A 72,089-nucleotide genomic window follows, 5' to 3' on the forward strand; every position below is an offset into this window, starting at 1 on the left:
TTTTCCCTTCTCAACCCTGCTTTTCCCCCTCCTCTCTTACCTTCCCAAGCATCACTCCAACCACCTCTGTTTTAACAACTGCCTGCCTCCATCACTCACTCTTTTTTTAACTCCCTCCTTTACAGCTCCTCCTCTCTCACTTCCTCCCCCTTTCCTCTCTTCTTCCTTGTTTCCTCTTTGCCACTAGCCATTGAGTGCAGCCAAGGCTTTTGTTTGCAGAGAGGCAAACACACACACACTTTATTGAGTGTCGCACTGGCCAATAATCGCTGTTTAGCGGTTATCGCCCTTCCACACCAGCCCCATTAATTAGGCTTAATAGTGGAAGAAGCAACTTTTAAGGATGCACTTGTACAGCAATAAGGCCACGGTTATGAGATGCCACTTGTTTGAATGTGACTTCTTAGTGTGTTTTTATTAATGCTTGTGCGCAGACTCGTTATTATTTGGGTGTTCAGCTAATCAGGGGGAGCCAATTGTAACTGACATGTCTGTGGTTTATCAAGCCGATGATGTGGCGGGTGAACAATGGCGCCAGAAACAATGAGCGGGAGAGCGGTGTCAACCGAGATTACAAACGTCTCGGGGAGCGCCGAGAACCCTCGGGGATGTCAGATCACCATATTGTAGGGCTAATGAGATGGCAACACACTGTACACAAAGGTATTGTAAAATCCTTTCTCTGTGATGGCTCAGCCCGCTCCCTGTGACATTTCAGCAGGGGTCGTATTGAGGTGACACACAAAGACAAGGTCTTCTGAGTTAACCTGCCTCCTAAAGAATATAAGCCAGGATTCTCTTTTGAAGCAAATGCTACAGACGGATTTCTGAATGTTACTCAGATAGGAAAACAGCATTGTCAAGTTTAGTAATAAGTCTGTTTTGTTGATATTTCTTGTCAGTATAATCAAGGCGTAAACATGTCAGTTTCTCAACATGCACAAGTAATGTGTTCTTTTAAAATTCCCATGGCCATTAAAAACCACAGGCTCATTTTCTATTAGAAGCCCCAATGGAATAAACTCAAATATTTGTGCATGGCATCAAAAGGGGCTTACATCGCAGACAGCACATCCTCAAACAAATATTGGCGAAAATGTTGGGGAGGGATTTTGTTAATTGATGCTGTCCTCTTCCCCTTTTAATCACATAAGCCCCGGATGAATCTTAGTTTAATTCGCTGATAGAATGCCTCTTTTTCCAGCCTTCCTTCGGCTCGTGCTGAAAGCTGAAGGGATCAGGTCTAATCCAAACTTCCCCCTCCCCGGTCCCACCCCAACATCCCATGGCTGGTCAAGTCTGGGCTGCTCTGGAGAACAGAGGGGAACAGGAAAACTGGCAGGCAGAGGTGGGGGACTGTTTGTCGGACCTGGTTATTCCGCTCCATGGATCCCATCAGGCGAGTCCTGACATGTCTCGTCCGAGGCCACATCCCACCTGAGCGCCACACAGGGGGTTGGACTCTGCGAAGGGGAAAGTGTGTATAACTGTCTCATCTGGTCACATTCAGTTTGCATCCAGGAGTAGCTTGTTATATGCCAAAGCCTTCCTTTTTAAGTGGTCAGCCTGCCTCTGCAATATTGTATCAAATATTCTTTTTGTTTGCTTCCACTGTTAAATTAAAATGGTTCAAACCAAGATAAGCTTATCACCCCAAAGGCGTACAGCTGCAGCTCAATTTCCCAAATTCTTCCTTTTTTCCATATTTTCTAATTATCATTCATCATTTTTCTTTTGTTCTCGACTCTACATTTAATAAACTGTGTACCCTTTCCATTTAGAAACATTCAACCTCTTTATAACCTAGAATACGAATATGTCAACTTTAGCTGAACTTTTATGGCAGCAAATATCTCTAATTGGGACCATTTCTCTGAGACCTCCATGCTCCACTGACGCTGTGTCTGTGATTCAAGCGGGGAAGCCGCATGAATTAGCTGCTCTGTGATTAACTAGGAGAGCAGTAGGGGGTGAAAATGTCCATCCTTGCAACCCCACCTCACCAAGCCTTTAAGGCATGAGAGCCCGACCCTGCTGACAGCGGTGACTCCCAAGACCCCCAAGTGGAAAAAAAGAAAGAAAATTTGCCCCACTGAAAAGCTCATCTGCTCGGTATCTCGACTTGTTGAGTGCCGGTAGATGAGTTTTGTTTGTGTGTATGTAAGATAGTCACCAGGAGAGGAAGTATAGAACGTGACGAATGAAAGCACAAGCAGCATCCCATTAAAGAGAGGAAGGGAGTAAAGATAAATTCATGGTGTGACAATTCATGCATGTGAGTGTGTGACAGCAATCACACTGATTTGCAATTGTTTTTCATCAGCTCTGACAAACATGAAGCAAATGTGTACCAGCGGGCATGCCTGTCGGTGTATCTATCTTTGTCAGACATTTGCGTGCATGTGTGTTAGCACATGTGCTCATATTTATGTCTTTCTTTGTATTTATATTCACTTGTCTCACCGTGACATCCAGACCCTAGCATGAGCGCAGCTGATTACAACCGGTGCTAAACCTCTATCCTGCTTTAGTGACTAACACAAGGCCAATGTTTCACATTGTCTGACCCCGCTAGTTTGACCTCTCTGCTCCGAGTACAGCTGTCAGCCTCATAAACTATATTACACAGCAGTGTTGGTGTGGTGGTGATGGAATGGCCTTTCTTTAAGCTTTTGAGGAACCAAAAAAGAAAGCCTTTTTGATTTACTTGTCAATACAGTGTGTAATGAGCACCAATTGATCAGTCAGCAAAATTGTGCCAATAGTGACCAATAAAATATCACCATAAAAAGGAATATAAAAGCAGGCGTGATAACATAAGAGCCAAATGTATTCATAAGTTCTAAATAACAGCACAAGGCTTTTCATTCATTTGTTTTATAACCTTTACAAACTTTGCAGAATTGTTATTTCCTTGCAGATATATTTTTCAAGATCAAGGCAGGCATTTTTTTTTTAAACCTAGTATTTGATCTTGAAACAGAGATGATCCAATAGCTTTAGAAAAACATCTCCACAAGACTCAAATGAAGAAAAAAAACAAGCAAAGGACATCAAAAAGCCACTTAAGACTACATCCATAATAAGTCAGTTAAATATGAAAACTCATCTTTTTCTCTTTACTTCTGCACTTTAAGGAGGCAGGTTCCTCTTCACTCTAACCCTCTAATAATGTACAGTTCACCTGGTTAACAGCTAATTATTGGCTATCAATCAAATTACGGTTTTATGCTTGTTTTGTCTGACAACCGCTCAATTGGGAGTTTGACTGTATTGCTGAGAGTTTGATGAGAAAATCAATAACACTCATGTTTGTAAAGTAAACATGTACCTACTGCCAGCAGCCGGTTAGCTTAGCTCAGCATAAAGACTGGAAACAGTCTTTATGAAACATCTAGCTAACAAAATCTGCTTACCAGAGTCTCTAAAGCTCACTAATTAAGACGCTATATGTCATTTGTTTAATCTACAAAAGACTAAGTTGGCTTCGTGCAGTGACTTCAGTTTTGAGGCAAGTTTGTGCTTACTTGTACATATGATGTATCATCTTTACAAATTGAATTGTTTTACTATTCCCCGATAGTTGGATGTAGAGAAAATAGTTGTGGGGGCCTGTTTGACAGGTCAACACCACAAATTGGCCTCAGAAGCGTGTCTCCCAGTGAGCACACATGCTATGTTTGACTATATGTGCACATAGTCTGGCAACATGCGCAAGCGTCAGGAGGCAGGTTAGCATTCTGTGACTTTGATACTGCTATTGCAAAGTCCATATTCGTTTGCCCACATGACTCCACACACAAACCGAAGCAGGCATCTAAGAGTGAGTGTGTGTGTGTGTTCCATATTTAAAGGACATATCTGAGTTTGTGTGTGTGTGTGTGTGTGAGAGAGTGAATGTGTTAGAATAGAAAGGGTTCAAGTTGACAAACTGCAGACGCCAACACTATGAGACCGAGAAAGAGCAAGAGAGAGAGAGGGGGGCCCTGAGCAGAAAATATGGAGGAGAGGAAGAGGTGGGGGTCGGGGGGTTCTAAATCTGTGAGAAAACGTCTAATCCCTGGATTGCTGAAGCTTCGGAAATCCTGGAAATAGATTAGGAGCTTCGCTGGCCCAGCCGCCTTTAATAAGAAGGCCCGTTTGGCTCCAAAGTCATGGCACAGCACTTGCATAATGTGCAGAGCCACCACTTCTTGTAATTATCGTTTCCCCTATTTGGAAAATGATTCAATAAACACTGATCCACGGTGTCCCGCGCATACTGACAAGCTGCGGATGGAACACGCTGAAGCCCTGATACATGTGCAACACCCGCTCTGGTCCGGCCACTAATCCAAATACAGGAGGAGGATGAGGGGTGCACTAATCGAATGAGGACTGACCGTATCGACGGGAGAATCTTTGTGCAGTTTCTCTCGATCCGGACGGCCACTGAGCCGAGGAGGCTCCCGATACATTTAGAAAGGTCTGCCATCAGATAAGAGAAAGTTGCAACGCTACTCCTGACTTTATCTGCTTTCACACATCAGCAAACTTTGGTCCTTTTTTCTTTCCCCTTTTGGCATTCCCTGCCACCAACGTTGTCTATTAAATCTTTTTGTAATGAGCGAGCTCTGAGGGCTAGGGGGGATAGAAATAAGTCATCTTCATCTATTTGCTCACAATGGGATTGCCTTTCCCCTCTCCATTGGCTCTGCTGTATGAGACCATATACAGTATTTCCTCATTCTCAGCAGGGAGGTTGACACTTGCAGTGGCAAATGTGTTGAAATAAGGATTTAATCTGGGTTCGCAAAAACAAGAAGCAAATTCCTTCATTATGAAAAGTGAAATGTGAACAAATACAAAAGATATATCATGTTATGTTCTGAAAAATAGTACAAGCAATTGAATCTTACAGTGTCCAGATTCGCCAGTGCAACAAAACTATGACAGCCAATTACATTTTATTTAGCACACAGTCTTAATAAGTGCTTTTGAAATAGAATATGACATAGGCACTTGTTGAACTCAATGGTTGAAACAAATGCCATTCTCAACCAGCCTTCAAAGGGAAGTGGGCTAATAAATAACTTTTCTGTCACCTTTGACATGAGGTGAGTGATTATTTTTGACTTTTCTGTCAAGACGGTTAAAAATAAATAACAAGCTGTGGCAAAAAAATATAAAAATAAAAGATTACTGTTTACAATTGAAATTACAATTTTAAAGCTGTTATTTGCAAAATAGCCACGCAACTTCAACATCATTAGTATAGTAATTGCAGTGAATAGTTTTAGTATTTCAAAATGACCTTAATACCAGACACTGGGTCTGCAGATGGTTGCCAGCTGAAAGCTCACTATAACTTGCAATTCATTCTCATCTATTGACACATCTGAAGCTCCAGTGGACAAGGCTGCACTGCCATAATGGACGTGTCAAAATGACAAATATGAGCTCTCCTTTCCCTCAATCAATTAAGAAAACTAGTCAATGAGGGACTATTGATGACAGGACCCATGATCCAGGGTCCTTTAAAGAAGTAAGATTTCAATCCAGTATAAATAACTGCCTCCCTTCTGTTTGCTCTCCTGGCTTTGTGCTGTCGCTCTCTTTTTGCCAAAATGAGGGTAATGTGCTATGAAAGGTATCCCAGATTTCACACTTCCTGGGGCCCTGAGAGATGGAGCGACCAGCTGTCCATATCACAGCACCCGTGTTCCTGGCTACCCCCGGCCAGAGAGAGCCACAGGCAGCCAGAGAGGGGGATACTGAGTGAGAGAGAGAAAGAGGGAAAGAAGGAGAGAGCAAAGGAGAGAATTAAAAAAAGAGCTACCCAACTGGACTTGCCTGGTAGAACAAAACCTCTTTGAAAGTGGATATGTCCAGCCTATACAAATAGTATGCGCGTGCATGTGTGTGGAGATTTACAGCCAAGTCACCTCATTGAATCATGAAAAGTCAGCCTACCTTGCTTGCTCTCTTCCTCACATACGCACATTTACACACTTGAGAGGTCGAGAAGAGCCAGGACTGCGAAATGCCAGAAAAACAGTGACCTAAGCATCCAGGAAATAGCGTTAAATCTGGCAATATCATGGATCACGACTTCTCAGGCCCAGCTTGCAACCAGTCTGTGACATTGCCCTTACTCAAAAAACTGTCCAAAGTAAGATATCCTTTCACTTTCTCTGTTAAACTGCCCATAAAGCTCTCCCCCACCCGCACCCAAACACCAATCTTAAATGCGGATGCCATAACACTAGTGTGGTGTACTGCTCTAGGGCGCAATTTTCCATAGACTTGCTCTATATTGCCATCTGAGAGAGCTGGATCAAAATGGCATGGTTTCAGCTGGGAAGTTGGAATATTATCGTAGAAATAATCATAGCAGTGGTTCGGTTTCAGCCAGCTATTGTATGTATTGTATGTCACAATGACAGTACATTTATGCCTTTAAATCTTACACATCTGCAGAAATCCTCCATGTATATACTTTCTTATATCTAAAATGCCAATGACAAGATAGGAACGACAATGGGCTGATTAGCATGATTTGCATTACCAAACCAGTGTTCATCATATGCAAGAGTATCATTTTCAAAATGCAGATTACTGGGGAATTTGTGTGCAACTTAAATTAATTTTTTGTTTTCTTGCCGAGAGTTAGACGACACAATCAATACCACTGTCATGCCTGTATGCTACCACCAGCTGCCGGTTAGCTTAGCTTAAAGACTGGCTCTGTTGAAAGGTAGCATTGTCCACAAACCAGCACATGAGAGTGGTATCATTCTTCTATTCTACATATTTGCAACAGGCATATATAATTATGGCTTCACATGCTGGTATACACATACAAAACAAACATGTCAAGTGTCACTTGATGAAATATCTGTGGATGTATTTATCGTAATTTCAAAATAAGAGTAAGGGCTAAGTCTCTGCTGCAGATGTATGCCTGTGTTGAACCCTTGAACCTTCTTTCCAGCATAAATAATCCCCCATTACTTTTCAAAAGAGCTGGTTTCAGAGACGGTTAGTGGTTTAAATGGGTGGCGTTGAGGTCACTGGGGGTAGTAGCCCTAAAAGTTTTCACCTGGAGGGAGCAGGGCCATGTATTGATTGAGGAGTGTTCATTGGACTATATCAGTGAATGATTGACTGCATGCTAATCCCGCCCAGTGTGGTTCAGTGGCTTCATTTTACCCCTCGCTGCTTTCTGGTGGTGATCATTTATGCTTCATTTCTGACAACACATTTTCTATGTGAGAAAATGAGAAAAAGAAGGAGAAAAACCTATTTGCTGCACTTTAAATCATGAGGATTAAGTGTGTAAGTGAGTGAGAGAGTGAGAGACACAGAGAGAGACAGAGAGAGAGAGAGAGAGAGAGAGAGAGAGAGAGAGAGAGAGAGCACAATACTGTTCCAATCACAAGTGCCAGAAATCCTGAGCAAATAAGCCACAGCAATTTATTCCAAAACAACACAAATCTTGTTCTTTTTGTTCAAATGAGCGTCGTGGTTTTCAGGCTCGTGAAAAAGAAGTCTATAGCACAAACACAGTTCGAAGACAAGGAAGCAATGCCAACATCCCTAATTATATGCTATTCATGTTCTCTCTCATCACTTTGCAAGAAAACGAGAGCTGATGTAGCCGTTTTGTGGACGGCTAATTGTGTGAGCAACAGCGTGCACTGCCAATGCATGAGTAACTCTCTGAGACTATTGCTGTGTGTTGAAGAAATAAAATAAAACTCAGCACAGGGATTGAGAGGCCTGGACAACATTTAGCATTAGTGCACATGCAGCTCTTTACTGTATAGTTCTGTATAGCACTTCAGTAGCTACATGCATGTTTGTTTTTATCACCTGGGGTTCTTCCTTGTAAAGGCCAGCAGTCACAGTGGCCTGCCTTTCATATTTGCACTGATTGTGGTGGCTATTTTGATTCCCTGGTTGCTTAGGCCGGACAACCTGCTGCTTATTCCAGTCACACACCCAGCGCCCGACAGAGGAGGAAGCCATTTTGAAGGAGTGGTCAGTCTCAGTGGATTGAAAAGTGACTCAATAAAAAACTTCAATAACTGTAAAAAGCCAATTTCTGTAACATTTCTTTTCTTTTCTTGCCCTTGTCAGTTTTTGTCTGTCCTTGTTATTGTCTGAGAAAACGTCCCATCTTTAAAGTGACGTTGGTGGTGCACACACAGTACGAAACACATCTCTAAAGTCAGTGTGATCCTCTCTCACTACCCCTGCAGTGTGACGGGGCACCAGGTCCTGGATCCCAACCCAAGACTGCCAGAGTTTTTAAGTGGCTTTGAGATGGCAGAAGTGATAGAGGCTAAGCCCTTAATAGCCATTTCTCTGTAATCTTTCCTATGAAAGGCTAAACTATGGGGGTATTGATTTGTTTGAAGAAGGGGGGGAGAAAAATGGAGGAGCGGGTGAGAAAAGTACTCCATCAGGACGGGGCATCTTGAAATGTGACAAAGTTGTTCAGCGGCCGTGGAGATAAGCTCAGATTGAGCCCATTTTATCCGATAAATGCTGCACAGTTTGCTCCGTGAGAGCAAAACAAAGGCAAACTCATGAAATCCAAGTTGACAAGTCTCACAAACAGTGGTGCTGTTCCTGTCTGCTCTCTCTTTCTGTCTCAACCCAGTTTGCACTCTAACATGATGGTGCTCACATCAATGGCTTTTTTGCCTTGACTGCGTTGGCCCCAACCTTTAGTCAGGCGCTCCAGTTAACAGCGCATCCATTGTTACGAAAAGTGTACACAAACCCTGTGAGGAGGCCGGGAAGGGAATGTGCTACTGGTGTGTGTGTGTGTGTGTGTGTGTGTGTGTGTGTGTGTGTGTGTGTGTGTGTGTAAGGGAGGGTCAGAGGAAGAGAAAAAGTCAAAAACGCATCACAAGTCCACAGAGCCTGAAGCCGATTGAACAAGGCTAAGTGCTAGCTGCTTAAACTAAAACTAAGCTGTCATTAAACCAAAGCATTATTTGTTTACGTGTATAAATCAGAGCATTCACAGAAATCACTCTAAATCAGCAGGAAGGGGGGGAGAAGCTTGTGGAAACAGACGTTTACACCGGTTAGCAGCTCTCTTTCTCTCATGGAGGGGGGTGGGGTCATGAACACAAAGTCACTATTCTGGGGTGAGGTTGTGACTCGAAAAGGGTGAGCCACTGATTTAGATGACTGCTTTTCAAATGATGCTAAGCAATGCTTCATGCTATATCTCACTGCACATGCCAGCACACATCTCCCCATAGTTACAGCCCTGAAGGATATGGTAATCGAGCTATTATTAGATATGGCAGCGATAGCATTGTTCTCTTTGTAGTCCCAAAGAATACATATTTCTCTGTTTGATGTATTAAGGGAATGTACAGTATACCCTCCTGCTTGGGCATGAAGAATTATTTAAGAACCTACACAGTGTAATCCTATTACATATGGTTTATATGCTTGAACTTTTAAGGGCAGAATTTCACATCAGCATCACACTGATAATTCTGCACCGCCAAGAAGACACCGCCACAATCTGGGACTGTTTTCTGAGCACAGGAGAGACATTTCCTCGCAATGTTGGTTCATCTGTTGCCTGAGGGAGGGCAGGTGGTCTCTGCCTTATTTCTGGGCTCTGTGCTGATGTTCACTTCTCTCTCCCCCCCCCTCCTCCCCCCCAGAGCTCTGATAGGTCCTGGCCAAAACACACACTTCACATTGAGCCTTTGCCATAATTAAGACAGCTATTCTTTACACCAACCCTGCTGTCTTCCAGAAACCTGACAAAATGTTTGTTTATGTGTGTAAGTGTGTGTCTCACGAAAAAATAGACTAAACTTTATTTGTGCTAGTCTCACTTGCATAAGATTATGATACATTTGTCTGTTTTTTTAATTTCTCACGAGCACAAAGACAAGCCGAGCATGGTTGTTTTCTTAACCAGCTGTAAAAGCAATTTTAACACCTCAAACACACACACACACTCTTACAGGGCCATATAAAAGCATACTCTAGTTTTTTTTTTGTCAGGCAGTGGCATACATACTTTTCTCTTGCCTTTGAGTGGACCGATGAAGGGTATTAGTAATTAGTTGTCATTAACAGTGTATTTACGCAGTGTGCAACCACCATGGCATTAAAATTATATTAGCTTCACCTAAAAAGAAAAGATTTAAAAAGTGAAGCAAAGCTTATTTGGATGAATTTGTAGCCGTTTGAGGCACTGCAGGACATAAAACAGCTTAAATATTCACAAACCCAGAATAGGTGTTACTATTTATTTTTAATAATCCCGAGACATTTCTTCGCGGTCCAATCCAAAAGAAAGCAGGCACATGGTGGAGAAAAAAAAGGCCCTTAGTGGAACATGCAGTAGAGGTTTGGGAGTTGCTACCCTCAATTATGCATAGTCATGCGTGCGAGCTAGTGTGTGAGCAGAGGTTGAGCGTCTCTGTGGTAAAAGTCAACAGTGGCCTTAGTCCATCTGAGTTATTGGCTAACAGGCTGTTTGGATCCGAGAACTAACGTCCCACAGACGTCACTAGTCCCAGGCTTATGCAAACATGATAGCAGAGTGATGGACACATATGTACAGTGCACTCGTACACGGAGGTGGAGTAATACTAGCCAATTACACAATCACACAGCACTAGACTTGAGAGGGAAGAAAATCATTCACACTCGCTCCTCCCAGCCTACTCTCTCACTTATCTATCGCTCTCACCACACACACACACACACACACAGACAGTGAGGAGGACAAAAAAAATCAATACTGATCATAGGGCCAGCTGTTTTGGACCTATCACTCCATTGTGATGCCGAATGTGAGGTGATTCATGACAGGCCACGCTTTCCCACTCCCACGCCTCACAGAATGACAGATGGATTCCTCTCTTTCTTCCTCCCATCCCTCCATTCCTCATGCACTCCCTCCCCTCCCTCTCCCCCTTCTTCCTATCACAGGGTCCGAGGTGATGAGAATGACACTGTACAGAAGGGGTCTTTATGCAAATGAGATCAGTGATTCCCCCACATCCCCCACTCATTTGCAAATCCACGTGTTAGACGGGACCAACTGCGAAACCTGACTGGAGTTAGTTGGCTGGAAAGAGGTGCTTTATGCAGGCTAGATGAAGCTACTGCAAGAGAGAACGGATGATTTCTTCTTCTTTTTTTCAGCTTAACATCAAAATCCAGCAATAAGCCATGAGAAGCGGTCCTAAAATAAATTTCATGCGTGGCCTCTTGCGGCTTACAGCTCCTATAAAACAAAAGTAACAAAGGTAATACGATGCAGTATAAAAAGAACATAATCTTTTATTTTTTATCTTATATATATATATGTACAGAGCAATATAGTTATAGTACTGGCATAAGAGATGATTTCTGGTTAGTGCATTAATATTTAAATCAACTGTTATGTGGTCAAAGGTGTGCATTTATTGGACATTTTACAACAGCTTCAAACGTGACCAGCCAATCAGATGAGACATGGGACTATCTGCTCAAGAAAAGGCACATTTTCTTTCCTCTCCTGGATGAAACTTGAGCTCTTTGCCCAGTTGTGTTTTGTTATTGTGTATTAGAATGTCAATGTGCCTATGTTTTGTCACCCATTCAAAGCAGCTGCTCTGTAACATTAATACAGGCCTTGAGGTATTCTAATGAAAATGTCATGAAATGTCGAAAATATCAGTTATGAAAGAAAGGAAGAAAGCAATAGTTCTGTTTGTCATAACACCAGCATGGTACACACACATGAAATAGATAACCTGGAAATGGCCCATCGTTTTCTTTGCACTGCAGCGTGACACGCACACAAACATACAAATGCACACATGGAGAAATGGAGGCCTTTTGTTTATACGTGTGAAGCACACATACACAAACACACACTACTCTTGACATTTGGGGATGTTTTGGTCGACTTCAGGCGGCAACCCCACCTGTGGCGATGACTCTGTTTTGGGTCCCGACTTGTCACACTGTGTGAGAGGCGTCAGGAGATATGCCCGAGGCAAAAAACTGGCCTGTTTAGCCCCGCAGTATGCCCGTTTGTAATTGGCCAAAACACCAGGCGGCCTGTGGCCATTTGTCAGTTTGAATAATTGATAGAGGGAATAGTCACACTAGCAAACACACTGGCACTTTAGCTCTGATTTGTATGCAGGCATTTACCCTTATTTTCAAAGCTTTACACACATACTTTTCATATGCAGTTTCATGTGATGTCATGAATTATGTATTCAGCTTCATTCTGATTAACATCTAAACACACAGACCCATGTACCATTAGTCCAACTAATCAATTATGAGATGTATAGAAATGAGTGAAGATACAAGCAAATGGAGATTAAATTGGGGAGATAGCTAGTCAAATTAACCGCCGCCTGTTATGGAGGAGATGAGATTCTTGTCTGCCATTTTCTCGTTAATACAGGCTTCATTAATGACACGCTCACTTTTCACATCGTCACTCTTTGAAAATCATTAGCCATTTTTATTTATCAAAGGAAGATAAAAAAACTTTCCTATTTAGCAAAGGATTTTCAGCCAGTCAAAATTGTCAAAAATCTTGAAATCAGTCACAACCCTTCATTTGTTGACATGCCCTTTTCATGCTGCATAGTCAAGAGAAGGGGTAGTTTTGATGGGTGCCTTTTGTTTCACTCACTTTTTCTCCAATCCTTTTTTTCTCATGTCCTAATTAACTCCCTTTTGTCTCACCATGTTTTCCAAATGAGTGCTGTGATTCTCTATCTTGGTGTTATTTTCGTCGCTAATAAATGAAGGTTGAGCATGCATTGCCTTGTAATTAGTTGGAGGAACAATGCAAGACTGCAGCATTCTTTGGCCTTGGTTTGTTTTGGTGTGATTCAGAGAGAAAGAAACGGAGAGAGAGAGAGAGATACACAGAGAAACAGAGAGGAAGCACAGCCAGAACCCTACGACTCCCTGTTGAGAGAACATAAGCTGCGTTGCAGGACTGCAAAATATGCTGCCTAGCTTCTAATGCCAGATTAGCGATGGCAAACCATTGTATTGCGTGCCATGGCATCGGCATGAGACCAGCATGCATGTATACAGCCTGATGAATCTGTCACAAAGTTTGATGTGATTGGTAATGTTTTGGAAATTAAATCAGGAGCATCTGTGTTTAAGGTCATATGCCTCTTTACATTTACATTACTTTAAATGCAGTATTGTGTTATTATTTCTTTAAGAGAGTATGATGCAATATGGAATCACTGCATGGTATAATTTGCCGTTCTGTTAATTATAAAACTAGACGGTCAGACTAAGCGTATAGCATATAAACATATATTCTATAAAATTGGGAAATGTTTTCAGACTGCTGGTAACGTTAAATGCTACAGACTATTCCCTCTTGTGTTATTTCAGAAATATCATCTTTTGCCATCTAACAGGAGATTTACAATCCCACAGGGACTGATTGAGGAATAAATGAGTTCTATAACCTGCTTATTTATAGAAATCATTCATTCTTCAATCAGCCAAATTAAGTTTTGAAGAGGCAAGGGCTAATGGGATGTGTGTGTTCTCAGACCTTTGTTTGTTTCTTTGTGTTTCACTTGTGGCACAACACTAATTTCAGAGAAATCCAAAGCAATCCAATTAGTGCTGCAACTAATGTTATTTTCAATAACAATTAATGTTTTTAGTTTTTATTTTGATTACCAGATGAATCGCTTAATCTAATAAATGTCGACCAATAAGGAAAAATCACAAATTCCCTGAAAGCAAGATAAGGTCTTCATATTGCTTGTTTTGTCCCACCAGACACCACCAGAGTTTAAAACCTAAAAGGTATTCAATATACAATGATTCCCCACAGTCGAGAAGCAGGAACCAGACAATGGAAATGACATAAAAGAATAGTTGGGGGAAATTTTGCTTATTTGCTTTCTTGCTGAGTTAGTTGAGAAGATTGAAACCACTGTCATAGCTGTACATTATATACATAAAGCTACAGCCAACTGCTGAATGGCCTATCTTACTAAAAGACTGAAAGCAGGTAAACCCTAACCCAAAGAAAAAAAAAAAAACTCTAAACCTCTAAAGGTCAGTAATTAGGTTTATCGTGTTGGTTTCATCTGTAAAATAAAAAAAAAATTAGTATAAAAATGACAATTTGTGGTTTCGACGTTTCTGTTGATTAAACAAATGAGATATACTGTATAACGAGATAATTAGCGAGCTTTAGAATAGCTGGAAGGCAGATTTTTGGACAGAGCTAGACTAGCTAGACTAGTTCCCCCTGTTCCCAGACTTTCTGCTAAGCTATTTGGCTTCTAGCTATAGCTTCATATTTACCTACAGATATCTTCTCCTCTCATTCTCGGCAAGAAATTAAAACAGGCGTATTTCCCAAAACGTCAAACCATTCCTTTAAACGATTACTCAACTATCAAAATGGTTACCCCTGAAATGCTTAACAAATGGTCCCCAGACATTCCAGACACGTGTGAAATGTTTAATTGAGAAGAGAACTTTAATTCACTGTGTATGGGAGTGCCCTAAATTGGTAAATTTTTGGAAAATGGTTGTCTGTACCCTAAGTAACATTACAAAAACTCAAATACCATGCATTGATCAAGGAGATAGCAATGTGTGTTACTTTAGAGAAGTTAACGTACTTTACAAGGGGTAAAGCACAGCAATTTGAAGAGATGTGGGCACCTTTAATTGAGTTCCTTAAGAAATAAGAGGGTACATGTATTAATGTTCTGAGTGTGACATATTTTTGTTCGGTTTTGTTTTATTCTAACCACTGCTGCTTTGTTCAACATATTTGAAGGTTTTTGTAAACCATTTTTGTTATTTGGTTACGGTTTGTTTTATTGGAAAATCAATAAAAAAAACATTGTTTAAAAAAAAAAACTATCAAAATGGTTGCATGTGTGTGTTCATGTTTGGGTGACAGAGAACCTTACTGCATGGACCTGAACACATACACACATCTTCAACATGTGTAGCTCTTTCCTATCATCATCATGTGTGTGTGTCTTTGTGTATTTGAGAGATGCACGTGCATATCAGCATCCAAACCACATTTGCAATTCACAGCAGCCTCCCTCGCGCATTGTCCCAATCTCTGCCTACTTACACTGTTTTTTTTTGTTTTCCTCTGTGCATTGTTTTGGCCTGAAGCTATTGTATCTGTTTAGATTGACTGGTGGTTTGGCTTTACCTCTTGGCTTCAGGATGGGGAATCGGGTAGCAGAGAAGGGGGCAGATAACAGAAACAGACAGGGTCTTGATCACCCACGCCACGCTATCCCCCACCTAAATATTACTCCACAATATACATTGCCCAACCCCCCCAAAACAAATAGGACATGTTAATTTCCTTTTCTCTTTATCTCCTCTCTTTCGCAATCACCTGTCTCTCCTTTGCAGGTATTCCCTGCCACTCAGCCTTAGCTGGTTTCCCTCTTTTTATCTAATTCCATACTGCTTGATTCTCTCCTTCTGTCTCTCCTCATTTCTCCCCTATCAGGTTTAGCAGAGAGGAGGAGGGCCAGTGATTAGGAGGCGTTAGAAAGAATGGACGTGCTGTTCCCATAAACTGCTCTGTGCTGTCAACACCAGCTTTGGTGGAATGGAATCAGATAAAAAAAAAAATCACTGAGTGCATATGTGTGTGTGTGTGCAAGGGGTGGGTCAATTAGAAGTGTAGCCCGCCAGCACCAGTGAGACACATGACTCTCTTGCCTACTATTGTAAAGTCATTTTGCCCTTCAGCTGAACTTTGGCTCACTTGAGTTGAGCAGAGCCGGGCGAGATGGAGATGAGAGGTGGGGAAAGGGAGAAAGAAAGAGGCAGCGAAAGGACTGCCTCACAGTGGTGAAATTAATACCCCGACCCCCCTACTTATGCACTCACACACGCGCACCCAAATACTTGGCAACATACGGAGTGAGTGATGGGACACTTTGGCACGGGACAGACATACAGGGACACAGAAAGCAGTCTGGCAGAGACTACCAGGGCAAATGGAAGCAGAAGTTCCAATGGCATTATCAGCTGTCTGCTGTGATTCTCCTTTTTCTCTCTCAGATCATAAACTCATCTTTTTTCTGAACATACACATTGGGATTTTAAAAGAAAAAAAACTCAAACCTTTGTGAGATACTGGCTCTCAACAGCTAATCAAAGCAAAGGCAAATACGCATACAAGTAAAGTAAGCAGTCAGCTGTTTTTAATGTATGTTTTAGTCCAAAAAAGTCCCAAAATATACAGAATCTCGATTCATTTATAGGTACTACACTTTTCAGTTTCAGTGAAAGGCTTCAAGTTTCAACATCTGTTAACCCCCTCGAGGACTCAACAACAAACAGAAAAAATTTGAAATAAAATAACCAAACATAAACTCCAAACCAAAACACTGATACATTGATGACAACATAATACAGTATTAACTATTAATGAATGCACTCAAATTAGAAAACATGCAGTGTAATAATGTTACAATCTAAAAAAAAATTATGTGTTGTTTGAAACCAAAGACTGTCATGTCTTTGCTTTGCTTTGCAAATCAGCTACAGCCATCACTTTCAATTCCAGCTGTGGACCAACACGTAAATCAGAGTAATGCAGCTTCAGCAGTTCTACATTAGAAGACCTATACCCTTTATCCAATAAATGTTTTAAATGCAAGAAACAATAGGCAATCGACTCTGTTTTGCCAGTTGACAAGTATGCCTTTGTGGGTTTTTTTTCTGGCGTGTCACATCCAATTGTCATGGAATTGTAGATTTTTAAATTTTCATTTTTTCTGAGCAATTTAAAGACTTATTGTCCATGTTGGCTTAAGTTGAGATTCAAAGTCCATGCATTCAATGATAGATAATAGATAATAAGGCACAGAATGAAGATCATGTGATAAGATGATCAACCTGAGTCATTCTGCTTATAGTACATTTTGATGAAGCTGTCTTTTTTTTTTTTTTTTTTTTTTTTAACAGTGACTGTTGAAATATTTCTTCCAGCAAAGGTATTTTCAGTAAGTTGATAGTACCCACAAACACAAGTAGGGACATTTAGGAAAACAAATAGATACATGCTTATGGGAAATGTGGTTCCACAGATACTAAAAATGCCACTAGTTAGCAGCAGTCTTAGCCTTGTTGATGGTTGTTAAACCACAATATTGCTGTCAAATTTGATACTCGTGTTTATGCAACTCCATGTTAACATTACTGTCCAAATAAAATGTGAAAGGAGAGAAGAGGAATTAAGTTATGACGTGTAGGCTATAAGCTTTTATTTGAATATGTTTATCATTTACACTGTGCACCTTTTAACGTTCACACCTTACATCTGGACAGTTATGTGGATGGGATATTGTGCTTTACTGCGAGTGATTCTGTTTTTAAAAACTTCACCATGCAGGTCCCACAGGCCTGCCTGCCGAGTGGCCCAACTGGCTCCATGTTCCCTCATAGCCGAAATAGTAGGACATACGAGAGAAAACAGAACGTGTTCGCTACATATTCTCATTTGCAGTGGCCACGCATCATCTGCTTAGAGAAATCAGGGTGAACCATCAGAATATCAAAGAGGCTGACATTTACTTGGAAATGTAGTTGTGAGTGTGTGTGTGTGTGTGTGTCTCTGTGTGTGTGTGTGTGTGTGTGTGTGTGTGTGTGTGTGTGTGTGTGTGTGTGTGTGTGTGTCTTTAGTGTCTACTTGATCATAGCATTCTGTACTTTTTACTACTGGTTTCTTCCTCTCCCTCTTTCCTCTAACACACCAACACATACAGTATCATCACACACCTATTTGTGGTGCATTTTGAGCTGTCTGTGTTTGCAGGCGTTAAGATTCACAGTGACAGGGAGAGATGGAGGGAACGGAACGAGAGGAAGCAAGAAAAGAAGGAACAAAGAAAGGATGAGGGATTGAGAGTGAGTGGCTATTCTCTCATTCTGAGCGAGTGGAGTGTCAAAACAGGACTTAAGTGTAGCGCTGTCATGAAAGATTGAATGCTCAGCGAGTCTCCATGTTCCACATAGCATGTACAGACAGACGGGAACAGACAGAAAAAAGGGAGTCACAAAGATAATGTAGTTTGAAAAAGAATAGAGGAGTCTCAAGGAAAACATCATCACAGTGGGAGAGCTTCATGCCGCAATGGATAATAAGGCTAATATAGTATAGTTATGAGTCTGAGTTTGGCATCTTAAGTTAAAGCCTAGCTATTGCTCTCTGCAGTAAGCCATTACACAACATTCCCCTATTTGCTATTGCTTTACGCTACTGCTCAATAAAGCTGCAATGCCATAAAAATAATCCTAAAAGAGATCATCAAAAAGTTATGGATTCTCATAAACTCAGAATTCACTGAAATGCTGTGACTCACAAATCTAACGCAGGCATCCAAAAGCACTCCACATGTTCTCCTGTGACTGATGCTTATACTCTACCTTTAACCACTAATTGGCACTTATGGGGAAACCCTCCCACACTCCCTCCATCACTCCTCACATGCACACATACAGTATACACACCTTGAATATGGATTGACCTCATTCACAGGGCTTGGGGGCTACATTAAAGGGTCTCACACTCTCTCTCTGGCAGATTGTCAAAAAGCAGATGGTCAGTATAAGTGAGAATCATGCCCTAGTTTGGCTAGCTCTATTGGGAACCAAGTGGTCTTTTGACAAGGCTTTTAATGGATCGGAGTGTTCTATGTGGATCAGGACCTTTGCACTATATCGAAGCAGCTCTCTGAACCTTTAGCTTGGTGGACATTGCCTGTCAAGCTGACATTTCTATTATTATTCTGAGATTGGATTCTTTTGGTTTGTGATTGGGCCTACAATTGAGCCTTGGGGAACTCCATATATTTTTTTTCTCTTTTTCAAGCTATCCACTAGAGCTATGGACCTTTTAGTCTTGCAGCAATACATTTCAAATCCTGACTAGTCTCCATTATGTCCACATTGTTTGCATTTGTGTTTCCATGAGCAATCTTTGTTCCTCAAGCTGGCTGTGTTCGTGTTGGTCTTTGTTATATATTTCAGGTGTCTCATGATGCAAAAGCGCTGCAAACTTGCCAGTTAGACATGCAGCCATGCCAAGACACACACATGAACACAGAAATGCCTACACTCAAAGAGCACGCAGCCATAAATCATTTAAAGCACAAGTCTTCTCTGAGAAATGCTTCGGATAAAAACAGCCCACCTGAGTCCAGCAGCGCATAGATCAATCATGTATCACAAGAAAGTCAAGGGAAGAGTGGGATAACAGAAAGAGGAGTATATGGGGGAAGAGCGGCCTTCTCAGCTTTGAGCACCCTGAGGCGTAGATCCCTCAACAGGTCCTTGCATGTGGGAGAGATGTTACATGGAATGGTCATGATGCACCATGCCCGTGCAAGATTGTATATAAGGTTCCTACATTAGAAGGCCCCAGCTATCTAAGCACACAATGCATAATGCATCGGATGTTCAACCCAGTGTGCAATTAGCAGTACTTACACGGACTCAGTGCACGCATTGACTCTTAGCTACTATAGGAGGGTTTTAGCTATCAGACACTCCCCTTCCTTCCCCAGTACAACTCCCTTGTTCTTTCTTCTTTTTGTCAGGGAAAGGGATGAACTTAGGATAAGATAAGGCCAGGCTATCTGATTGGTTTGCCCTCCATTCGAAATAGGCAATGTGGCAGTATGCATAGAAGGAGGGAAAAAAGGGGAGGTCTATCATAAAGCAAGATTGTTTCAGGTAAGTTAGGGGGGGTAAGTGACAACAAGCGGTAATCCCTCTTTCCCAGGCCTAGAGGGGACAGATCGATCGCCTCGATAAAGACGGTAAAAGAAAAGAAATCTTCCAAGGAAAGTAACAGCAGCTATATAGGCGGACCAGGTGCAAGGAATATTTCCCTTGTGAATAGATTAAGTGTATGCAGTTCAGCACAGGCTCCTTGTTAATGAGGCAAAAAGCGCAAATTAATTTCAGTGTTTTTGACAGAAGCTCTGTTAAGCCACCAATGATGAGACTCTAAGTTATGTGATACGGTGGTAATACAAGTTTTCAAATCCCTTAAAAACAGTATTTCATTGTTCATCTTTGACTCCCTCCAGACCTTTGACACCATTCAGACTTACAAATGTGCTGTGCTTCTTGAAACGGATCTGTCTATGTTCTTGGACTGATGCAGAAGCAGGGGTAACATTACTTCAAAAAGCCAGGTCTACACTGACTGCAATCTTTAAAATTGCTGGGGAGGATCAATCTGGGTCCGAAGACGGAGCTAGAGTCAGTCTTCCCCAGAGTAGCGAGGCTGTGTGTAGACTTATCCCCTGATGGATGTGGCGAGGGCTAGCTTTAATCCTGGACTAACAGCCAGTTCTCTGGCCCTTGATTGCTGCACAGCACAGAAAAACAGCCCAAGGGGCCAAATATAGTCTTCCTTTGATATGAAGGGACCCAGCCAAGATTTATATTTGTGGGTATGATGACATATGTGCATACATGAGGTGAGGGAAGGAAAAGAAAAAGAGTGTGTGAGACAAAGGTTGATTTTATTATTTGTAGGTATTGGGTTTTTGCTCAAACATAAATCCTGGCCATCGATAACAATCTCACTGAATAATAAGGTATAAGGACCTTGAGCAGACAGAGCGAGAAGGCTTTGATTTCAAATAAAAGTCAGCACACACTTTTCAGCAATGTTCTTTTGAAAATATTTGTTTTCTCAGTTTTCATGAATAATTTTTTTCCTTTTCTTTTAATTAGGTACAGGTAGTATGAGGTTAAATTATATAATAGATTTTACGCTGTTTTACATTTAGTCTGTGTACTTTATGAAAATAAAGTGTATTTAGTTCCCATTAGTGGATTTCTTTAACAACAAATTTGTAACATTCAGGGTAAACACACCACATAGGCCTCAATACCTTATATAGGCCTTGATTCTAAAGCCTCTTTCACTCACGTAGCGCAAAGCTGAAATGATCTAGACATCACCTGGTGGAGCTGTATGTGAGAACGCAAATGTCAGAATCAGTAGGATCAGAAATTAAACGGTCTTTACCCTGCCAGCTCCCTAGTACAAAGTATGTGTAATCTCCAATAGAGGCCAAAGTGTGAGAATTCACAGCAAGCGAGTGGACATGTTGATTTCAATCGGCTCACGCAAAACCATAAGAAAACAAACATCCAAGGGCAAAGCAGAAGGGTGATTTACATGAAAAAGGCAACGAAAAAGTAACTAAACAGAGGATGCCGAAATCGTTTTAAACTATTTTAAGGAAGGGCAACAGACTGGTTTATGACCATATCAGGAACAGGCTACATGGCGCGGTGTAATCCTCATCATGTTCTGTCTTCTGTACACTCTACCCAGGGGCCACCCCTCATCTAGACAAAACAAGTATTATAATAATAATATATAAGTAAGAACTTATCTTACACGAACAATCTCCTGTTGTGTGCTACATGTGTAAAAGGGAAACTCCAGACTAAGTTGGGACCTGATTAGTTGGACATTTTCTGCCGTTCATATGAAAAAACGGCTTAATATGCCACTTTGGGTCACTGGTTGATGGGTTGATTGTAGATTGCTGTGCGGTCAAAGAGTTCTTATTTCAATTCCAAACCTGCTAAAGTATTTTGAGCAGGAACACCCATGTTGGCCTGCATAAATACAGGTAGTAAAACTAACATTAGCTTAAATCATGTACAACACAACATGCACTTACAGTGTACTGTTTTTTAAAAAAAAGGAACCGGTCATGGAGGGTTTTCAGCAGGAGACCTTGCGGCTTCAATTCAAATAGTTATGACCACTCTCAGCTGCTTGACCTGTGACCTTCTTGACAGCTAGAATGGCAAGCTTGTGTCTGTCTACAAAGACATGGGGTGCAAAAGCACACACATGGTCATTAACATGCTGGACAGACAGCAACAGGTTAGGATTCTGGATTAGCTGTAAGCTTTGGCTCATGTAAGTGTTTGGACGGGGGAAGTTTTCACCAAAGACTTTATTAAGAAGACTTGCTTGCTTCAGGCAATGTTTTATGTCATTATTCAAAATGTGCAGCATAGTCTAATTATTTCAGGCTTTAGAACATACAAGATAGTTTTGAGGTTGCATTGCGGAATGCACAATGCCTTGTCTGTATGGGTTAATTAAAATATGGTTAAGGTGAGCTGCATTTCAGTGAAAATTAATACAGTTTAGTGTACATGTATATCCCAATTGTTAATGGGCAAAACATAATTCACTATAATACCTAATTACTTAAACATGCCAATCGCCTTGGAGCACAAAAAAGTTGGAAAAAAGCCCCCCTGTGGTGGCAGTGATGCCCGAGTCAATGAAGGTGGCAGTGCCATCTTGGGCTGGCAATGTGCCCAGCCTCTCTGGGGACCACATGTGGCATGCACCATTGCACGGTTATATATTTGTGCCAATGAGCAACCCCACCCCCTGCCTTTGCTCTAAAATATGCCCCTTTAAATGCGCTCTCCTGCCAAAATGCCCTCATGCACAACGGCCCGTGCAACCTTTAGAAAACCTCACTGTCATCTCTCCAGCTCACCCAGGAGGGCAGTAAATGAGGAAAATATACATTTTAATTGAGCTACTTAGAGTGCCTTATGCCCTTGTGCAGGCAAAATGACAGTAACTTTTATACCCACACAGTGTACAGTGTTCCGGATCATCCATCTCCGCTGCCAATGAAGCTACCTTGCCCGAGGGTGCAGCTACGCACTGCAATGCCTTCCTATAGGGACAGGACCACTGACACTTCAAGTCACCTTTTCCAGTCCCATTTCTAATTCTCTCCCTTCCTCTACTCTAAAATCTTCCCTTCCTCCTTCATGCTGCTGCAAAAAAACAGTGAAAAGGGCTTAAGGGTGACTGAGTGGCTGATTTCTTTTTTCTCCACGCTCCTTCCCATTTCCTTTAAAGTTACGGTCCCCCAAAAAATGGGCTTTAATGGGAAAGTGAGGACAAGGTAAATGGGGACTTTATCTGGCCATCAGTTTGGCAGTTAGAACTGCTACCGAATGCGCTTTGAAATCTCCTTAAGGCAACTCTTAGGGTGGGGAAAAGAAGGGAGACAGCAAGGTGGGGTCAAAAGTAGAAGAGAGAAGAGAAAGAGAGAGATAAGGGCTATATAAGGGATAGAGGGAGGATGGTAAGAAAGAGATTGCGAGTGATGGGAGACAAGGGTGGCTGAAAAAGGCAGTACGAGCAGAGTGTATGGGGGGGAGAGAAGGAGAGGTGGAGATATGATCGGTCAGTGAGGACTAGAGGTCAGAGTTGGATTAACCTGCATAAGGATTAGACAGCGCTGTGAGGGGAGCCTCAGGCCTGCAGCAGCTGTTGCCCAGGGTGCCAGTCACTTTTCACTGCAAGATGTTTGTGTGTGTACACTTTGGTCAACAGATAAAATACAGTAATGTGTGTGTGGTTGTATATCAGTATCACACAAGTAAGGAGGATGTAGTTGCCATGCAGTAGTAAATATTTGCAAAACAAATCTCATGAAAAGATGGACAATAAATGAATTCTAACAAATTCTGCCAAATATTTTCAGACTGCAATGGCATTTCTTCATTTACTCAACCTGGCATTGTGTCCATGAAAGCCAATCTCTTCTTGGAAGATGTGGTGTTTTGTTTTGCCCTAACAAAGTGAGTAGTGAATGACGCGTTATTATGAATCCCACGTAACTTCTAGGCAAGTCCCGCCCTACGAAGCACCTCGATTGGTCACCGTTTTTGTTGTTTTTTCGTTCTCGCAATAGCACGGCATGTTCGTACGTGGCGACGCCAGTGGCGTGTATGTTTACGCAAAGTCATGATGCCATGTTGGTATAGCTGCTTCAATCTCAAAAACTCTTGTCACATTTTTGTGCCTATTTTTCTTTCACCATTTTTCTTTTTTAAAATTTGACCAGTTTAAGGATTTACGTCAACAGTAGGAATGAATAGGCGTGGGTGTGCCACAGACAGGGTAGGGAAGTCAGAAGTATTGAGACAGACAATTGCATTGTTGGTTTTGGTCTATTCATGGGATTTGATGACATTAACAAAAATATACAATAAAGCCAGCCTCAGCCTTTAAGTTATTTAAATAACAGGTAAAATCTCAAGTAACTACATGCCCTATTTTGCATTTGACTTTAAGTTTCTGTCAAAATGTATGTGCTAACATATGCATATACATGTGACCAAGTGTCATCCCTCACACATATAAACATGGCAACAGTTTCACCAGAGGTCTCCGCCATCTGTGGAGCTGCCCATCTCTCTTTCTCTCTTATCTTTTGGACTCTGCTGCAGAGGGGCTCTGGGCTATGTCATCTTGTCTCTCTCTACACACACATACACACACACTTCCTCCATCACAGTAGGAGACAGTGGGCTTGGCTTTTCACTCTGATCTCTCCATGCAGCCTCCGAGCCATGGAGATAGGGTCAGCTCAGCGAATGATGGCCTTCCAATCCGTCTCTGATACACACACACACACACAAGCCAACTAAACATACACAGTCCCAGAAACTCACACATCACACACAGCACGGGTCAATAACCAGGGTATACCAACAGCAATCACAAGACTGCTGGACGTGGGGGCTTTGTATTTGCGTGACATTCGATCGGATGGATTCGCCTTGTTCTTTGCCAGTCTCCGGGGAGAAGTAGCTGAGGGAGGGGAAGCGATCTGTAGCATTCTTTCAGGGATGATTCTCTCCTCTATCTTTCTGAGAAATGGTGGCCTTGGCTCACAATGGGTACACTACGGGTCCCGCATTGAAACAATTGCTCCTCCACAGGCTCTCTGTATTCTCAGTTGACCCGGTGGGGGGGGGGGGGGGGGGGGCTTGCGTGTGTACGTACAGCCTCACACGTTAAAATATCTGTCTGTGTGTGCATGTGGGAGCTATCTTGTCCTGCATGCACATAACCCTGTGCAATCTGACCAGCAGCTAAACGCCTTCCACCATACATTTCAAGGAACACACACACATGTGGAACAAACTATTGCCAGCAATGGGAGAAGAAAATCATTTAAGTGAACTAATGTCCTGATGGGGACAGAACAGGAGCCTTCAAGACTGTGTGTCATTGAACGATGTGTTTGGGAAACAGATAGAGAGCTTTTATCTGTATTGTCAGGGGATAATCACACAGCATACCCTTGAATATCCTGTGCGATAAAATCTGATGTGACACCGTGGGATTGCAGGGATGATTGAACCCTTGTCTTAAAGAAATCAAGCAAATCCACCGTCACTCCGCCTGATATGGGGATACAACACAACAATGTCAAATGACTATGTTTGGAGCATGAGGCAATCAGGGAAATAGTATACCAGTTACAAGGCAGACCAAGAAGCATTGCCCTCTTAACATGAAAAATTGCTTACACCAGGGATGATTTATCTCAAACAATTCTTTTTTTTTTTTAAGATAATTTTTTGGGGGGGCTTTTTGGCCTTTAATGTATAGGACAGCTGAAGACAGAAAAGGGGGTAGAGAGAGGGGGATGACATGTAACAAAAGGCTGCGGGTCAGAACCGAACCCGGGCCGCTGAAGTAAGGACTGAGCCTTAGTACATGGGGCACCTGCTCTGCAAGGTGAGCTACCAGTGTGCCCCCTCAAACAATTCCTCAGTGAATTGGATCTGACAGTGTGTTTGTCTGTACTCCTGAATCAAACAAATAAAATGCATCAAGGATATTAAACAAACTGAAAGGAATTGGATTAAACAAGGAGCAGCCTTGAATTGCTAATTCATGAAGGTGTTTTATACATGCTGGTTCCAGTTTTCTCTCAGTGCTTTAGCATCCTCAAAGGAACTTTGTTTCAAAAGGGGTTTAAAAAGTTAACGTTCACTATAAAACAACATTCCTCAAGCTGTTAGGGATGCAGTGCATTGCTTAAAGACACTTCAGGGATGATGCTTTTTAAAAGTACAAGCTTGTAGAGACTTTGATGGTTAAACATTAATGGGAGTCTACATTCAAAGCATCCATACGTGCAATTCACACCGATTTCAACCTCCATTCGGCAGTCACTGACCTTCGACCAGCTGTCCTGTCAGCAGCAAAACAAGGAGGAGGATCAGAAATGTGCAGAACACTGTTTTTAAGAAGGCTCCATGATGAGCATAAAGGAAGAAAACTGCATTATGTCTTTATGGATTCATCTATTTTATTTCCGCTACGGTGGGTGGAGTGAATGTGCCCATAGTGACACCGGAAATCTCATTGTGAAACTGCGGGTCCTTATGATAACAATGAATCAACATTTATTTATATAGCACTTTACAGCAACCAGCAGGTATCCAAAGTGCTTTACATCAGGAACCAAGAATAAAACAACATACACAACAAAAAGTTTTTGAAATTGAAATTGTCACACCACTACTATGTCTTAAAAGCCATTCTAAACAAATAGTAGTATAGACTTTCTTGAAATAGTTTTGAGTTTTGACCTATAAAGAGCTACATCTGTAATAGTGCGCAAATCAGGGTAACTCGGGGCAGCAACTGCAAAAGCCTGATCACCCTGCCGTTTATACCTTGAGCTTGGGACTTATCATCAGTATATAGTTAAGTTTGCAACCTGTAGACAGTGGGAGATTTGTGTGATTGTGAAGATTACACTTATCTATATATGTGTTTCATGCTATATACATGTATGTGCCAGGGAAAAAAATAGACCTTTTTTTTTAGACCTCATAAAGAAACGTGAGGGTTCCTGAAGTGACATGCATCATGCGTGTGTCTGTGTGGATTGTTACATTTGATAAAATGGAAACGTATCTGTTCTATGAAACGTGCGAGTGACAGCCATTTAAAAGAAAAACGCTTTAGGTGTGGATTGCCCTTTAGTCTCTCTGTTCTGTAAGCCCCATTGTCCATTTGCTCTACTTTTAAGCTCATCAAGCAGTCTGGTCCATCATTGTGACAATATGATACGGAGACGAGCATTGTTCAAATCCACAGAATTTAATCCTCACCAAGACCTCTGCATTTCCAAGATAAACGCATCAGAGTTTATGTAACATATGTATACAATCATGCACAAGATATCTAGAGATCTACATTTGAAAAAATGTAAAAAAAAATAATTATATAATGCTTTATCATAGACACTCAAAGCGCTTCAGGGGTGGGGGGGTGGGGACTACAATTTGTTGTACATAGTGGAAAAAAAAATACTCTGAAGCTACTTGAAAAAAGAAATCAAATTGGTTCTTGGTGTCATTACAATGAACAGTTATACCAAGAAACAAGGTATTTCAATCAGGAGAGACGTTGTTGCAGATATGCAAAGATTTATTGTACGAATGCATGATATGACATGTACAGTCTTTGGAGATTAGAATCCATCATTATGAAATGATAATATATATTTAGGGGGTTAGAAAGCCAGAAGCTGATCCCCCGATGGAGTCTAGACACTGATGGTGGTCTGAGGAACCTGAAGACCGAACCGAGGAACCAGGAGACGTGCAAGATGAAGACCGGAGGAGGAAGGGGAGGGTTGTGCTCTTAGCCTGAAATGACAACTGAGCAGCAGAGAGAGACAGGTTTAAAACAGGGATATCATGCTGCGATTGGCTCGTGAAATTCAAGGCCGCTTCTGATTGGTTAAATGAAAGTGAACGCCTCTAACAGCTGTTCAGTTTTAGAAGAGAGAGAAATGTGATTAAGTTTAGAAGTCTTCCTGCAAGAATTTACGCTGAGCTCCATACAATCAACGTCACAAAACAAGTGAATGAATAAAACACATTGGACACTGTTTGCAAGTTTCTTAAAGAGAACATGTATATTTGCCTGCTGTCACCAGCATCTTGGAGGGAAGAAACAGCCTGAAAATGGCAGCCAGTGTCCATTAGCATGCCATCTGCAACGTGTAGAGATGTGAGAGAAGCCGAGCTCATAAAGCCTTGCCTCTCTGAAAGATTCTCCATGCTTGACCTTACGGATGATACTTCCGCTAGATTTTGGAGTGCTTAATAAGTAATATTCTGCTAAAGGCCAGCAGGTATTTGGAGCAGGGAATCATTATTGAATGAGGCTCAGACCAGGTTTATGGTCCCAATTATGCTAGGCTATAAAAGTCTGATACTGGCCAAGCAAAAACTTTCACTGAGTTTCCAAGTTGCTGAGGAGAGACTTCAGATTAGAATTTAATGAAACAAGTATGATGTGCAATTATGATCATGAGATGGGGGAAGAAGTTGCATCATACTTACACCAGCTTTTATCTCTGGTCATATCCTTGGCTAATATCTGTTTAAATATGCAGCTTTCAAGACTGAAAGGGATTGGAGAGAGACACACAATGGCTGCATCCCCCAAATTAATTATGGGTTTGGTACACAGAGCTATAACTTAAACCATCGCTTATAGAAATCTCAATACGTTAACATTTTTAATCCATTGAATTGACCTGAATAATAATAATACTATCTAAATGTGTATGAATTGATTTTACCCAGAGAAAGAAGATACACAGCAGATAAGTTGTAAATGTTTAATTTCTGGGATGAGGTTTTATTATTGATGATGAAAGGGGTGCAGACTCTCATTGAAGGTTTAATAACGAATCCTCTGGTTAAGATAAGACCATGAATGACACTGAGGGAAAGTTCAGTTTTCCATCCTCTACCTTTAAAATATCACCTCTTCCTCTCCTCTCTATTCCTCTCTGCTGGCCATGAACCTGCACCCACATCCGTTCCTTTTTCTCTTTCATGGTCTCATTTGTCTTCTTGTGTCTCTCTCTGCCAGTCTCTGTCACGCTTTCATCCTCCTCTCATCTCTCCATTCCCCCCTCCTTCCCAGGAATGGATTCAGGTGAGCCAATTTCATCTCGGTCATGCCTCTTGTTTGCAACAGTCAATTCGGCTTCTCGGGAAAATGGCCTCCTCTCTTCATCGAGGGCCTTTTCATTTGGACAACTTAGCTCCTTTGCCCTAACCCTGAAATTACTTTTGGGTGGTTGTGAAAGGGGTGATGCGTTAGTGTGATACGGTGCCATCTATTCATGCTGGACTGACACCTCTGTCCAGAGGCAATGGTTTTGTTCAGCTCAAGCCAAGAGTGAAGAATCACACGACTGATTATGAAAAGGCTATTAGCCAAGATGCAACTTTTGGTGATATTGGTCCAACTTGTTAGCAAAAAGCTTGAGCAGCCCGCTGAATAATGTTAACAACATGGGGAAAAATGTGCATGAAAGGTATTTCTTTTTGAATTTACAGGGTGACGTAATTTACAGAAGACATTGTATACAGTATATTTGTCATAGGTTAATAAAGGTTATGGTCAGCGAGTACAAAAGGAGTTTGCACACCCTTTCAAAAACGATCACATGTTCAGCACAGTAGAATAGTTAGAATAATTAAGGGATTACCAAAGTTATTACTACAATCATACATATTTGCACCCAGTTGAATGACAATCCATCCCACGGTTGTTGAGACAATATAATAATCAAGTTCTTTTGGTCCTGATCACGATGGTAGTCCTTTGAAACTGGGTATCTGCCAATACAGAGTCCGAACCAATACTTACATTTACCTAAATGTTTAAATGTTGATTAAATATGTATCTGACACACATGCAATAACAGCTGTAGCCTTCTTAATCTGATAGACCTTATTTTTCCCGAGCTACTTGATCCAAATAGTGGAGGTCCTGGTTCAAAAATCTGAAATTTATAAACTTGAAAAATGATTCATATAATAGGAATAAAACTGTAAAGTGACGCGATCCACTAGAGAAAAGACGTATCACTCTGTAACTACAGGAACACTCCGTCCATTTGCGATTGTACAGCGGTGTTACAGAGTGGAGCTTCTTTGCTCACAAATGATCTTTGGATTATACACATAGGATCAGCTCAGGACATCTCTAATCAAAAATAAAATGTCAACATTATAGTGGCACTAGATGAAAATTGAAGGGATCTCCAAAGCCATTAAGATATATCGTCTGGGCACCATGAATGTCTGTACCAACATTTGTTCATCCATCTGGTGTTAAGATAGTTACTGGATAAGTGAAAACATTAACCTACTGGTGGCACTTAACTAAATGTCTTGGGGACCAAAATCAGTAGGCTTCATCCACAAGGGACCATGATTGTTATACAATTCATCCAATAGTTGATGAGATATTTCAGTCTGCATCAAGGTAGTTGGCCGACAGACCGGCCATCATTGCCATCCCTACAGCAAAGCCCCCACCGCGTCTGAAAAGAAACGTGTTGCTTCCGTTGTGCTTCCTCAGACACTTTATGGAAGAATCTTTGCAAACCTTCATCTACCTACTTTGCTATTTTGCCAAGCAATTAAGCTGCGTACAAACCATGGAAGTACATTAAAACTTGGCACAGTTGTAGCAGCCGCAAACATATCAGGTGTTGAGTGAAATTGATTTTATGAGGAAAAGTTGCTGCATAGCACATTATTGCTCACAAAACTACAATGGCATACAAAGTGGGGCCGGATGTTCCCTTGACATAGTTCTTAGGTCTTAAGTTAGGATGGTGTAGTCAGCAGCTCATTAATGCTTTGTTAACATTTTGTGTAATGGGAAATAAATTAGGCACAAGCAATATGGCAACCTCTGTTAGAAGAATATTCTCTCACCTGTTCATAAGCTTTGACATTTCAGAAAAGAGAGACCTTTAGCTCACCAATCAAGATTCACTTTAGGTGACAGACATGAATATAACTCAATGATGCTGATCCAAGTGTGCAAGTGTTCTTTTGATGATGCTCCTCTAGCTTCCTTGCTGTTTCACTCCCCATCTCTCCCTCTTTTTCCTCTTTTTTCATCTTGCCCTCTGAAAGAACACACTGTCCACATGCTCCAGCCATTAGCTAATAATTCTCTCAGATCATGAGCCGTTTACTTCACTCACTCGAGCAATGCCACGCTCGTCTAATGGTGATGACCCGTGTGTGTGTGTGCGTGTGACATAAACTTGTGTGTGTTAGCATGCGTGCGCTTGTACAGACTTTGCTGGATGCATCGGTTACCTGCGCAGCCTTTATGTTTCATTGGCTGCGGGAAATGAAAAGCCTTCGCCTCTCAGCCTCCCATCCCAGGGAATAGGAGCATGGCACACAGCTCTGACCGGAGGCAATCAGAGTTAGCTTTAATGGTGGGAGCTAATGAGAGAGGGCTAACGCTGTGACTGTGTAAAGAGGGTGCAGCGCCACGGCTAATGCTAACATGCTCAGTTGATTTTGACGCATTGCACACACGCGCATTGGGAACAGTTCAGCTATTTGGATTGTATTGGCATTTAATTGGGGGAAACAGCAGGCAGAGAAAAAAAAAATTGTTAAATACAATACTTCAAGCAGCCTTAACAGCAACTCAAATACCTGGGCAGTGTTCCTTCTAAGGTAAAATATCTAAATCTTCTTAATTGTGTGTATTGGCCATGTCATATTCGCCTGATTAGAATGCAACCAACATGCAACAATATTCCCTCATTCTCCCACATTTTTCGGTATGCACATACATACATACAGACATTACAACTGCATCCTCAAGGGAAATTAGGCCACATGTCACATGTTGGCATTATATCCTTATCATTACTTGATGCACAGGAGTGGAATTAACACAATTTCCCCATAACAAAATAAATGACATCTGTAAATGTTGAAATAAACAAACAGTGGAAATTTGAATAAAAAGTGTGCAATGCAGACAGAGAAAGAGAGAAGCTGAAGACCAAAAACACCCAAACACTCCGGCGCACGCACACGCACACACGTTTGTCTGCTCCACTCCTCCTCCGACCTCACTGATTCTTTCAGTAAAGAAACAGGGATAAGGAGAGAGAAGGAGAGGGAAAAGGAGAGGGGGAAGGGGGAGGGAGGAGAAGAATGGCATTATGTCTATCGGTGTGGATAACTGAATGTTGGAGCGTTTTTCTCCAAGCCTTTGTTGTCCAATCAATACAGCAGTTCCCATGGGAGCTAATCTGTATTAGCAGAATTAGCCTGCTGGCTTACTGAGATGTCTCAACCAGAAGGCCCCTTTTTCTTGACCATTAGAGTGATGTAGGGATGCGGGACCACTGAGGTGAAGCGTTGTCTACTGTAATGTAGTGGTGAATAGAAATGTACATGTTTTATATCACCCTAAAAGTTTTGTTACTGCATCAATAACATGTTAAACTGTCCCTGTTCATCTGTGTCAGTCAAAACAGTAACTTTGGTTCTCTGAGTATTGACGACTCCTTACTGAACTGAATGTCTGTCATGTGGGAAAAATTGCCTACTTAAGAAGGAAAATAGGAAATCAATAAAATATTGAGAAAAGGTGTGAAGTGATGCCAACATAATTCTAAGTTTGATGGGTAAAGTGAAGGCAACAACATCAAACACGTCACCACTGCCGTCTTTCACCATTTTGCTGGAACTTTATCTGCCTTGAGAAAGAAAGTGAAACATCAGCCTGCGATAATTAACACCATCCATCATGCAAGACGCTCTGTGGTTCCAGGTATGATGCTTTGAATTTGATAGAAAATGATGAATATGAATGATGGAGGGGAACTGGTGTTTATCAGTAGCACCTTTCACACAAGTTACAGACACAGGGGAAACCGCAGCGTTGTGTTTAAGAGCTCAACATGGAACATATGTGAATTAGCGGTGTGTGTGTGTGTGTATGCTCCATTTGAGTTTAAATGTGTGTTCCACTCTGTCTTTGTATGTGTTTGGGCATGTGTGTGCATGAGCATTAACAATGAGCGGCCTGCTAGTTCTAATGAGAGGTGAAGGGAGACAGTAATTGAAACCCTGGGGAGAACGAGAGACGGAAGTGGAGGGGGAGGGGGGGCACAGCAAATGGAAAAAACACACTTCCCTTGCTCCTATATTTCCACCATGGATCAAGGCAGCAAGTTTCCCCAAGAGACAGCCAGAGGGGAGTGTGCTGTCTTGCTCTCCCTCTTTTCACATGTTTCATGTGGTTACACTACAAAACACTCACTCAGGACCTATGAATGAATCACATCAAGAGCCTGATTTAGATTTGCATGACACATTAAGTTTATTTTTTTCTCTTTAAAACCTCAGTCTGCAATTGGTGTACACCACGGTTTCTGCCCATCCGTGTTCTGCTGTTGAATACACCTCTTTACTGTGTTGCATTGATCTTAAGTGAAATGTGGACCATGTGGACTTCTGGGTGGAAACATTACTATAGAGATAGCAAAATGGGGCTATTTAGGGTCAAAAGTAAAGTCACATTGTCTACAGAGACATGTTAGGTTTCTCTTTAATTAAAGTTAAAGGGAGACAAAAACACATTTTCGTAAAAGAACTTCTATCCACCTTGATTAATATGATCTTCTATGCACGGCTTATGCCAAGCTGAATCTAAAGATTATGCTTTATAGAATTTGATCAATTCCCTTTTTATCTGGGTCAGTATTGGATGGAATCAGAAACTATGTTGGGTGCTTTGATGCCAATTTCAACATTGAAAAGATCTGAATTTGCCTCTAACTGGCTTCTCCTCCACTGCAATGTAATGGTGGCGAAGTATTGGGTATTGTTTGCATTTAGAGCCGTTCACCATGTAAAAACTGATGGAAAAACATGTTTTGTGAAACATACTATTACAAAAGAAATAAGCAAAAGGGATGGCCATAACTAATACATAATGATAATTCCATAGCATTTTGGCTTAGGAGTATAATGAATAACAGTATGTTCCTAAACCTTTACCTGTCCTTACCGTGGGTTAGCTTAGTTTCTTGATCCAATGTGTACAGCACGTTCTGTCCCATAAAAAAATCAATTGTGCCTATGTACCATATTAGCTTGGCTGTGATGAGCCAAAGCATTGGGTTTATTTGACCCTGGTCATATTTGGACGCTGTGCTGCCTGCTACAGGAGACCGAGGTGTTGTAACATTGTCACCACGTGATAACTCACGACCTTGTACGATGACATCCAAGACGCTTTAGACACACAAATACCCCACACACACTTGAGCGGTTGGACGAGGCATTAAAAACTTTACCCTGTAGTTTAAGTTGCTGATTATAGGTTTGCTTGAAATGTTTGCTACATGCGTGCTACAGAAAGAATGTGATCAATGCAGGAAAAAAAAAAAAAAACAGGCAAGGTCTCAACCAACTACTCGGTACAGCGCATGCACAGTGACAGCCATGCATGTGCGCACACACACACACTCCTGGAGATCTTCCAGGGAAGCTCCAGTTGTTACAAAACTACCATCCGCTCTGGCCTAATAACCTACAAAAATAGTTAGACACTCACACAGAGTCACACTCACCCACAAAGACATTACATTTGCAGAGGCTGCACGAAGTGAAGTGAATGAGCAAATACCACAAGACTACACAATTTCAAAACTGTTTAACAATACTTTGAATTCCATTTTTCAAAGACTTGCTTTTTATGTAAGCTGCTTTTCTACGGACAACATTGCTAAAATTTGCTGTATTTTAGACTCTTGAGACTGGTAGACATTATTCTGGAAATACTGTAAGAACACTTTAGTTATAATTCTTATAAGAGAAGAAAAACACTCTAAAACGAATATTGTGGGCTGAAATCTACAGTATTATAAAGTATAGCTATTATAGAGATTTCAATCATGAGAGACCGCATGTGCACACACATACTTGCACACTCAGACCTTTTTTTAAAACGGGGCACTGTCCTTGAGCTAGTGCATTCCGTTTGTGGTAAGTTCTGTAGCTAAAAACAGATACCGCCATAATAAAAGAGGACATATTCACAACCAGACAGTACAGCACACACCTGGAAACCACCAAGGAAGTTCCTTCAAAGCTTCCCTTCCAACAACGACACGCTGTATCTGAAAGCGTGTTGCATGGCTCACTGTAGATCAAGACCAACAGTAACTGTAACCAATTCAACTTATGCTGATTATAAGAGTATAAACTGTGCTGAAAACTATAAACAGTAGATCACAGGAGCTATGTAATAAAAGTGGTAAATGATCTAAGCTTGGAAATTGGGATACGTGCAGTATCTAAAATGTGTTTTACATAACACCTTTAAAGAAGAGGTCAACTGACAAGGTAAAATATGACCTTTGTCATGAGCAAACGGACCTTTTGTTTCAACAGCGTGAGCCAAGGACATTGCATGGCTTGTCATCTGGGCTCTTGCTGGCAACTGCACACCAACTGCAACATTCTATGAAAATAGAGACCGTCATAAAATGGTGCAATCAAGAGAGGTGTGACAACACATCAAGGGTTTTATGGTCAGAGGACACATCAGGAGTCATAATTCTAAGGATATTTTAGGAAAGGAGGTGCACGGCCACATGTTAAACGGACAAGAGGGCAAACCCATGGACTTTTTTTTTACACATGCTCACGTGCTCTTTTACACACATTTAAATATAGCCTCACTGTTAAGGCACAACCCGTGAAGGTAAATAACAAATACTTGTCTGCAGTTGCTAACCCCAAACTCTTTTGACCAATTTTCCCAGCCAGAGCAGCTGGGCCTACATTCAACAGATTGATCAGTGTTACCCTTACTGACCTGGTGATCATATTTATACATACAAGTTTGTGCATGGTGCAATATTGTGGCCGCCAGCCACTCTGTGAGCTGAGAAGCCAAAATTCCACCACGCATCCAGAGATAATTTATAAGCCTGCTTCGTTACTGGATGAGGCTAAGGACAGAACGTGATGACATATGCTGGACTCTGCACATTGCATGAAACAGCACTTATACATGGCATCCTCCCATAAACAAGATTTTTCACAGTGAGTACATTCCTGGACATCTGATCTGGTAGTATAATTTCAAGCTTCCGCACATTTCGTCCAATCATATGAAACATCAAAACCTTTGAGCAGTTGCTGAGACACAGGAAAACAAAGTACCCTACAGTCATAAAACATGAAAGTGTAGGAGCTGGTTCCCTGGCTTGGCCCTGAGCTCACCATTCCAACTTTGAAAACAAGGACTTAAAATACCAGAGCCCTAAGGGGGGTGGGGGATGAGGATTTATGTCCGTTTGCAGAAGGTGAATGAATATAGGGCATATATAAAAAGATTCAAAAAGGTCTAGCCCGTAAATTAGGGCCAAGGGATAGATGCAGGACAAGCACATAAAAGAGTGGGGCCCTTTTGTGCAAGGTGTTTGATGATCCCCCATTGTTGAGTCTCTTGTACAGTCTTTCTTCTACTGATATGAGGAGAGGGAAAGGGTACAAATATAATCACACACACATACTGTACATACTTAGATTATGGCAGAATGTGTTGCATATTTATAAATAATACCATTTGATTCTACTCCTATGTGTTTGCAGCTGGCACATAATAGCTATGATTCTTTACTGAAGATTCAACTCTATTCAACACAATTGACATGGTGTATTAATAAAAACCACACTCATGATTGGAACCTTGCTCTTTCTTATTGGCCACTTGCTATTGCTTTGCAGATTTACAAAGGTTGACAAGCACAGAGGGAATGAGTGGGCGGATGGATGTAGTGAGGACGAAGAGTGGATGGTCCACTTTCCCCTGTTCTCCCTCCCTCCCTTCTCAGAACTGATGAAGGACTTAATCTCTGGTGCTACCTCATCAGTCCAATAATCTAATTAGGGGGAAAGGAAGAGTGTCGGGATGGATTCATACGTTGGGCTGTGCCGCACCCCCTTACCTGGCCCTGCTGCCATTGCCGTGCACATTAATCAAAGAAGGGGAACCTCCTCTCCTTCTCCTAGTGAGAAAGATAGAGGAGGGCGGGCATGAAACAGACACTTTCCAAAAGGCCTGGCTTACATATTTCATGGCACATTACGGCTGTCTTGCCTCAGCTCCGCCGACAACTCATTAGAACCTTTATGAGGGGGGGAGTAGAAAGGGAGGGAGAGGGGAGAGAGAAAGAGCAGGAAAGCATTCTTAATATGCATCCGTATATCAGTCTTTTAGCACAAGTTTAAATGGAATACCCAATGGTGGGTTTAAGTGCAGCTTTTTCTCTCTGAAGTTTAAAATGATGTACAGTACAAGCTTGTTCTACTGGGCAGCATGTAGAGAGCCCTGCACTTCATCCAAAACACACAAAGATGGCAGCTGCTTTTGCCTTAAGGAAGAGTTCACCCTGGAGCTCCTCTAACACACACACACACACACACACACACACACACAGGTTCATGCCATAACGCCCATGTACACAAACTGACGGCGTTTCCGGTACAGCAATAAAAGCTTAATCCCTCAATGGTTTCCCACCAGCACATATTGCCAATTGTGGTTGATGGAATATCTGGCCAACCTGGACAAGGATGTAACCTGTGTTGCTGTGGTTCTTAATGAGCCCTTTCTCTATCTGGTGTGCTACCTAAACAAACTTCAACTATCGATGTCAATGGGATCAAAAACCTTGCAAGCTTCCTGGATTACCCAAATATTATACATAGGGCTGGGCGATATATCGATATTAAAAATATATCGATATATTTTTAAATGAGATATGGAATTAGACCATATCGCATATATCGATATAGTTCAAATGTGATCCTTGCTCCCATAGATATATACACAGATGTCGCCTTGAGGTTCTAAACATACGTCAAAACCGCCGCCATCTTGGAACAGGGGTGCGAAGCATTCAGATCAACGCTAAAGATGCCGGACTTTTGTACTGCTTAATTATGTTCGATAGAGGAAATGAAAAGAACAAACAGCAATGAATAACATTTAACAGGTGACAATGTGTTTTATGATTATGTATGCCGCCTTCGACCAGCAACCTGAGCTCCGGCGGCAGCGGGAGGCGGAGAGCTCCGTGGCCGGCCGCAGCGTCTCTCCCCGGGAAAAACACAGCTTTGCCTCGCTGCTGCGCCGGGTCCCCGCTGATCCAAATCGGACCAGCCAAAGACAGAGTGGTGATCGGTAGGATCTTACACGTAGTCCAGGACGACCTGTATGTCGATATCGGCGGAAAGTTCCACTAAGTTTGCGGCGGCAGGCGGACGGAGAGAAGCTACAGCGGGGCAGCAGAGACCGTCTGCAGCTGCAGGATCTGGAGCTCAGTGCCCGTTAAAATGACATGTAACGCATAAATACATACAGAAATAAATAGTGGAGGAATGAGCCTGGACATTTCAGTCTGTTTTAAACTTCACCTTGAAGCAGAAACTCTTAGTTCAGAAGGGTGAAGTTTCCGTTTGGACTCAGATCTGTGAACCGATCATAATAAATATTCTTTGTATTAACACATTAATTAGTTTCTTTGTTTTGTAGTCGATAGTTCATCTTTTAGTTTACTTAAGTGGAAGCAGTATCAAGTGGAAGAATGGGACTATAAACCTAGGCTTACAGGCATGAGGCATTACATTTTGAACAAAGTAGATTATATTAATATCAAAAGCTTAATTGACCTTTGGAACGAATCACAAATATGGAGCTTTGATTTCAAAAAAGGTACTCCTGTTATACAGTATTTAGGTTTACATTTTATTGTTATTTGAACAGCTGAGCATTTAATCATGAACCAGGTGAAGAAACCGGTTTATTATTTATTTGATTTTGCAACTGTCTCTATGAAACTACTTGTGACATGTCATATTTGATTTTGGCTTTGACTGAACATTTGCTCTCACTTTGCGGAAAAAAATATCGGGATATATATCGTATATCGATATTCAGCCAAAATATATCGGGATATGACTTTTGGTCCATATCGCCCAGCCCTAATTATACATAATATGGTACAGCTCAAAATATTGGTACACGGTTAATAGATGGCCTGCTACCCTACGGCATATTAGAAGATTGCATTTAGTAGAGGATGAGGTTGTACAAATCAGAAAATACCCTTTTATGGGGGTTCAGAAGGTACACATGTGGTCTCAGGAGGGCCCATTACTGCATGTGCCTGTGATGGTACGTCTGTGAAAAATGGTATGGTACTTTGGGGTATAAAAATGTAGGCTGCTGCTCGGGTCTCTATTTTTGAGCGTTTGCAAAAACATTTGCTAGCTGACTTTCACACTTTCGTCATGACAGCTTGTGTTAATACATACTGTACATGTGGTAACGATGACAGCCCAACTTCATCCCATTGAATATTTGATCTACATTATATTCCAATGGCAAAGTATTTACATTTTGCTTTTAGGGACATAACTTCTGTTTTAGGAGAGGATTTGTAGGGTAAGGCTATTAAATAAACTGAAACTTGTTTACTATATTTACCTGAGATGCATTATAATGCTAGGTGTGTAATTCAGCTGCTGTGTTGCACAGTTGCAGGACTACATGTCTGATCAGGATGATGGGACAGGAGGGTGACGTTCACAGAAGGGAGAGAGCTCAGCTGATGGCTTGCTGGTGGCCTGATTGCTCTGGCCCAGCGGCCCACTGAGCAGTGATTGCCACAGCTGGGGCCTCCGGTACAGATTCCTCTGCCGCTCCCATAGCTCAAAGCTGACACCTCCCACTAAGCACTGTCTGCCCAGACCAACCTCTCACGATGCCATTTGGCCTGACAGATGGAAAGACAGGGGTTTGAAACCAACCTATATCTTCTTCCACTGATTTGTCCTTTCTTTTGTCTCCCTTGGCTCATCCATCAATCATTCTCATCCTCACTTATTCACTTTGTGTCTCTATCTTCTGCTCTGTCTTGCCCTACTTTATTTTCCTTCCTAGTCTCTCACTTCATCTCATCCACCTTTCTGTTTCCAGAGCGCAAATTCACATCAGCCTTTTTAATATTTCTTCGCCAACACTTCCGCCCTTTGCCCTGGCGTTCACATTTATTCATTTGGATCGCTTCCACCTCGGAGGGAATAATCCGCTAACTGGTTCATTCATACGGATGACATCATCAAATCCCTTCGTTGCCGTTGGCTGGATTAATCCTGCTCATTCTCTTGCACTGACTGAGTTCATTATGGAGGCACAAATCCAGTTGGTTTAAAATGAGCGAAGGGGTCCGGGCTACTACTAAACAAGCTCCAGGGGAAGAGAGTGAGTAAGACAGATAGTGAGAGAGGACAGAAGTAGAGGCGGAAGGAGAAGAGAGAAAGTAACAGTCACTTAAGGCCACGGTCAAAGTGCAGTATTAAACAAAAACAATGGATTTTTGGATTTGCGTTTGCACAAGGCTGAAGCAAGCTATGCACTGTGTAGTTTAGAACAGGATGGTGGGGGCAGAGTCAGAGGTGGTCCATTTGTCTGTTGGTGTGTGTGTGTGTGTGTGTGTGTGTGTGTGTGTGTGTGTGTGTGTGTGTGTGTGTGTTAATATGCATGCACAGTGGAGGATGACAAGCTACAACTATGTTTCTTTGAAATGTAATTAATAATTACAAACAAATACCACCTGTGCATTTAGTAGTGGAAAATAATTTTCTAACAATTTGAGAATAAAAACAAAATGGCCACACCCATAATGGTAGCCAAAAAAACTTAGCTCAGTCCAAACCTGACATAATTTAATCTTTCCCTGGAAATGTAGACCATTAGCATTTCTGCTTATTGTGGGAGCTCCACTCAGCTAAGTTAGGTTAATAAACAACACTAGACAGCCAAGGGTAAGAATGCAAGTAAGTAGGGGCGCATAGAAGGAGACTACATTCTAGGCTCCATAGGTGCAGTAACATGGCTTGCCAAGCCAGATTCGGGTTAACTGTTGTGTGAAAATGTCTAGTCCTGGGAATACTGTAAGGGATTCACTAGACTATGCAAGGCAAAGTGGCTCGGAGAGAGGGGTGCTTGGTGGCAGAGGGTGGGTCTTTAAGCCCCTCGTCTTTGCGTGACATAACTGATAGGATTGCTTCAACTAAGGGGCATTTAAGTGCTAGTGTGACCCAGCGGAATATCCAGAGGTCAGAGATGAGGCTGAGCCAATCGGCCAATGACAGGATAAATAAGCTCTGGCATTCCACACATGCATTATGTAAAATTGCTTGCCTGAATACATGTATTGTGCATTTCTTTGCATGTGTGCTGAGGTATAGGAAATGCATGTGCATGTGTTTATTGATTATGCTTCTCTAAGTACTCCATGTGCATAAACACATACTGGCACAACATGGAGGAATAGTGTGAGAAAGCAGAGACGGGACAGACACAGCAGTCACTTTACACTACAGTATTTCAAGTGCTGACGGGATAGTGATGTGATCAAACTGCCTCAGTAATTGCATTAGGCAGGGTTCATTCTTTTGAATTGGATAGTTGGAGTTAACATGATTTATTTAGTTCTTCCCAGTTTCAACTAAAAAATAAAGTGACATTAGAAATTCAGTATATTCAACTATTCTCCTGGGCAAAACAAGAAATATATACAAATATTTCCACCCTCATACACATGGCAAAATTGCCAGTTTGTTGTTTGGTCCATCCAAACATTTTGTACTGTGGTGTGAGGAACACTGCAGCCTCCAGGAACATTACAACGTATAGTCTTTTGTTGTGCATACGGTTAGGCGCTCTTTGTGTTAAAGAGATGTAGGCCTTTGGAATGTGTCATTTTTCTATTTTCAGAGACCTGTAGGTTTTAGCGAAGAGTTACTTTGAAGCCTTTTTTATGTTGAATAGATGTGTGTGCAGCCTTAATGGAGATAGTGATGAGAGTGACAAGGGGGATTGCCACAGAATATGAGAGGCAATAAACAATAAAAAAGCTAAATATATGGGCCCATTATACCATAGATCCTAGGTTTCTCGTTAAATTCTTGTGATATTCAGTCTGAAATACACATTCTAATCTTACATTAAATATACACCTGGATGCCTATTTGCAGACTTAACACACAAAGACAAAACCTATATGATATTTATATTAAGAAATGCTCTAGTCACAACTAAAAACCACCTCTAAGAAGTGTGGACAACACAACTGTCTGTGGTTCGACTGGCCAGTTGTAAGCATTTGAGGGAGTGGGTGATCATCCCTGTCTATCTGTCCCCCACCCCTCCCTCCTCTAGCCAGATGACACACATTGTGGCTGATCCGTCAGTGCGCTGGCATCGTCGGAGCAGGACATGCATGATGTGTCAGAGATAGAATGTCACGCTAGAGGCCCCTGGATGGAGAGAGGGATGAAAAGAGGGAAGAGATGACAGATGAAGCGAGATCGACAAAAGAGTGTGGTACACAAAAGAAGGATGCAGGGAAACAGGTGGATGGAAGGCGTTAGGCAGAAAGAGAGACAAGGATGGAAAGTAGGGATCAAGGGGGAATAAGCACATGGAGACAGATAGAAAGAGATTATTTCGAAGACCAATGCTGCACATTCTCAGCGCAGGCATAAGGGCGGCAAGGTGGCTGCTTACACAACACACACAGACATGGACACATACACAGCTACATGTTGCCAGAAAGACCCGCTGGGCGCCTGCAGAGACATGAGTCATAGTATCCATATCACTACGCCACAACACATACAAAACAAACATATTGTGCTGCTGGAGTACTGCTGTTACAGACATTTTGACATTTCCCTGACAAAACGGAGAAGATCTGAGGGCTCTGCCTGGTTGTGTTAAAGGAGTGAGAGGAGAGCAGCAGCTTTGCATCGCTCTAGTTGGTACAGTACGGGAGAGCAGTGAGTTATAGCTGGCCTCTTACAACAAAGGTAGAGCCTTTGTTGTTTGTGTGTGTGTGTGTGTGTGTGTGTGTGTGTGTAGGTACACAGTTGTGAAATGTGCTCCGTGTGGGCTGTTGTGTGTCAGTAAAGACATAGATAACTAGTAGGTGTGTTTACTAATGTGTGTTAGCAGAGGATGTAGTGTGTTAAAGCGTGTGTGTGTGTGTGTTTGTGTGTGTGCGTGCATGCCTGCATATGCGTGTGCGTGCTAGCAGGGATTTAATGGGATTTCCAGCTCAGCAGAAAGCGCCTCCTCGTCTCACACCCCCCAACATGTTCAGGCGCGTGCACGCACAAACACACACTCTCCGTATCGATCCGACCACCAGCCGCAGGGTCATTCATCAGATCGTTGGACACACCCAAGTGTGTTTTACTGTTGGCCAATGCTCAGCAGCGCATTCGAGGAGCAGACAACCATCGTCGGAGACACGCCGAGAGAGAGGGGAGGGGGAAATCTTACAGTAACAAAATGAGAGTAAGCCTAAAAGAAACCGATTTAGACAACTTAAAACTGGAGATTGTGGATATAGTTAAATATTGCAAAAGTGTTTGTCTCATGCTGCAGGTCAGCGTAGACTTTCAACCAAGATCACAGCCTTTCCCCGACCTCATCCAGGCACTTTCAGCTGACCGAACAAATAAAAATGTTTATCATACTTGAGTTGCCAGGAGAGGCTATTGGAGGAAAAACAAATGTACTGTCAGTGAGTGTTTTGCTGATATGTTCAGTGTAAATATTTTCTTTTCTTGTTGATAAAAAAACGTAATCTTGGCAGACTTATGTTTCCTACGAAATGTATTGGGAACTGTGAATGATTTGTATATTAAGGTAATCTTTTAGGGTTGTAACAGATCTAGTGACTGAGGTAGGACAACCCTATCACCACATAAAAACATTATTTTGCAAGACTTTGCAAAACATTTTTATATCTTATGCCAACATTTTTAAAATACTCAAGATCATTGTCATGGCAAATAAAATATGGTAAAGGAATGGTTAGGATTAGGCAACTAAAGCACATTATGGTATGGTTAAGGTGAATAAAAACTCAAACATTAATTGCAGGACTGTGACTGGGTAAAAACTCTGCTCTCCTGCATGAAAGTCAGACTCACTATATACATCCACCACCCTAACCTCCACACCCAAACTTTCTACCTCACTACATACAGCAATCTGCATTGGGACTTAAAGTGGTCAAGGTGTGGAATCGTCCAACATGGGTGTATAGCCTAATACTGATACTGGGCTGCTGTGGAATCCTCTATTTCTACACTCACCCCTTCATAGAAAACCAAAAACGGACTCCTAAATTGGTATCATCAAGTACCAGACACATAAAAATGGATTTCCAATGGCCATAGTTAATGTCTTCACCATTTAGTCTTAAGTTGAGTCTGTTGTTCATACAAGCATTCTATGAGCTACCTTCAGACATTATGCAGATTTGCCACCAACAGTCAAGCCTGACAATCGTCTAATTGCCACCTGATAGTCACAAAGGCTGATCTCACTGATGAGGACTGTCACATCTCTGACATACTGTACAACAACACAACCTGACACACAGCAGCCTCAACCTCCACCCTAATGACGGGTTCACAGTTGCCCCCAACGCCATGGCAACAACTCCTTGGCCTTGTCATTGTTGTACCTCTGATTCAATTACCCTGACCTCGGCGGGTGCCTGGGCCTCCCTCCCAGTCTTGCTCCTGTAGCCGGGGAAGGTTAATTGAAACGGAATGCAACATTAATTTCCTTATTAATGAGAGCAGTTGACTGGCCGCTAACTGTAGGAGAGGGTGACCTCACTGAGTCTTCTTTTTTGCGGTTTTACTTTCCCTTGTTAGGAAATGCTATGTGATAGATCAGAATGTACAATCATATTCAAAATGTACCAATGTGCTTTTGACTAATGTGTGCATGTGTATCTCTGGCCTTTGATTACACCACTAACCCCCAAATATCAAGCTGTCTTTGAGTTCATGATGACAAGCAGACTGAATGTACTCTTTTAACTCATCTGGCCCGAAACCAAAGACTGTAAACTATATCGAGACACGCGATCAAATATACATGCACAACCTGAAATGCACTGTGGCCCGGGCATATAAGACACTCAGCCTACTTGAAACTTTGTAGTGCTTCACTTGGGTTACCTACAGCTTGGCACTAATACTACCGAAGATTAGAGAGTCCATTGTTTGTGTTTTAAGAGAGCCCATTGTCAGTGCTTAGCCACTTGCATTGGGTTTCTCTCTTAATGCTTGGATGGTGGCTTGGATGTTAGCTTCCAGTCTCAGTTTTCACAGCCTCTAAATCATATTTGCATGAAAATGTACATTTTTGTGATGATTTGCATGTGGCTGATGGTGGTTATGTCCTACGTATGTGAATTTACAGGTAAGTCTCCCTGTAACTATGTGCTTTCACCCCATGTCATTCAAAGGTCCCAGACTAACTTTCATTCATCCGCACACCCGCAATGCAACAATACTACACGTGTGTGCAATATAGTGCCTCACGCCTCTCATCTGTTAAAACATGATAAGATATAAAATTCTGCGGTGACGGAAACAAGCAGCCTCCTCTTCAATCTCCTTAAACAAATACCAGGCAAATGAATGAATTTTGAACAGCCACTGCTGCCTCTATCACAAGACGGATCTCTGCTTTATTTCATTCCGGCACCTTCAGACGCTTTTCCGGAAGGATGCAAGCAACTTGTTTAAATAAGATTTTTCTGCACCGTTTTTTTTTTCTTCCCATTTTTTGTCCTCCACCAGCCTACCCTGACTTCCTTGTTTAATCACAGAGTCTATTAAAAAGGCAATTAAACATCATGCAGGTAATATGTATAATCCATTGAACAAATCCTGGATCAATTATGCAAATAGCAATATTGGAATGTTGATTAGTGTGCCAATTTGCCTGCACTATTGATTCAGTAGAGTTAGAGCGAGACCTTCTGCCCTTAAGTGGCATGTTGCCTGGTTGTAAGGTCTAGTATAAAGTGCATTTCTTTTATGCTCAATTTATGCAACGCCGTTTTGAAGGGAACTCCACATTTTTGCTGAGAGGCTGTCTGCGAGTATTGCTCCACATTTGGCTGGGACGTGACTTTTTTTTTTGGTGCAAGAAGTCTGCAGGAAGTCTTGTAGGGTTTTTCCCCCCTAAGGCAAACACCCCAGAGCTATGTGAAAATGCACAGGCACACACCATTTTAAGGAAAAATCTAACTGAGCCAAAAAAAAGACTGTATTGTGAAGTTTAGGGTAGTGGGGAATTGTCCGATTGCTCTATCTGAGGGTCAGCAAGACACCAGGTTTGTGAACTAAAACTCTTTACAGAAGCACAACTGGGATTCATCGGTTTGTCTCTCTGTGTGTGTACACACAAAATCCTCACATTGTTCCTTTCTAGCATGTAACAATAGTTTCACTGGATGCAGGGTACAGAGATCAAACAACCTGAATGCAATTAGAGCTGCATCCAGATGATTTCAGAGTGAATACTTGCTGTTATCACTCCTCCATTTTAGAGGACTACTCTATTCATCATCATCATCATAAAAGGCAGCACTGGACACAAACGGGTGCAATTAAAGTGAGAATCACACACCACAACAAAAACACTCGCCTGAGTAACACGATGGCATTTAAAAAGTATTTGCTTGACTGATGTTCAGGCTGCATGTTTATGCCCACCTTCCCAGGTCTGCGCGGTGGAGTTGGAGTTGACTGAGACCACACAGAGCACAAGCACAGATCAACAGGTTATTAGCATAAGCTTAGGAAGGAACCTAAAAAGGCACATTGAAATGTGGAAATAATTCCATCATCCGGACTGCACCTCTCACAATAAAGAAAAAAAAAAAAAAAAGGGCCGCTTATCACTTGCTTAGCTTGATGCAGTTTCTCTTAGATGGCTTTGCTGTTTGGTTTTGAAAGATTAAAAGTGGAGGAGTACAAGCTAGAGGGAAAGGAGGAGGAGGAGAAGGAGGAGGAGGGGAGGGTGTTTGGTGACAGAGGATGGAGGCAAGGAGGAGGATGGTGGGGTTTGTGTTATTGATGTGCAGCGCTGGCTCAGATAAAGGATTGGTGGAAGCCAACCAGCTCCTATCTGGCTTCTCCAGCCAAAGGCCTGTTTGCTTTCTAGGAGTTGCCGACGACCAAGGTCTGTGTCTGTCTGTGTCTGTCTCTGTGTGTGTGTGTGTGTGTGTGTGTGTGTGTGTGTGTGTGTGTGTCTGTGTGTGCGCACGCGAGCGAGCGAGCGAGTGAGCTTGGAGGCTGGAGAATGGAAAGAGAGATAGTAGGGAGGGTAAGCGTGTAGATGCTTTTTTCGGAATTAGATTCTGCTTCCCTAACGGCAAAATTAAGGTATGATCGGAGACAGAGGGAGGGAGAGAGAGAAATTCTCAGGGTGAAGCCAGGATAGCGTATAGTAATGGCCCGAGCGCAGTGTCACAGATGGAATATGATTACCATAGATCCCTTTCTGTCATGCTTTCAAAGAAAAAAAAAAAAAAAAAAAGAAAAAGGAGAGAAAAAAATAGAAACGCCCATGTGGCCAAAAATAATCGGAGGACGAATGAATCAATATGGTTAGTAACGGAGCGTCAAAAGACCTTGATGAAGAGGCAGCTTTATCAAAAAAATATGTTTCATAGATGGGGCACTTGATTCATCTAGACAGGGGCCCAATGATGCAACATGAATTACTGGCTGGTTAGAATACAGGGATGGAGAAATGGAGGGCTAAATGAAGCAGTAGAGTGGGGGATGGGCCAGAGAGGAAGGATGTCTTCTCTTCATCAGAATCTCACTGTCAGCGCAGGGAGAGCACTACTGATTCAAGATCAAACTATGCAAGTTACAAAAACATTACATGCCAAACTATACAGCCTTGAGGAGTCAACCTACTGCTGCTAATAAAATAAAATAAAAGTCAATGCCACCTCTTATTTGATCAAATTGCTGTCATCCCATTTTTTTTCATTAAATATATTTGTTTATTTTTGGAAATTTTACCAACATAAAACAAGTGGTGAATGTAGTAATATGTGATAAAATAGCTGAGTCCCATACCAAATATTTGGTTTTTACCAAAACATTTAATCAAGCAATTATTTATTATTACTTTCTACAAGGGCTGTTACAAATCACCAAATCATTCATACATTTAATTGAGAAACTAAGTGCAGTGCAGTAGTGACTATTTTAATGTGTTATGTAAATAAAGATTACAGCATTTTTCAAAAACTGGAGTTTAAGAACTGAGGGTTCAGATATTTTTTTGATAAAAATCACATTTTTGCCTTTATGACTTTGTTGTTATAGTAATTTTCTGTCTCGTGGTGACCAAAAGTTCTTTTAACAAAATTTAAGATTCTCTGAAACTCCGTGAATGACTCAAGTACTCTTAAAAAAAGAAATACAAGGAGATTGTTCTCCTTATTCTAGTCCTTTCCACCCCTCACTCCCCTGTTCCCTTCATCATGAGTGATACAGGCTCTGTGCTACCCTCCATTTGTTTGACCCTACAGGAGGGGAACTGATGTGCTTATCCATCAGAACCGCACGGCTCCATTTACGGGACGGACCCCTGCCTCTAAAGCAGCTCCTCCAGCCGGCACCAACAGCTGCCCGCCTGTCTTAAACACACGTCCACCAAGGGCAAGGGCAGATCCCCAACGCTAACACTGAAGCTTCTTCAGCACCAACTCTGTTGACTTGTGCAGCTACTAGGGAACGCTCTGTCAAAAACAATGGAGTGCACCGCATCTTAATGTCGATCCCAGGGATGCACTGATCGATCATGTTGGCTTTCTCTCCCATTGAGTATCGGTTTGACACTAACTTATGAGAATTTGAAAGTTGCAATCAATTACAACACCGTCTGAAACACACAGAAGGTTTGGTAGGGTTATGCTCAATAATTAAAAGCACTAGAATATTTCTTGGTTAGATGAAATTGAAATGCTCCCAGTGCCACTAGGCCGCATTCAAGAAACCTGAAATTTCAGCTTAATATAAAGGATACTCTTTCTTCAACTTATAATTTGATCCCTTAGACTCTGCATGCCACTGCCACATTCAAGTTTCCTATGTGCCGAATATGTCATGGGGCAAACACACTTCTGTGGCGCCCCACTTTTCCAGCCCATTCATGGTCTCGCTTTGCAGAGACCGAGTAGGACGTATCATTAGAAAGCAGAGAGGGGCGTGACATGTGCCTCTCTGTGTGTTGGTGTGTGAGTGAGGAGGAGAAGGGGACGGGAGGAGGGTCAATGTTGCGTGCCTACATGTAGAGCAGAGCAGAAACTGATACCCCCAACAAAGGAAAATGTGCGAGCAAGAAAAGGGGTGGCAGTTGGGAAGAGACTCAACCAGTGTTAGCTGTCTTTCCAATTCCACACTTGAAGCTCAGTCATGGGACTGAAATTCCATCCGCTCTCTGGAAAGTGGAGCCTGAACAACCTGTTTCAAGAGGTGGTTCTGGGTGGCGTGCAAATACGTCATATATCTCATATACACTTGAAGTGCAAACACAGCAAAAAAAAAAAAAAAATTATATTATATATATATATTCTTTTTTTTTTTCCCCAGAAAAGCATCAGGTAAATGCAATCAAACTTCTGTCTGGCTATAGATAAATTCTTTCTAAATATGAAGCCAAGAGACATTAAAGAACAAATTTAAATCTAGCGAGAGTGGCTTAGATTTTCTTTAAACACTGTGTTGTGTCTGCAGGAGTGTTAGAGGTGGTTGCCTGTTGCCACCCTTGTTAGGTTTAAACCTGTACTGTAACATAATTGATTCCCCTGAGGTAATGGCCCTGGTAACAGTTTTAACAGTGCAGTTATTAGTGTTGAACATTAACATGTCCTTTACATCAGCTGACTGACTCATTCATGGAAACTTCAGACTCAAGTGTCCCACATTTCCCTCACGCATGAGACATTATCTCTCGTGTAGACGTCTGAGCATAGCTCACTTTCCCAAGCTCACCACCACCACCACCAACCCCCAACCCCTATCCATCTGACTGTAACTCTAGCCTCATCCCAGGGTGTGTAATCTCCCTCATGTTCCTGTCTCTCTCCGTCGTTGTCTAATCTAACTTGTTCCCCATGCTGCTTCAGGCTTGACGTGGAATTCCGTAGGTCACGGCTGGGGCAGCTTATGCAGGGGGGCAGGTGCTGTCACAAGGTATGTTTCCATGGGGGCAGAAATACACCACAAGTTTTTTTTTTTTTTTTTTTTTTTTTTAGAAGGCTAAAGACATGGCATCCACTGGCCCCTCCAGTCCCTCTGCCCCTATCTCCCTCCCTGTGCCTACATTTGGCTCCCTCTTGGGCTGTGTCACGAGTTGTGTCATTAGCAGTTGCAGTTTGGCCGGGGAGAGCGCTCATCATGGGCAGAGGATTTGGTACGAATCTTCCATTAAGGTTGGCCTGCAGTATGTAGCACATGATTTGAGTCAGAGTAGAAGGGAATGACTCAACAGCACATTCACTGCCAGATAAGGAAGAGCCACATACGCAACACCTCCTTAGGATGATTTTGCTACCCTGCATGAGAGAAAAGTCCTACTTTCAATTTTTGTTTCTTTTGCTACACAGTTTTTTTTTTTTTCACTTGCAAATGATGTGGTTACAAGATTTGTATACATTATGCTAATATCATCATCTTTAGATTTTCTAAACAATCAAATTGAGGTCAAAGGGGGTAATTTGAGTTATGAACACAACCTTTGACAACATATTTCAGTTGCCAGAGCAACCGTGCCACTGCCGAGAGGGATAGTCAGCAACGTGCAGCCACCACACTGACAAAGCAGTGTTCCTGCTGTTGGAGGGTCGTCTCAGTGTCAGCTGTCAGTTATGTGAAGCTTAATGCTCAGTGGAGTATTTTGACCTTTTGCTAACTGTGATGTCATCCTCTGGCTCATTTACATAGTTAACCGAGCTGTTCTCTGAGAGACTGGATGTGTCACAAGTACACATTGAGTACTTAGTACACATGTTTTCAGTATATTTGCCTTTGAAATTTACTTATGTTTAAGTGACATAATATCAAAATCACACCCCCATATTTTGGTTCAATCAAAGTGTTACTTTTGCACTTGTAGTAAATTAAAAAGACTGCACGCGCTTTGTATTGAACCTGCAATCTTCATGTATCAAATGAAACGGGCTCCATAAACTGTGGCATGAAAACAAACACTGCTTTTCATTTTATCCACTTGATTCTTCCTACTACTCCTCGTCACTCTTCAAAGGCAAAGGTTGACTCTCACAGCTCCAGGGTGTGCTCGTTCTTCGGCGCGTCTGTATTCCTTGCCTCGTTACTGAGCTTCACAGACAGTATAATTTCAGCCTGACACTGCCTTGAATGTGCCGCTGTCAAGCTGGAGCGCGGCAGAGTGCGAGTTGAGGGATGCAGGCTCAAAAATGTCACTTTCATTCTCGCCGAGATAAGAGAGAGAAGAAGAACGGGGGATGGGGCTGGGCAGGGCTGGTGGATGGGTGGCTGGAATGGGCCTTGGAACAACTGTTTAAATCATGACAGGAACATGACCACAGCCTGGAGAGGTTTGTGTGTCTCTGTGTGTTTGTGCATGCACAGAGAAGGATCAACAGCATGTGCAAGAGTGATTTGAAGAGATTGTCTTGTGGAGTTTATTGTTTTCTTCTCTTGGTGTAAGCATGTGATATGACTCTGTATAAGTAGATTGGGGAGTTCACTCAACTCTTGTATATACAAAAACAAAGTGTACGTGCTTGTGTGAGAATGCACAAAGATAGAAAAATGTCTATTATCTGCACTGTGTCGAGCTTGTAAGTCCATCAAATGTGTGTAACAAATGTGTAATTGTGTTTCTTGCCATATGAGTGAGTGCGTGTGCCTGCATGTGCTCCAGCATATCTGGCCCTGACTACAAAGACCCTCTGTTCTTAGCATGAGCTCCATCTCTGGGCCTTGTCAAACAAACGGCTCCTGGCGCCTCTCTCCTGGGCATGTGCCACGGCCGCTGCCAGGTCCGCCATGGCTTGTGGAGACCCTGTTTCTGGCATCTTCCAAAGCGCTGCTAAGCATTAACGGAAGTCCCCTCCGTCCTCGTTTACATTCATTAAAACACTGGGCTCCCCCAGAGCGTTGGGTAGCTGTGCCAAGCCTGCCTCAGCCGATAAACCGGGGCCACCTCTCACTGCCCATTCGCTTTGCTTTCTTCTGCTTTTCCCTGTGCCGCTCTCTGTCTGAGATGGCGCCCCACAGCACCCCTCTGTGGGCATTGGGCTCTGGTCTGTTGGCAGGATTTTGTCTATGCTTTACTGGCTTTTTCTTTCTTTGTGGTTTGTTTTTTTAAAAGTTAAAACGGCACAGGTTGTCAGCGTTCCAAGTCTTAAAGGGCAACCATATGAAACTGCATTTGAACCTGTTTGTGTGTTTCAGTGGCTTTGGTACAGGCTCTGCAGGTAAAGTTCTTAAGCCAGAAGTAGACAATTTGCTCGGTTTAGCAGTTTAGTACTCAATTAACTGCATTTAACAGCCACTTATAGTCAAAAAGCATTAGGTTCATTGTGTTAAAACAATATGTATTCTATACATTACAGTGCAAGACTAATCTTGAGGATTTGGACATCTGTGGTAGGGGTCTAGAGGTGGACATTCCAACGATATTTCTGGTGGGATGTCTGAGGGAGTGGGGGTTAAGCGTGTAAACCTAATAATATTCGACTCATTATATCACTGGACATGTTGCCTTGAGGGGAGTCCGTTGTGGCAGAGGGTTTTGGAATGGTTAGGTCTAGGGTTGTGACGCGACTGTGTTGGGTGGTTGGGGAACAGCGGTTACCTTCTTTCTTTCATTTTGCGCCTGGCTGACTAAGATCCTTTGTTGTCAACATGCTAACCCTTAGCTCAGTACCCTTACAGAACATGGAGATGACTGGAGATTGCTTGACACAACACACACCAACACCAACAAGAACACAATGACCTCTAAAGCACGGAAGGCGGGGGCGCGCTGTTACCTGGTGCAGTTGGAGCTTTGAGGTGAACATTGAAGCAGGTATGACAGGTAACATGCAAGCTCTACTCAGCCCTTAGAGTCCTTAAAGCCAGAAAAAAATTCAAAATGAAGCTGACTGATCACTAACATCACTAGCTCTCAACTCCCCTGTGCCTCGACTGTATCTTTGGGGTCATGCTGTTGTACCGAAAGGATGTTTGTGTGTGCGCGAGTGTGATGGATGAAGGTGGTTGCAGGGGGTGTGGCTGGGCTGAGGAAAATATAACCTCTGGCCAGATGAGAGGATGCCACTCTGGAGTGAAGATCAAGGTATGCACTGCTGGAGGAAAGACAGGCCCTTGGCTGGGGGTGGGGGAGGTAGAGCTGATAGAGTGGCTAAATAGAGAGATGAGGGAGGCAAGTCTTAATTACAAACAGCAAGTAGGGATAAGGAGAAGGATAAGGTCATCCATGGAGCACGGAATTAGAAGAAGAGGGAAAAAATAGCTGACTTTAATTACCATTGTTGGTGGGGCAGTCACGTGTAAGTGGTAACCCCAAAGAGTTAAGGCTAGCTGCCATTAGCATTCATATAACGAAGACCAAGTGCAACCAGGCCATTTCGGTAGCAATTACTTTAGCCTGGCTAGTGCCGACATGCTGGAAAACTACACATAAAGATAGTCACTCGTGCTGCAGGGGCGACAGAGGCCAAGGGAGTGAGTAATTGAGGTAAAGCGACTGGGTATTCACTCCAACCAGCCTTAGCATGTCATTAACTTCCTCCCCATCACTGCACCCTCCCTGACTGGACATTATGAGCTTATCACATAGAGCAAAAGGGAATAATTACCCAAATACTATCCAGCACAGCCATCTTTAATCAGAGGACTGTGTAATTACTGCCACACAAACGACTTCAGTTCATTACGATGCTGCCGTAACATGTCCAACGATGAATTGTTCATCATTCTGGAGTGTATTATTTACTAACGCCGCAGCATAACCAGGGACAGATAAATACACAATTGTTATTAAGGAGGAAAGGAAAAATGGATGTGCCGGTCATACGAGCATTTCTCAAAGACACACATTAAAAACCCTAAAGTGGTGAGAGACATTAGAGGGCAAGTGAGACGATAGTGGAACCCCGGGCGACTGACTGCATGATTTAAAAGCAACTTCCACTTGATTAACTCCCTGTTCTCTGAACAATCTAATTACTGCATATTTACATTTATATTTGCATTCATTTTCTGACAAATACAAATCTTTTTATGGCAGGGCTTTATTTCTTCCCCGGCAAACAGCTCTGGAAAGCATTTTCCGAGGCTTGTTGTTTTTGTGCTCCTTTAAGTACACGTGATGTGTATTTTCCTGGGGTCCAGTAGCACACTAATCTTCTGGAGCCAGATGTGCTGGTAAAAGGCAAGCCACAAAGCCTTCACCACTAGACGTCTCTGCATCGCTCCTGGCCAGATATGATGCTGCATCCCTGGGGGCATTAGCTGAGAGCTTTGCTGGGCTCCAAATAGAACTATGCCCCTGCTCTGGAGACAGCAGCATAATGGAACAGTGTGAGGGAGGAGGACCAGTCAAACTTAAGGTCTATCATGGGAAACCACTGGTACAGCACTTTCAAAAGTAATACATGTGTGTTTTGGAACGATAATGACAACCAAACTCTTTATTTAGCAGTGACAGAGACGCTGAGCTCTTATTAGCACATGTGATATGTGTGGTAGTATCCTGATCAACTGATTTTACCTTATCATGAGACTATGTGTGAAAACCCCATTACTTCTTAATCAAAACTAACTAACCATAAAATAAGACTCTTTATCGATGTATCAGGGAACAGGAAATTAAGGAAACCACTCAGCAAACATATCAGCAACAGGAGATTTTTCCAACTTGGGGTCTTTGTTGCAGTCTGTAAAAAAAAAATGCATTTTTGAGCTGTTTTTTATCACAATGATTATTGGGCTCGATCGATCCAATCAATTATAGCAGCGTATGGCAATTTTTAGAAAAAGTATGCTAAATTGCATCTGGATCTGCATCCGCTATGAAGCATTTCAAATGTTGTACGATTTGGAAGGCTGGAAAAGCTATGCAACACCACGAAGCAGCAGCAGCAGCATTTCTATCCCAATTGAGTGGCGGTAATTGTCAAGTTGTCAAGCGGGCTTTTGTGGCTGCAGACGAAGCTGGCAGAACCCATCAGTAGAAAATTACAGAGCAAAATAACAATCAGCTTCTCCTCTGTTACTTAAAAAGAAAGAGTTGCCCAACAACAGGGGGATCCAAATGGAGATGAAACCAACCCAAAAGGAGCCTGTTTACCTCACTTTGTCTTTGTCTTGAGAGGGAAATGTCAACCGGAACCCAAAAGGAAAAAAGAAAGCAAAGAAGAAAAGGAGAAAATCAACTCAGGCCGCCATTGCTCATTCCTCAAACATCTGACAACAAATCATTATGCCGTCGCTGCAATTGATTAACAGTCACCTGGTAATTGATATCAACAAAGGCAGGGTTGTTTTTATTTTGAGGCTCTCACAGGCAGGCCTCTTTTTGCCATGAAAACATTAGAAATGCCCTTTTTGTTACTGCCACTTGTCTCTAAGGCAACTAGCTCAATTTATCAACTAGTGTTCAGGGCAATGGAATTAAAGCTATACAACTGCTCAAACAAGATCCCATTTTATGGCCTGAAGAAGTTGCAACCAATCACATGCTGTTTCACCCTTTGGCTGACCACCCTTTGATACCAATGTGAGAGAAACTTCAGTTGACTGCTAGTATCTCTTAAAAATGATCCGTATCAATTGTATCCATGTTTTTTTAACTTAAATTTTTGACATAACCTTTAGTTGAAGTTTGTCTGAAGAATAAAAACCTTACGTGTTTATTGACATACATAAAGTCACCCCCTCTTGATCATTCCATGTGAATGTGCCTGGTACTACTACATTACAATAATTCCTCAAATATGAATTCCAAGAAACAAAAACAGTTTGAGTTAAAAGTGTGTCTGGTTGTAATGACAGGAACACAGTGAACCTTGAATGTGTACTGGCAAGAGGACACTAAGGGTCTGGCATAACTGACAGGGCAAGCATGCTTGTCTGGCCTTGATCTTTGTGCATGTTTAGCCGGCACGGGCATGCAGGGCCATCCGCATGACCAAAACCAATGTGGCAGGAGACAACTCTGGACCTATGAAAGGGATCATTGTGTCCATTGGAGGGGGTTGTTTTGTCACCACCTGCCTTACGGCATGTGTAAATCTGTAGTGGCGCGCACATGTCACCCCCTCCTCCCTTACTAAATGCACACAAACCACATTTACTAGATCAATACACTTAAACAAATCCTTAATCTGTAATTACATGCTAACACCCAGAAAATGATAATCTGAAATACAAACACCCATCTGTATTTGAGGTGGTCTCTTCCTCTCTCGACATCTGGCTCTCACTGAATTACAGTGGGCTTCCACGCAGAGTAGCAAGCAGGGGATCCATCTCTGAATTGCACAGGTTGGAAAACAGCTATGAAAGGTTCCCCCGTACCCTCTGTATGCTCCACAGCCTTGCTCCTGGGGCTAAAATATGGCAGCTATCCATCGCAGGGAGGCTCCTTAAATAGAGTCCACAATGGGGGCTGAACAAATAACAACACTTGCCCTGATGCTCATACATATGGCATTCTGATTTTTTTGTTGTCTAGGGCAGGAAATAGGCTAAAGTGAGAGTGAGAGAAAATAACAGATTATGCAAATACACATATCTGGTGTTTTTGGTGTTTGCCCAAGTGTGTAGCTGTTTTTGTGAGTGTGTTGTGTGTGCATGCATTAAGAAAAACAGTGACTCATCAGTGTTAATATGGGTTCTTAATGCTTCATGTCATGCAGTGTTGCTGGTGGTGGTTGGCGCTTTCCGTTTCTGAAAGTTATGCTGCTGCCCCAATACATTTGTGGTGGTTTAAACATTAAACATAATTTAGAAAATGATCCATGAAGTCAACAGTATTCATAGGGACTATTTCTTTGGTAGAAAGTAGTGCTGTCAGTTAAACGTGTTATTAACGGCGTTAATGCAAACCCATTTTAACGGCGGCAATTTTTTTATCGCGAGATTAACGTTCTTTTTGGCCTAGCAAACATTGTAGTTTTTTCTCACATGCTGTTGCAACTAGTAACGTTAGAAAAACTACAACACCACACCGATCTAGCTAGACCGGAAACAAAGCAACAGGCACGCTGCACACACTGCCAAAGAGTAGCAGGCTAACGTTACGCTTTGAGTGGATGGCGAGCGCAAGACGCCGAAATGGATGCCAATAAGATTCTGAATGGAAAGTTTACTTTTATAAAGTTATCGAGGGGGACAGTAGTTTCATGCACACACAGCCTGTACTCCACAGAGAAAGCAGCCACACTGGAACTGCTGCAAAGGGCAAACGCTGTCTCATTAACCGGTGATCACTGGATGTCAGTGAGTAATCAAAATTATTTACATAGGAGTTACTGCACACTATATTGACTATGTATATCAGCATATGGTTTTAGGACTGTGCGGTTTGTATAATTTTTTTTGGACTGTTTTTGTCATTTGGGACATTGTCCACCCCCTTTTCTGTCAAGGAGAATTTTTACATTCCTTATTAGAAAAATGTAAAGGTTACAAATGTCTTGCTGTGGCATCTGGTTTTGGACCATTTTGTTTGTACTGTATAAGCAAAGTGTAAGTGTTACATCTTAGTTAGGTTAGGTAGGCCTACTTGGAGGAATTGTGCAATAATGACAGATTCACACATTTTTCTTTTGTTTACAGTAAATATAAGTAATACAGTACAGTACAGTAATACTAAACAATTACAAATCTTAAAGTCAAGTTCATAAAGTAACTTTCTTTGCATTCATTTGATTCACCATCAAGATACACTGGTAAGAATTGCTTTCCATTGTCAATGTATTTAAAAACAGTTCTGAAATGCAAAATAATACAATTTTATTCATGTGATAAAACACGCAATTAATCACGACTAACTATAGAAATTTGGCGATTAATCAATTAAAAAAAATTATTGTTTGACAGCCCTAGTAGAAAGTAGTTTCTATGACATCTCAGAGACTGATATCTCAAAATCTTCTCAAGAGCTAAGTGGGAAATATATCAGCAAAGTGAGGAATAAAACAAAAGCACGAGAGGAAGAAGGGTTAGTCAGTAGTAGGGGTATACTGTAGCTCTTGACATAACTGTTTGCCTAAGTAAAAGCTAAACGGCTACCAACTATTACCCATAACCCTAACCCCCTCACTCCATTGTCCTATCATATCATCTTCCTGATGGACACTCAAACCCAGTGGTAACCCCACCTCCCCCACTTTAGCGGCCTGTCAGACTCAGAAGCAATCTTCACGAGAGGCATTACTTCCATGAGGGCGTTAGTGAAACTGAGGACGCTTGCACGAACAAGGGGGACAATACCGTTTTCCGTTGCTAGGGAACAAAGTGACTTGAAATCCTTGTGTATTTGTCATCACGGTCGTTCTAAGCGAAGGGATACAGGTCACCAGTCGAGTAAAAAAACATTGAAGGGCAAAGAAATTTTGCCAGGATGTGAAGCAATAGGAAACATCAGTTTCCTCCAATTGGTAATGTAGATAGTAAAAAAAGATGAATGGAGTGAGAGAAAGAGAGAGAATGAGTATTTGGGCTCATAGAGAAACTCCTGCAGGCATGCTACTCCATGTGTGTCATGCACACACACACACACACACACGCACACAAATGTGCCTTTGCTGCATATGCTAGTCGATACCCAGACCATGTCCTTTGCTCATCCATCCATCCATCCATCCATCCATCTTTGTCCGCTTATCCGGGGTCGGGTCTCGGGGGCAGCAGCTCCAGCAGGGGACCCCAAACTTCCCTTTCCCGAGCCACATTAACCAGTTCCGACTGGGGGATCCAGATTGGAGATATAATCCCTCCACCTAGTCCTGGGTCTTCCCCGAGGCCTCCTCCCAGCTGGATGTACCTGGAACACCTCCCTAGGGAGGCACCCAGGGGGCACCCTTACCAGATGCCAGAACCACCTCAACTGGCTCCTTTCGAAACAAAGGAGCAGCGGCTCTACTCCGAGCTCCTCACGGATGACTGAGCTTCTCACCCTATCTCTAAGAGAGACGCCAGCCACCCTCCTGAAGAAACCCATTTCGGCCGCTTGTACCCTGGATCTCGTTCTCTTGGTCATGACCCAGCCTTCATGACCATAGGTGAGGGTAGGAACGAAAACTGAGCGGTAGATCGAGAGCTTTGCCTTCTGGCTCAGCTCTCTTTTCGTCACAATGGTACGATAAATTGAATGTAATACCGCCCCCGCTGCGCCGATTCTCCGACCAATCTCCCGCTCCATTTTCCCCTCACTCGCAAACAAGACCCCAAGGTATTTGAACTCCTTCACTTGGGGTAAGGACTCATTCCCTACCTGGAGTAGGCATTCCATCGGTTTCCTGCTGAGAACAATGGCCTCAGATTTAGAGGTGCTGATCCTCATCCCAACCGCTTCACACTCTGCTGCGAACCGATCCAGTGAGTGCTGAAGGTCACAAGCCGACGATGCCATCAGGACCACATCATCTGCAAAGAGCAGCGATGAGATCCCCAGTACACCGAACCGCAACCCCTCCCCACCCCGACTACGCCTCGATATCCTGTGCATAAATATTACAAACAGGATTGGTAACAAAGCGCAGCCTTGGCGGAGGACAACCCTCACTTGAAATTAGTCCGACTTACTGCAGAGGACCCGGACGCAGCTCTCGCTTTGGTCATACAGAGATTGGATGTCACTGAGAAGGGACCCCCTCACCCCATACTCCCGCAGCACCTCCCACAGTATCTCCCGGGGGACCCGGTCATACGCCTTCTCCAGATCCACAAAGCACAGACTGCAAGGGCATACTCCCAGGCTCCCTCCAGGATCCTTGCGAGAGTGAAAATCTGGTCCATTGTTCCATAACCAAGGGTCTCATTTATAAAACTGTGCGTAGGATCCTTACTATAAGTATACGTACGCCAAAAAAAGCAATGTTCCCTTTATAAATCAGAGATTACCTACATGCGTGCGTACGTGGATCAACCTCTTATCCCGCCCTGCACACATCCATTTTCAACCATAAATAGTCGATGTAAAGCACCTCGTGAATGCTGATCAGTATGTTAATGACCCTGGCAGTTGTTCTTTCATTACACCGAATCATGCCGAATCATGACGACTGGCAGAGAAAAAGCCAAAAACCTCTCAGACGTTCGGGAACTGCTGCCAGTGTAGGGAAACCGGATGTATAGACTACTTTTATTAAAAATATCTTCCAAAACAACATATGTTTACAACAATTAGAGTGATTCGCCAAAATCACAGCATCAACTAGTGGTATCCCCCACCCAGAGATACAATTTGAAGACGAAAGTCTAATAGGCAAACACACTTTTCTTCATGCAGGTTTTGTTATGAACAGTATTAAAGTTCGGACTGATAACGAGGAAATTAAGTGTAACGATTGCACGAGAGCTTAACGGCTGTATTTCCAGAATTTGACATTTGATGATATATGCACAGTTTTAAAGACAGATATTTAGTTATTTACACTGTGTTCTGCCATTATCTAATGGTAGGGTATTTTATGCTATCCTGTATTCCATGTAGTCGGGCCATCTCCTCCTCCTGCGCTCCGTAGCGGACAATGTGACGGCAAGACAGCGCCGATTAAACATTAAGAACACATTTTTATTAAAGATTTGAGTTGGATTTTACAAGGTGTTTATGGAACAAGTATCACGAAGTACAAGCGCAAATAACACTGCTGGATTTAATCTTCATGGTAACAAATCTGCGTGAGGCATATCAATACTAATATTAAGAGTAATCGTTTTTCCCATTCACAGTCTGATTTCAGTTCACCACCTCACCATCTGCGTCGCCAATTCCTATTTTGTCTCCAAAATGTGCTTACGCATGGTTCAGAGTTTGCGTGGAGGACCGCACATTCTCCCGTCTAGTTTTTTTTATAAATCACAACCTTTACGTGGGAAGTGGCGTACGCACATTTTCAGCCCCGTTTTGTGCGTACACCACGTTTATAAATGAGACCCCAGGACCTTTGTTCATGTGTCACATAAAGTGTACAATGTGGTGTTCATTGGAAGCAACATGTCAAAAGGGTTTAATGCCAATATCTGGCTCCTTTCTATGGCTAGTGCTGAAAATCAATACACCTGCATTCTCATTCTCATGAGTGTTTGGAGAAAAATAACACAAACACACAATCATACACACACACTGCTCTGCTAGCATGCAGTCTCTCCAGGACACTGTCGCCCCAGGGCTAAGCTACACCTGTCCACCTGCACTTAGGTGGCTACTAATACGTTTGATCCAGAGTGACAGGGTCCTCACCTCACAACGCTTACAATTTTCTGTTGTGGGAAAAAAACTTTCAATTCTTGGACTACTGAGTGTTTTGTGGGGTTGTGTGTGTGTGTGTGTGTGTGTGTGTGTGTGTGTGTGTGTGTGTGTGTGTGTGTGACTAAGGCATATAATCCCCAGATGCATTTGTTTAAGATATTAGCATTGGTAGCTTCTGGACCAATCACACTCAAGGGGACCAGACAACACTGATTTGGTTAGAGGTTGCCATTTAAATGCCTCAATAACAGTAATGGAGACTTTTAGAATTCACTTTTGTAAACAACACGTGTGTCTTTTCTGTGGTCGGACTTGTTAAATACATTTACAAGTGGCTATCTTACTTAACCCAATCAAATGTCCACATCATAGCAAGAAATGGATCCCCCCACCCCCCCTGTGGTCTAGTTTTCAACCAGAATGCTTTGAAATTTCTTTTCGCTCTTTTCAACCTAAGTTTCCGGGGCTTAGCACCGTCTTGCTCCATCAACCAAAAGATTTATCATGTCCTGTAAAAAAACAAACAAGCGGTGTGTGGTCATCCTTCTGTAAGTGCTTCTAATTACATCTTTAAAATCCCGCCAACAAGCTATTAAACGTCCAGTCTCATTTTTTCTCAATCCCTTCCACGCTCTCTCATATCTTAAAACACTGTGAGAAATTAGTCCGAGTGACTTTATTCATTAGGGGCTCGGTCCTAATGATTATTAAACTGCACACAAGTCAGAATGTAACCGTGGGGCTGCATGGTGGGAGAGAGTGAGAACCAAAGAGGAAAAAAAAGCACAAGGGGAAGGGAGGCGGGGAAGGACAAGAAAGCTGGAGGGAGAGAAAAGGAAAGGAGACAAAAGGATGAGGATGAGAGTGTGGGAGAGAAGATGGGGATTAAAAGAGAAACGGGGCAGGACAATTGTGGACAAAGTTGAATTTAGTTGAATTTATTATCAGGGACAAACGGACTCTCATCCAAACTAAACTGAAATGGGTGCAGATGAGGCCGAGCTGTCCAGTAAGAAATTAGGACAGATCATTTGCATTATGGGAGGTAGATAATCACCGGTTAAAATCAATCATATAAATCATCCACACAGCCCGCAAACGTGTGTATAATTTAGAAAATAAATAATAGACAGCAGATGCACCTATAAAACCTTGCAACAAAATGCACACACACAGTAAATAGTCTCAGGTGCTTAGCAAATGTGTACACACCCGGAAAGACTCATGCCCGCAATGCAAACATGCATAGACTTTACCATGCCGCTCTCTAGCTCTCGTCAATCCACACCTGATGTTATCTCTTAAGGGAGATTTATGCACTTGCCGGAGTGAATTTATGAGAGACGGCCTCCTCAGTCAGAGGGACGCCTGCTAAGAAATTGCTTTGTTGAAAGAAAAAAAAAAAGAAAAAGCAGATTTGAAAGATTTATTTCTATCTACACCAAGGATGCATGATATATTCAATCTGTTTATTTGAGTGAAACAATCATTTCAGGGAGGGAAGCCTACGGGACGTGATAAGGCTGAATTGTGTTTAGAGCCACCCCCAGTTTGCAGTAGGGCCTGCGTGTGCCTGCTCAAATCTATTTGGTTGTCATTGTTTTGTTTGCAGCGAACGGGGAGGGAGGGGCGGCGTTGGGGCAATGCATCATTTTCTGCCTTTTGTTTGTTTTGCTTTTTTATTGATAGATTGATTGTTACCTTGGACATGAGCGTTGTGATGGAGGATCTTGGGACAAAAACACAAGTGGCAGCTCCTCGCCGTCGCCTCGCCAGTCAGACTGGTGAGCTCATAAAACATGATCAATATTGTCCCCCTTCCCCTCTATTCATTCATCTATTTATTTCAGTGGGTCTCTATACTTTTGGCTGAAATAAGCCTGCTGTCAAAAGCCCAAAGACTCCTGTCTAATACAATACCACAATAATTGAAAGCTATTCGTTTACTCTTCCCGCTCTGTATAGACACAACGGTTCTCTACTCAAAATGAGTGAATATGTGATGTGACATACAGTACAAACACTGTGGCTAATAGAGAGAAAAAAAACTAGTGCATTTGGTGTCCTGGCGTTAGATGTCCGAGGAAAGAAAAGGTCAGGGTTTGATTGAGTAGCCAGCCGCTGCTCAAACAAAGCCCAGTCTCAGAGGGTGCAGAGGACAGGCTCACAGTTAGCATCTCAGCTCCCCCAGGCGCCTACACATGCCTCTCCACTTCCATCTTAGATACAAAAGAGGGACTGTGGGCAGACCGAAGAGTTAAAGGACAATCACTCTGGACTGTCGGGGACAGGTCAGGCAAATGCAAAAAAGACAACGTATGTTACCATTTTTTCATGTAGCAGATAAGCGACTACTGAATCATGGTCAAATAGCTTAAAAGGTAGTTAGTTAACTTTAACATGTTGTGCATGTTGTGCAAGTAGGACCACAGTATCAGGTCTGTTTATGAAAGGACTTCTGAAATATTCAAGTTGGGTGTACTACTAGCTGTTTTTTTGCCAACACTAAGGGAAGGAAGGCAGGGTGGAGCCAATGTTGGACAAGCAAGTGGAAAGGACCACAGCAGACTGAGATATCTGTCAAGCAATTCAAAACCATTAAATGTTAGGGCCCAGTCACTTCAGTTTTCAAAACCAATCCAATTCAATAGACTCACCACAACTATTGCAATTGCTTGTGGAAACGAAATAAAGAGAACGTGAAATCACCCCATTGACCACACGGTTTCCGACAATCATGATCCATGAGGGATCGCAGAGATAGATGGATGGATGGATGGATGGAGGAAGACTTAAGTAGAGTCACATCCTGTTTTATATAACCCTTCTTCTCTGGAGTATAAACTGCTCCACAGAAGAGATGCATTATGATTATGTAGTCATTAGTTAGACATAAATGGATGGCATATTTACATTCCCTTGTGTTAACTTCCAGTGCCCTTAAAAGTAGCCACCAAGCTTTTAACACCACCGACTTACCTCACAAGAAGTCAGAAATTAATTTTGCTCTGTCACTTCTTTATTACTCTAACTGAACAATAGTTCTCCAACTTGATCCCACTAAACACATGCAAATTAAGTATAGGAATCCTAACTTGGGAGATTTTAAAGGAAAGGTTGGGACAAATAGCTATCAAACAACTTTTGCAGCTTAATGCACTTCAGCATTGGCTTTACCACTCAGCTGTAATGTTCAGGTCTGACATGAAAATAGGACCCTGGACAAAGCTTTTACAGTTTTTTCCAACTGCTTACACACAAAATCTTTTCATGTCACACACTGTTTGAAACCTCTCACTCAAAGTGCAAACCTACACACCAAATCTCCAAAACCATAAGCTATTTCACAGCCTTTCACTCAGTTTTCAATAGCATAAAACACTTAACACAAAACACAAAACATTACACACAATTCTCTACCTAAGACACAAAACTCTAACAGGAAGTGACTTGCTAAGCACAACCAATCAAAATGCTACACTTATTTACCAGGGCACACACACACACACTCTTCACATTTGCAAACACATTATGTCATAACTGAAAACTAACCAATCACTGCAATCAAACTTTGAATTTTCTGTGTGCAGTGTTGGGAATTGTGTGTAGAGTTTTGAAAAAAGGAGACAGTTTTGAAAACGTGTGTAAGCAGTTGGAAAAAACTGTAATACCCATGGAATTATTGCACAGTGTAACCTTTGTCAATCTGGGGTGAAAGGGTCAGGAGCAGGAGCTCATGACAAATAATGGTTGGTGATCCCTGATCACACTCTGATGTGATATACTTTGATTTTCTTTGCGGGAACACCACCTTACCCTGCCATTTTTATCTGCTTGCTTTCGGGTCTGAACTTTCCACGAAGTTTGCACAGAGATCAACTACGCAACTGGATAGGTTGCCAGGTTGAGGTGACAAACGGGTTGAATATTGTATGGTGTGTGGATTGTGTGAATAGGATGCGCTTCATACAGGATCTGGCAACTGGTCAACATTAGACAAACATATTGGTCCGATTATTTATAAAGGAGTTTGGGCCATGCACATTACGGGAGTTTCCCGGGAGAAATAACAAACCGGGAAGGGTCTGGGAGATAGGGCTAAAAAAACGGGAGAAACACGGTAAAAACGGGAGTGTTGGCAGCTATGACCTAACCCCTCTGTGCGTGTGTCTGATGCTTCTGATTTCAGGTGACCATCAGAGCTAGGGAGGCCATGTGTCAGTGTGTAGTTAGGGAAAATACTGGTCTCGTCTGCCATCTAGGCCTGGGGGAATTGCTTTCCCCAGTAGTGGCAGGTCAATGGGCAAATAGGTGACAGAGTCCGAGACAAGGCATTTTCAGAGGAAAAATGTTTCATGCCTCACATGCCTCAGCCAATTAAAGTGTCTGCACCTAAAGCAGAATTATAGCATAGTTAACCATAATGAGTTGCAAAGTTTAAGATCGCTGCCTGACAGACATAAAAGAAGAGAAATGAAGGTGCAAATTCACTGAGAAAGTTTGGAATATCACAAATCATATATATGGTGTACCGCTGCGAATATTTACAGGTAAGTGTTCAAACAGCTGGCGGATTACCTGTTATTTACTCCCCCGTTGTCTCTGTCATCACCTACATACTGTCCAGCAATAGGAGAGAACTTATTTAATTTTATATCGAGTGACAGTCATGCTCAGTCAGGCTTAAATGTTTAAACCTTCTGCCAGTTACAGTACTTTTATGTCTTTCATTGATTTAGTGTCCTCCTGACGTAAATTCTTCAGGCCAAATTCACTTTTGCATCTTGTTCACCGACTATAAAATCTTTGAGCTTTGATTATATATTTATGAATTAGACCCATGCATCTGAAAGTCTCGAGCTGCATTGGATTTATGTCAGCAAATAACTCTTCAAAGTAAATCAGGGGCCCTGCCTGTGTGCTGTGTTTTCATTTTTACATTTCTGCCTTCTTTTTCTCTTGCATTTTTACGTATTGTCTATCAAGTCCGAGCTTTGACTTTGTGTGTGTGTGTGTGTGTGTGTGTGTGTGTGTGTGTGTGTGTGTGTGCGTGTGTGTGTGTGACTGTGCACATGGCTCGTTTTATCTGGAAAGACATCACCGTCAGTGCACCACTCCCCGGTGAGCAGTGGATTTGGACTGGCTGAGGTGAAAAAAGTAAAATCCGGGGCTGGCAGTATTCCCTCCCTGCCTCGTGTTCTTCCCGCTAATCTCCTGGTCGGGTCAGCGCAAGAACAATTAAATGAGGAGAGCCGAGCGGTTCCTCCAGGGCCCAAGGGCCTTGTCGCATGGGCGGAAGGTTAGCTCGACACCACTGGTGGGAGAAGATGCATCATTAATGAATCAGGAAGTGGAGACCGAGCTTGTCGGCACCCCAGTAAACTCTATTAGACCACACCCCATTGCCTTTCACTAATGAATAATGTATGACGCCCTGCTGGTTCCAGGTGTGACTTGACACAGCAGTTAAAAAAAAAAGTATATGAATATTCAGTGGCGGGTGGTAATGAAATCAAAATGTTCAGTATGGGAGTCCGTTTTTAGATTGAGTCTATCTCTGCTGTGCAGAACTGCTAGACTGTGCTGATGGAGAGAAATGAGAGACTTTATATGCACTGACAGGGCTGAAATTTTGCCCTGCACTTTTAATGGTTTGTCTGACAGCAGATGGAGATGTCAGTGTGCGTGCACTGATGGAGGCCATTTTGTTTTGGCGAAGCAGCGGTGATTTGTTTGTCTGGGAGGACGCTGATGAGCAGGACGACAGAGAAATGACCAATCGGTCAACAGTAAACAGACTTCATTCAGTTGCTCTAACAGAGGTCTTCAAAATTGCACTGTCAAAGAAGGCATTTGTTTTATGAACACATGAGCCACTCTGTATGTACAAGGTTATATAATCTACTAAGGACGGCAACAGGTGAAAGATAGCGGACACTTTTGTGCCTCAAACCAGTAAATATATTTGTCTAAAAAAGCTGCTGAAAAAACAAACAAAAACACTTAACATATTCTCTACTATATTGTTCTGTGTCCTTTCTCCTTGCTCCACCAATCCCATTACACTCTGGCATTTACAGGTTCCATCCACTAGCAGAAATACAGACAGAAAGCTTGTGAACATGAGAGCATAAGCCCGCCATAGACAAATGACCAAGCCTCCGAAGGTTAATGCCCACCATGTGTGGAACGGGGGGCCGCAGGAGGCCAACGTGGCTGCAAAAAGCACGTCCCAGACACCCCGGCAGGCGCGAGGGGTTCTAGCCACTGATTAATGCCATACTTTGGCTAATTACCTCCTCAGCGGACGTTAGCTTTAATGACACGAGTCATCAGAATACGTCAGTGTAGATGGATAGCCAGTTGGGGGGAGGGGTTGAAAGAAGAGCAAAGCAGAAGAGATATCAGCGCAGCCGAGCGTCAGAGAAAACCATCGATTGCGCCTTCCCACCCCATTAGGTCGATTCCAGCACACCCGCCGCTGTGCTGTCCATATCTGAATAATAACTGCGGCTCACTCGCAACCCTACCACCCTGGTGCCCTTCCCTCAGTCCACTAGACCAGCATTGACTGGGTCCATTTGGTACCCTGTGACGCTTTCAGCCAAACTCTAATTTACAAAGAAATAAATGGCCTCCATAATAACAAGGGCCTGAATGCCCCAATCTCAATGAATCTGCCTCATCCTCCCACAACAATTCATTCCAATGCAATTCACTAACGCAGAGCCAAGAAGTGGACAATGTCTACAGCTTTTGTCCCGCCCAGCTGATGAGTTACAAGTGCCCAATTGGCTCAGTGGGCTGTCCTACAGTGTGGTCATTCAAGCCCCAGTGGAAGAAGTGAACTCTGATGGCAAAGCTAATTTGGATATTCTCTCAACCGTGAAATATGGAAAAGAGTTACTAAATGAGCAATTAATCCCACGGAGATATCATGTACCTGCAAAAAACTTAGATGGAAGAAGGGAAAAGAACAGAGTAGAATAGGGAGCAAATTACCATTTTAACTTTCTTTAAGGTTGCAAATAGTTTTGAAACATTCAGATCCACCTGATATGATGAACATTAACATTTAAAATTGAGAGAAACCCAACAAACTGCACAAACGTATGCATACAGGCAACAACTTTCGTCATATTTTTCAGCTTTGTTTTGCCATTTTCCCTTTGAAGGTTCCGGCTAATTGCTTGTGGATGACTTTAGCCTTTCCATTCTCTGAAGGCCTAATTGTAATGTATTGTTGTGGAGGGCCGCAGGGCTCTCCTGGAAGTCTTATTTATTTTTGCCATTCATCAGTCTGTTAAATATAGTCAATACCACTGTCAACGTAAATTACACGGCCCACTATAGAGGCGACTTTCCATGGACGAGGGAGGCGTAAAGGACCTTGAGCCGGTGCCAAGAAGTGTTCTGAAGTGCAACACTGATTCAGAGCTGAAAGAAGGCGATGAAAAAGGGATGAGATGGAAAGCGGTGGCCCTTGTCTTGTTGCTCTTTTTGCGATGTGATAGGAAAGGGTTCATCCCAGTGCCACAGACAACAAGTGCATGGCTTAAGTGTCTGGCACTGTGACATGTAGCTGAAGAAATGGTTCTCCATCCCTCGTCTTATGTCTCTCTTAGGGACACGGAGAAAAAGAAAAGGAGCTGTGTGTGACTAGATTTCAGTCCTCTTGCAAAATATTGATTCACACTAAGAACTGAATGTCAAAGTAAATGTTTGCCACTCTTTACTCTAATTATGTCTTGAGACCGTACGGACACAGTGCACACATACACATAACATACATATTAGCAGTCAACTACAACTGTGCCACTTTTATCCTTGAAGTTGAGTTGGGCTGAAACTATTTCAATAATTTGCACAAGGTTGCCTCTGCCTTCTTTATTTAAACAGAATGGCTCTGAATAATCTCCATCATCCCTGTGTGTGGCACACGCACACACATACACGCACACATACACGCACACATACACGCACACACACACACACACACACACACACACACACACACACACACACACACACAGACTAATAACTAGCAATCATGATAATCTATAACTGCACTCCAGCAGAGTCCCTGGACAGGCATTACAGTCATGTTGCGGGCCAATAAATAACGGCACAAATAAAGCGCCTGTCCATTCTCGCACCCAGTGTGTATGCAAAATAGGTCAATAACACTATCCTGGAGGTCATTGCCAGACCGTTTGCTCCTTTATCGACTGTACTGCAATTCCAAAGGAATTAGGCTATGTCACAATTCATCGTAGCCGCAGCCTCTGGGTCTTTGACAAAAAGGGAGCCTTCTGTGGGGATGACAAAACCTATTTGTCTTACAAGGTTGTGTGTGTCTGTTTTGTTTCTGCTTCGCCTTCGGTGACCTGAATCAAAATAGAAAAGAGGCTTTCATGGTGTGTCTTTTATTTGAAGTTCCTGCCTTTTTTTCCCCCGGTAGTGTTAGAAGTGTATTTCTCTTCTTTGCTGGTGCCACCCAGAATTAAAATACTACTTTAGATTACTGGTTACCTGCTTTGATCAAAACCTGTGACCAGCCTAATTCACTAGATTTCTGTAACTCAGACAGGAAGTTACTTTCAGTCATTTAACTTGGGCATAATACTTTGCTATTTATTATCACGTCAAATATGTCAAAATTGCATCCCATCTGTCCCCCCTCTAAAATAGACTTTTTGGAGGACTCATTCTGCACTTATAAAACCCATTCAACAAATGCTGTCAAAGATGTTTGGCGTACTAGCAGCAGGATCATGGGACTGAGGTATGAAAGTACTGTACATGTCAGTTTGCAACATCACCAACAGCTCTCTCCCCTGCCAAAGGCTCAAACATGTGGCTTTATGCCCAGTTTAAGAACATGTCCTTTCCTTTCGTCCTCCTCCGCTCATAATTGGGAGTGATGGAGGGGGTGAGTGATCCTCAAAGGCAACTGTCAGTGTCCATTTTATAGTCTTTGTCTCAACTACTTTTAATCTCCCAATCAAGTCCAAAGCCAATTCTGAGGGACCTTTCCAATGAAATTGTAGGCCACCTTCAAAATCTGAATAGGTAAGCAGAATCACGATAAGATTCTATTTATGTTTTGGTACGTCTTCATGCCGTGAAAACTTCCAGTTCATTTGACAGTCCTGACCACAGCAACAACAGCATTAGTCATTCAATAATCACCTATTTGTATGCAACCTTTAAGGATGTGCAAAAAGTTAAGTGTCCGCTCTTGGCAGCAAGCAGGTGGAAGTACCATTACACTGTTATACTGTCGGAAAAATACGAACAATTTGAGATGGATGGTTGGGTGGTTATGCAAAGCACGTGACTTTGACATCAGGGGGCATGACCACCATCTTTCAAGCTTACAGGGGCTGAATGTTTAATAATAAAAAAAAAACTTTGAGTAAAGTGTCCTTTATGTGCAATCAGGTATTATTTCAAAATTTCAAATGCATCATTGGAAACACTACATTTTCCAGTGTTACAGATTTTGCTATCACACGAATTAGCCTTTGTTTCAAAACAAACAAAATTAGGCCTGGAGGAAGGTCATATCAGCTCTGTCAGTATGCTTTTATTAATGTCTATCAGACCCATTTTACCTCTATTTAAGTGTAAGCTATGCTGCCACCACTGAGCCAGTGGCAAACCCTGTTAAGAGACGCTGACAGACAGACTGGTTAAGAGTGTCTATAATGTCTGGTGGGCTTTGATACTGTCACAAGACATCTCTTCCTTCTCCTTTCCACCATACTTCTTTGTCCATCGCTCTACTCGCTCCTCTCCCAGTCCCATCATGATGGCCTGAGCATGAAGGAGCCATCTGTCACTCTGTGCTCATTCCTGCTCAGGTCCTGAGAGCCTGCTACTCGCCTCTCACCCGCCTTGGCTGTCATGTCCGCTGGCTGACGGGAAAAGTGACGAGCGGCGACAAACGTCCCCAGCTTGAGTCTGTCAGTAACCCCCCTTTTTCCTCTCCACTCCTCCTCCCTCCACTCACATTCATGCATGCACACACACACACACACACACACACACACACACACACACACACACACACACACACACAAATATATACACCTGTCTATGCTTGAAAAATCTGCTCTCTGTATCTATACAGACAGCCTTCAGAGAGCTCACGTTCAATTGATTTTCTCCATTTTGCAACAGCATGACATTCTGACAGGGGAGAGGGTGAGCAGAAGAATAGAGGGAGAGAAGATGGAGAGAGACATGCAGAGAGTGGTATTCCCCCATCTGACCATTATGAGCGGCATGTCAAACGAGGGCGAGAGACAGAGGCCTTGACATGGGCCAGCCCACACAGTGAGACGCTGCGAGGGGGGAGGAAGGAAAGCAGGGACAAGGGAAGCTGGGGAATAGATAAAAATGCATGTAAAAAAAAAAGAAGGGGGGGTTTCAAACAATGAGGGAGAGGAATGGATGAAGAAAAAACACTGTAATAAAAACAAGAGGGAAGAAAGAGAAACAGCGTGTGGAGTAATGAGCTGGGGCAGGTGGAGAGGAGGAGGAGGCGGAGAGAGAGAGCGCTCCTTACAACCTCCCATCGATCGGGTACAGTAAGATTGGCTACGGCGACTTCACCTCCTCTCCGCCCTCCTTTACCCCCGATCACGCCCTTCCCTCCTCCTTGCCCATCCCTCCGCCCCTTTTGCAGGGGCCAAAGTTATAGAGAGTGAGAATCTAGTGATATCATTTGATTGTCAGCTGAAGTGGCAGTTATAAATTTACTCCAGGATAGCCATTTACTGTGACGGTTCGGGGGATTGAGACAGCGTGGCGTGGAAGGAGAGGGATAGAGAGAGGAAGATGAAGGTAGAGGGCTATCTTTGGGAGGGGCCACCGCTCTGATCTTTGTCTCCCATCATCCTTT

The sequence above is a fragment of the Perca flavescens genome, chromosome 19 (genome assembly GCF_004354835.1).
Source record: "Perca flavescens isolate YP-PL-M2 chromosome 19, PFLA_1.0, whole genome shotgun sequence".
In the NCBI taxonomy this organism is placed as follows: domain Eukaryota; kingdom Metazoa; phylum Chordata; class Actinopteri; order Perciformes; family Percidae; genus Perca; species Perca flavescens.